Source organism: Adiantum capillus-veneris, chromosome 17, assembly GCF_014529385.1.
Source record: "Adiantum capillus-veneris isolate H3 chromosome 17, ASM1452938v2, whole genome shotgun sequence".
In the NCBI taxonomy this organism is placed as follows: Eukaryota; Viridiplantae; Streptophyta; class Polypodiopsida; order Polypodiales; family Pteridaceae; genus Adiantum; species Adiantum capillus-veneris.
This window is the reverse complement of record NC_140947.1, coordinates 5,199,262-5,271,350: the sequence shown is the minus strand read 5'-3', so window position 1 is coordinate 5,271,350 and position 72,089 is coordinate 5,199,262. Positions and strand designations below refer to the sequence as shown.

Below are 72,089 nucleotides of genomic sequence, written 5' to 3'. Positions count from 1 at the left end.
ATTAGCTGCATCATTGTATTTCAAGTACAGAGCAAGGTAAAATATGGGAAGCTCGTCATCTTTCATTGGTAGAGCGTACATGAGTACCAGGGAATCAGGTACCAATTCAATGAAATTTACCACTATATGGTTCTCTTGCATCATCATTTTGTGTAAAATCCACACCAAATGAAAAAACTCTTTAAGGCCATTTCTTGTTCCTAAAGGCTCATTCTGGTCTTGGGGCCTTTGCTATTAGACTCATTAATTTCTAGCAACATTCTTCAGTTTTTGGTTCAATATTCTCTGATCAATTTGCATCTTTGTTATCAATGCCTTCATTTTTAATCTAATGTCTTTCATACACTTATATGAAGGGAGGTTTCTAAGCAACATTTTCAACTACAATCCCAAACTTTGAAAAATCATTGTAGTTAATTGTTGAGCGTGAGGATTTACTAGCACATCATCTGTAGCGAGCACATATTCTAGCACTTTCTCCCATCAATTGAATGGTATTAGGGTGTGGAGGTAGCATGCATGTTGCCTGTTCACGATAGCTTATTATCTTCCACTTGTCACTCATTTGTTTGGCCACTACATACAAAATTTGGAACCTCTCAAGATCCAAATACGCGTCCTCACCTTGTAAAATTTTTTGGATTTGGAGGGCCTTCTCCCCTCATAGCTTCTTGTTCAATCTAAGACACTACATAGAGTAATCTTGGTGTGTTTTTGAATCCAAATCGATCAGCCGAGATTTGCCTTTATCTACTCTGGTGAAAGCCCTAGTATGTTGTTGACTCGTTGTTGTTAATTGAACCGGTGTCTTCACAGTCTGGCCACCTTGGTTTGATCGCCCTACTTCTATCCTTGATTACAAGACTAGTCACTAGGAACCTTTGCTTCTCCTTGTGTAGCACCCGTATGGTTGCCATCAATTTCCTTGTCTTGTTCCTATTCATCACCTTCATCCTTGTCCTCCTCATCCACATCATGGAGAAGATACTCTACTGAAGCCTGATTAGCCAGTGTGGTTGTGAAAAGTTTAGTTTTCCCATATAGATATGTCTTCATGCAATTAACCATAATCTAAATATTTTCATAGTTCAAAGCAAGGTTTCCATGTTGGTTAGAGTTATCTACCAAGGACTAATAGATGTATTTATCCAATATGGCCTGATTTAAAACCGTGTGGGGTTTTTTGAGAATATTCAATGCCATCGTCGTCTACTCCAAGCACACCTTCTGGGCATTACTATCTTAGGTTAGCTTCCACTTGTCTGCACTAAGGGTTGAGTTTAGGGTTTTAAGTATCTTTACTTGTTGTAGCAGTGCTTTGATAGTCTTTTTATCTTCTTCCTGTCTACATTCTAGACCAAGCACAATGTATTTGATGTGAAGATTCTCCTTCCTTTGTTGTAGCAGTGCTTCGATAGTATTTTTATCTTCTTCCTGTCTACATTCTAGACCAAGCACAATGTCTTTGATGTGAAGATTATCCTTCCTTTGCTCCTCAGATCTTATAATTTCTCTTTCATGCTTCACCTCTAGACAAGTAAGGCCAGGTTGTTAGATAGGACTATGTGCTTCCATCATCTAACCTATGTCATTTACAATGGTGTTCCACCCCATCTAGATTGTGGCGATACATCCATCAGTTACTACTTTCATGTATGAATCAATCTGATGGGTGAGTACAGGTAGTTTGTATGCAACAAGTAACCTCCCACGTGTCTACAACCAAGCTACCCACCATAGGGTTTATTTGGAAATCCTATAACCTATCTATACTGATGTTTCCACTATAAAAGAAGTTACCACAACCGTTTTTTTAGAGGTAGTGGCCTGATCGGAGCTCCTTGGAACTTCAATTGTGGTCTCTTGTGGGGTGATGTGTAGCACGATGGCTTCGTTGTGCTGAAGGCCGCTAAACCTTACCAACAATTTTTGTTGTGTGTGCTTGAATATTGTTGTTGGAATGGATTTACTCCAAGCTTTGAGATGGTCCCAAAATTCCTTTGTCAAATTTTTCTTCTTTGATGTTCGCTTGGATGTTGTAGCTTCCGTCTTTTCAAGATCCCTCTTCGTTCCTACATTACTAGAGTAGTCCGTTGTTCTTGGGATTCCAGATCCGTAGTTTGATCATTGGGTGTTGTTCCTCCATTAATGTTTTCCAAAGCATTCTCGACATTCACATGCCCTGGTATATTACTTGCCCAATAGAAGAGTTTCCAAACATACCATGCTTTGAGAAAATGTTGGGTCTGCACTTTGGTTGCTTAGGTCATTTCATGTAAAATTGAGCTCAAATTGATTACTACCTTTGTATTCATAGTTCTGGCTAGTAACATGCTGAAGAGCTTCTTAGAGACATAGGTAGGATTATTCTTCAATTTGATGGCTCTAGTAGAAAACTTGTATACTACTTTGTGCTCCAATGGTGATACTCGAATGCCCAGACACCCATCCTTTTTCTTCTTTCTAGATTAATGGGTTCCCTTTAGAAAACTAGTAATGACATCAGGTGAGTAGGGTTGGGGTTTTGAGTCAATGGAAAACTAAAAACGTGGGATAGTGTTGTAGCAATGATCTAAATGGTCCTTCCATTAATACTTATTGTCTTTGCATCTAAATCAAATGCGTTTGTAACTTGTGAAGGAGTACGAGCGGAAGTGTGACGCGAGAGAGAGTGCGAGAAGAAGAGCACGACGATATGGTGAACTCACTCTACTATAATGTGTAGAGCATAGTGAGTTCTTATTAGGTTTTTACAAAAGAATATGTGTACATACCTGGCGGCCCGCCCACTTACCTGGGCGACCACATTGGGCTTTATACCCCAACAACCTCCCACTTAAAGTCCAATGTGGTACTTTAAGTGTGAGAGAAGCTACTATACAAGCTAATATACAAGAGATGTAGAGAAGTGATGTACTACCCTACACCTAACTGCTTGCGAAAATGCGCAAAGCTCTTTGAGGGAAGTCCTTTTGTAAGTAGATCAGCAGGATTTTCTATGGTGTGAACTTTGACAAGCTGAAGTTGCTTATCCTCGAGCATTTCCCTGATGAAATGATACTTCACATCCACATGCTTTGTCTTTGAGTGATAAACTGGATTGCGAGCCAATTCTATAGCACTTTGACTATCACAATATAACACAGGCATCTCTTCTTTGATTCCCAAATCTGTTACTAGTCGATTAAGCCAAATTGATTCTTTGCATGCCTCTGATGCTGCAACATATTCAGCCTCTGTAGTAGACTGAGTAACACAATCTTGTAATCTAGAACGCCATGATACTGCTCCACCAGCCAATGTAAAGACATACCCTGACGTAGACCTTCGGTTGTCTAAGTCACCTACATAATCTGAGTCTATAAAACCCTTTACACTTAGCTCCTGACTCCCATAGCATATACGCATACTCTTTGTAGCTTTCAGGTATCTCAATATTCCTTTCACTGCCTCCCAATGTTTCTTGCCTGGGTTTGACATGTATCGACTTACTACTCCCACTGCAAATGCAATGTCTGGGCGAGTAGCAATCATTGCATACATCAAACTACCCACTGCAGACGCATATGGAATCTTATCCATTTCATCTTGTTCTTCCTCAGACACAGGACAATCTTGTTTGCTAAGTTTCACATATGGTGGCAATGGAACACTCAGTGCCTTTCCCTTCTCCATATTGAAACGTTGCAAAACCTTGTCAATATACTCTGTTTGAGATAACCAAATCAACTTCTTTGATCTGTCTCTCTCAATGCGCATACCAAGTATATGACTTGCCTCACCCATGTCTTTCATGTCAAACGATTTTGCCATCTTTGACTTCAAAACTGAAATTTCTTCCAAGTGCTTGCCAGCAATCAACATGTCATCCACATACAAAATAAGGATCAGCCAACTGCCATCCTTAGCCTTCTTAGTATATAGAAAATGATTGAACTCACTACGTTTGTAGCCTTGAGAAAGCATAAACTTGTGGAATTTATGGTACCATGCCCTCGGTGATTGTTTTAAGCCATAAAGACTCTTTAACAACTGGCATACCCAATCTTCCTTGCCTTTCTCAACAAACCCTTCTGGCTGCTGCATGTAAATTTCCACATCTAAATCACCATGCAAGAACGCTGTCTTGACATCCATTTGGTGCAACACCAAATCTAATATGGCAACCAATGCAAGAAAGCATCTCAATGTAGTCATCTTGACCACCGGAGAGAAGAATTCATCAAAGTCAATGACTTGTTCTTGCTTAAAGCCCTTGGCAACAAGCCTTGCTTTGTACTTTGGCTGACTATCATGAGCGGTGATCTTATACCTGTAAACCCATTTACAGGGTAGAGCCTTTTTGCCCCGTGGTAATTTAACGAGCTTCCATGTCTGGTTTTTATGGAGAGCTGTCATCTCTGACTGCATGGCCAATTGCCAATTCTCGGAGTCCTTCATTTGCACTGCTTCCTTGTAACATGAAGGCTCATTGCAATCAGTCAACATGACATAGCTCATAGATGGAACAAACCTATCAGGAGGACGCGTGACACGTCCAGATCTACGCACAATAGGTGGCTCAGGCTCAGCCACAACCTGTGGTTCCAATCTATCCTGTCCTTGCTCCTGTTGAGCCCTGACATTTTGTCTTGCACGTGCAGGTCCATCTTCTTGGAAGACAACTCTTCTAATCTCCTCAACCCTCTCTGGTTTATAATGACATTTGGATTCATTAAAGTGAACATCATTGCTGCGGACAACCTTTTTGGATTCGGGATCCCAAAGTCTGTACCCCATCTCACCAGAATTACCATAGCCTAGAAAGATGCACTTTCTACTCTTTGGCTCAAGTTTGTCCCTAAATTCTTTTGGAACGTGAGTATATGCCTCACAGCCAAAGACTCTGAGATGCTTGTATGAGGGCATTTTGCCTGACCATACCATCTCTGGCACTGAATCCTTCTGCAAACCTTGCTAGGAGATCTATTTACAAGATGAACAGCTGTTGATACATCTTCAGCCCAAAACCCATTTGGCAGTTGTGCATTAGACAACATACTTCTGACCTTCTCTTGTATGGTCCTATTCATCCTCTCAGCAACACCATTTTGAGGAGGATTGTAAGGAGCAGTAAGTTCACGTTTTATACCTTTTGACTCACAAAAGTCCTGAAAGGCCTTTGAAACATACTCTCCACCATTGTCAGTGCGTAAGCATTTAAGCTTCTTGCCACTCTGATTCTCCACAAGTGTCACAAACGTTTTGAAAACACTAAACGCTTCATCCTTGTGCTTGAGAAAGTAAACCCATACTTTCCTCGAGTAATCATCTATAAATTTCATAAAGTAAGAAGCTCCCCCTAGAGATAGGTTAGGCATAGGTCCACACAAATCACTATGAACAAGTGCCAATTGTGTATCTCTTCTACTACTTCTATGCTTATGTGGCTGCTGTGTTTGCTTACCATACAGACAATGTTCACAGAATTCAAAATCATTAAATGAAAAGCCAAGCAAATAACCAGAACGAGACAAGATTTCCATTCCCTTCTTGGACATATGTCCTAACCGGCTATGCCACAAAGAAACGTTCGGCTGCTCGGTTACATTGATTACATTTTTAGAGACATTTGATACATAAATCATGTAAAGTCCTCCAGACTTTACTCCATGTGCTACTGTCATAGAACCCTTGGATATCTTCCACATGTTCTGTCCAAAAATGGTGACGTAGCCAGCATCATCAAGTAAACCTGTGTTGATCAAGCTCTTTGTAATTGCGGGAACATGTCTCACATTCTTCAGCATGAAAGAAGAGCCATTCTGAACTTCAATTGAACATCTCCAACACCTAAGATCTCACATGTCTGCCCATTGCCTAGCCGAACATGATCTTTAGTGGTCACATAAGGGGTAAACCACTCCTTGTTTGGAGACACATGAAGTGATGCCCCTGAGTCTATAATCCAGTCACTCAGTGCATTTCCATCAGATGCTGTAAGAAGAGCTGAGTCCATTGTATTCTTCAAGAAGTAGATGTCTCCTGACACTAGACTGTCATCCTCTGCAACAATGTTTGTCACATTTATTTCTTGAATCTTCACTGAGGACTTGTTCTTCTCACCATGGTCTTCAGCTTTCTCTTTGCCTTTTTCTGCTTTCCATTCTCTGCAGTCTCTTTTCATGTGACCCTTCTTGCCACAATGGTAGCATTCTATGTCACTCTTGCCTTTAGCACTGCGGGACTTGCTACGAGACTAATTCCTCTTTCCACCTTTGTACTTTTCTTTGGTCCTTCCCCTGACAACTAAGGCTGTTCCTTTGCCTTTGTCCATTGTCTTTCTATTGGTTTCTTCAGTAAGCAGACTTCCTTCTACACCTGCTATGTTCAAACCATCTGGAGGTGCAGAATTACTCAAAGCTGTGCGAAAAGTGTCCCAACTTTCTGGCAATGTGATCAACAGGAACATAGCTCTAACAGGTTCATCAAACTTGACACCTTGAGCTGACAACTGACTATAGATTGTGTTGAATTCATTCAGATGATTGGACATAGGTGTCCCTTCTTTCATCTTCAAGTCAACAAGCTTCTTAAGCCAGTATACCTGTGAAACTGCACTCTGCTTCTCATAAAGATTACTCAGCTTTAACCATGCTTGATAAGCCGACATCTCGTCTGCTACATTGAATTAAACGCTTTCTGCCAAAGTCAGCATAATGGTAGAAAGTGCCAATTCATCCATTTCGCTCCATTCATCTTCGTCCATATCTTCTGGTTTTATCCCCTTGAGCTTTATAGGTTTTATCTGCTTCTTTTGTACCAACACGTGCCAAATCTGCTTCTTCCACAATGAGAAATTGGTTCCATCTAGCTTCTTGATATTGTAAAGAGCAGTGTCCTGTGATCCAGCCATAGCTACGCTTCACAGTGGTTTACTTTCCTGGGAAAAATTCGGCAGAGTTTCCCCTGTAAACTGACCTCTGAACCAATATCAACCTGCCAAATGAACCAAGAAAGCTTCAGATTCTGCATAAATTTCGGCAGAGTCTCCTTTGTAAAATGGCTCTGGTGTACTCAAAAAACAGACCAAAAAACAGCTCAAAAAACACTGTCTCTCTGACACTGTAAGCTGCGGGTAAACCTGTCCTGCACCTGTCCTGTCTCTCACTGTCCTGTAAGCATAGACTGTGACAATGCCTCAACGGCAATAAAGCAAAGATGCAATCCCAACTGTCTAACTCACAGTCAATACATCCTAGTTGCCTATCTAAGGGTGCTCGAGGGATCGCTCCAAGACCTGTATCACCGAAAGGATCTCAACATTCGAGAATCCCCCAGCTCAATAAAACCTCACTCGACCCTCAACAAAGGCTGCAGTAAATCTGACAGTACATAAACTTCCCACAAAGTCATACATCCACAAATATCCCACTATATGCTGTAACCGCTACGGTGGTTGTTTGCTGCGTGACTCACAGCCAGCAAACCCTCAACAAACATACATCATCTCTGACAATACATCCCATGTGGAAGTACCTGCAATATCAGGATGAAATCTGGAATATCAAGTAGCAAACACAAGCTACCTGATGAACTAGTGGATGTCGCCTACAGTCTGTGTGTAGATGCGCCCGTGTCGTATGTGACACGCCTCCAAGAACTACGAGCCGTCCTTTGATGTGTAGACAGCCACAAATCAACACTCTGGGAGTGTCGATATCCTCAGCACCTGCAGCCGTAGGCCGAAAACCCCAAATTTACAGAGTCGGATCTGCACCCGCCGAGACCACGTAGTCGAAAATGGCCTGCGCAGACCTTTGTCGAAGCCGAACGGTGGCCGAGATGACCTCAGAATGAAATTATGAGAACACCAAGCCCTTCGGGCTTGCCCACGAGATTTGGGGCCGTGTCTTCGCCTGTCGAATTTCACTCCAATCTGAGTTGGTGACTCTAGCCTCCTGCAGTGCTGCCCCGAGCCTCGATCTGAGCTCTGATACCAGTTGAAGGAGTACGAGCGGAAGTGCGACGCGAGAGAAAGTGCGAGAAGAAGAGCACGACGATATGGTGAACTCACTCTACTATAATGTGTAGAGCATAGTGAGTTCTTATTAGGTTTTTACAAAAGAATATGTGTACATACCTGGCGGCCCGCCCACTTACCTGGGCAACCACATTGGGCTTTATACCCCAACAACTTGTTGAATCACAGTGGCATCAAATGGAATTTTGGTGGCCTCCACAACCACCTCCATGCCCCATATCTTCGATAAATATCTATAATTTTACCGAAACACATATTTATTGAAGTTCTGATGAGGATCTGGTCATGAGGGCTTTAAAGCTAGAGCAACAGGCCAAGATAGAGAAAGGCGACAAGGGACAACGGGTCTGGAGTGATAGTGAATCATCAATGGAGGCGTCAAAGTCCATCTCCAGTTCAAGTGCACTCAAGAGTGAATCAGATAATCCGACAAAGAACAAAAATAAATGGTCACAGATAAGGAAAATCAAAGCAATGTCTACACAAATCGTTGAATGTCAAAAATTGTACTCGCAGAAGGGAAGGTAGAGACCCGATGCACCAAATGCAAGTTGACGGAACACAAATTCAACACGTAATACAAGTGCATGTACTGTCAAGCATTCGATCATTTATGAAACAATTCCAAAATCTAGATACATCATTTTAAGGAACATAAGGATGTCTCAATGATAGCACTGACGAGCCCAAAAGTACCAAATCAGGATGGAATGTCAGGTGCTTGAGACAATGAGGCCAGTACCATCATTGGGACCGAGAGAGGTATTGGCCACTGCTGGTAGGGGGCAAGGTAGGGCTGATTTTGGAAGAAGAAATTTCAGCTGCTACACTTGCAAAAAATATGGACTCTTTGCAGCCAATGTCTTAAGAGTGTGAAGATTAAGATGTCTGAAGTGAAAGTGGTTGGGCCAATTTTGGTACATGCAATCACCATGGAGTGTTGGGGTAGTTATAGAAAACTTACCAGATGAGCCACTTAAGAAGACAAAACAAACGGAACAGACTCAAAGATGAGACAAGTAGAGAGCCATCTAGAAGGCCAAGGAAAATGCTAAGGAAATCAATGAATGATAGGAGTAGAGGGTTCTGATAGTCAAGATCATGCAGGATCTAGCCAAGAAGATGCTCGGACGCCATAACCATCTAAAGGCCATTTCCATAGTTTTTAAAGGCTTAGGAGAGGAAACTTCTAGAGAGAAATTCTGGTAAGGATGAAGCTGAAAAGCAGGATGAAGAACTAGTGAAGGCCTCAAAAAGGTGCCTAGAGAGGGTTCAACAAGTCAAAACACACTCCAATGATGTTGAAAAAATGGATTTTAGGACGAAAAATGTTCAGCTGCGGAACAATCCGATTCCTCATGAAAGGATCGATAAGCCCCAGGAGACGAAATATGCCAATAGAGGCATGACACTACGAACACAATCATTTGGAGGGAAGGTCATCTAGCTCAAAAAGCAGCTCTAGCAACAAACATAAAATCTATGTTAAGGTCTGCAAAAGGATTTAGAAGCTAACTATAGAGTTAGATAATGTCACAAGAACCTTACTAGAGGTTGCCAAATTTATTTATTTTTCTTATAAAAAAAGCATTAGAAGCCATGGTGGTGGATCTGTTTGAGATAAAGGATGATGAAGTGCCTATTATCTTGATCGACTATAAGTTAAGGAAACGATGGGAACCATTCTCTGGGGAGGTAATGGATGGCGGGCTAGGTGTAAACATTTTGGGAGAACATGTCAGATGGGGATTGAAGATATGAAACCAACTCCATTCAAGATAAGCATAGTTGATCAGAGATTGGTCCAGGCCAATGGCTTAGTGGAAATGTACAGATCAAAGGGGAAAAAGAGAAGTTTAAGACAAGCTTTCTAGTACTCGATGTTCAAGGCATGTATAACATCTTATTGGGTTGGCCTTGGCTTAGGAGTGCCGACGAGGGCATCCATGATTATGCATGCCAGACATTAACAATTCACCCAGTAGGTGTATTCAAGAAAGACAAAAAATACAAAATCTGGAAGAAAGCAATGCAGCCAAAAGAACTTTGTAGAAAATACGATATAAAAAGGGTCGAGCAGATGCTTGCATTGATGAATATATTTTCTATTGTAGAGATAGATCTAAATGTAGTGTTGTTGTAGAGAGAGAGAGAGAGAGAGAGAGAGAGAGAGAGAGAGAGAGAGAGAGAGAGAGAGCAAAAAAATAGAGGAAATAATATCCAAAAAGTAGGAGAAAGACCGGTGACTTTGGACGGCAAGACTCTAGAAGAATCAAAATGAACAGTTGAAGATTTTAGATCAAATAAGGGTTGCAACAGGAAGACCAATGCAAATAGTCCTGATTGAACTAGAGAATAGATGGATAGGGAGGCAGGTCTGAGTGACCTAGGAAATCCCTTCAACTAATATGTAGAGATAAGGATAAATAAGGAAGTAGAATCACCGACAAAAAGAAAAGATGGTGGACCAAAGTGGTTATTGCCAGATGATCAAAAATTGAAGAATGGAATCTTGTTTTAGAGGAAAATTTAAAATTGGTCAAGCACCTGTTTTAGAAGTATAAGGATGTTTCTACTTGGGAACGGACATGCCTGAAAGGGGTAGATCCAAAGGTGTGTCAACACAATATACCACTCAAACTAGACGCACGACTAGTGAGGCTCCAGAGGGACAGGATGAATGAAAATTATGCAAAAAAGGTGAAAGAGGAGATAAAAAACTTGTAAAAGCAGGAGTCATCATTGAAGTGGCGAGCAATGACTGGTTATTTCCAATAGTGGTAAGAATAGGAAGCTAAGGGTCTATGTGGATTATCGAAATTTGAATGCTTAGAATATCAAGGATCCATTTATTCTTCCATTCATCGATACTGGACAAGATTTCTAGACACGAGATGTACAATTTCATGGATGGTACAATAGCTACAATCAATTAAGGATAACACTAGAGGATAGAGCCAAAACGACATTCATCACTAAATGGGGATCATTCATGTACTTAGTAATGCCTTTTGGATTATGTAATGCTTGAGCGACCTTTACGAGATGTATGATGGAAAGATTCAAGGAGTTTCTCCATAAATTCCTGGCTATATTTTTGGATGATTTTATGGAGAACATGCATCTCTTGTTTTTTAGAATGGCATTCAAAAGATGCAAAGAAAAGCGGATTTGTATGAACCCTTTTAACTTGGTCTTTATGGCTTGGAAGGGTAGCTTCTAGGGTATTTTGTATCCAAAAATGGCATTGAGATGGCTGAAGACAAATTTTGATGTGTTCAGTAAGTCAGAGCACCAACGAATGTGTCTAAATAAAGCCATTCCTGGGGTACATCAACTTTTATAGAAGATTCCTTCATATACTTGCAACCAAGGCTCTTCCACTGTATGAATTGTCCTAGAAGGGAGTGAACTTCATATGAACCCAGGATTGTGAGGTTAGTTTCTAATGCTTAAAAGAAGCAATTAGCGGTAGAAAGCCAATTGATCACTAACTAGACTCAAAAAAAGCAATTAGAAAGAAGCAAATTCTTCATCAACCAGCTTGGGAATTAATATTCCATGTGCATGTGGATGCATCTGGTATGGAAATGGAAGCAATATTAGCCTAGCCCCGTGGAAACACAGACTAAGTTGCATTGTACATTATACGAGGTACATCAAATACGTTGTTAATCGGATGTATAATACAACAACCCAAATTAAATGGACATATTATACGTTGTCACATCAAAAAAAGGACATATTATATGTTGGGCATATTAAATGGACCTATTATATGTTGTCACATGAACAAAAGAACCGTTTTGTATAATTTCCTAGCAATTCAATCAAAATAAATAGTTCGATCGCACTATTTATTTTGATCAAAATATAGTTTAGCCATTGAGCGTTTAATTAGAAATTAAGTTTATTATAGTAAAAAATGAAAAGTTTAAAATTCAATTCAAAGTGTGATATCTGAAAATAGTGTAGAAAATAGAAAGTTTGGCTAATATATCTTGTGTAGAGTTTTACTCACACTTGGAAGTAAGTTATTTAAAGTAATTTTAGTGATTGCTTACCATGTGTAGGAAAAAGTCACTTGGATTAGTAATTACTTCTTTGTGTAGAGACATGCTCACACTTAAAAGTAACTTAGATAGATCTAGTTTGTGGTTGCTTTCCAAGCGTAGAGCAATGCTTACATAGAGGTGATTTAGGTAGGTAGAATAGTAATTTCTTGCCTTGTGTAGAGTTTGACTCGCATTTTGATTTAGGTAGGGTAAGTAGAGATTCCTTGTCACGTGTAGAGTTTGACTCACACCTAAAGGTCATTTAAGTAGGTTTAGGAGATTTATTGCCATGTGTAGAGTTCACACATGCTTGAAGGCTATATAGATATAAATTATGTGATTCCTAATCATGTGTAGACTAAAAGCTCACACTGAAGATGAATTTTTAAGATTGGAATATCAATATATTAAGAAATGAAACTCAACAATGAAGATATAAAATTTAGAAAAGGATAGAATTGTTAATGGCTATGTTTGTGGATATTGTAAATGGTTGTTGACTTTTAAATAAGATAAAAATGGGAATGGTTTGATTTTTAAATTGAATAGAAATGATTTTTATAGATTGAAACTAATTTGAGCTATAATGTTGATAGATAATTTTGTTGATGTTCACGGATCCCTTGACAAATATGGTGAAAGGATATGAGTGGAACTATATAGATGAATTGACAGTGTGATAGACCTCATTGAGGTTGAGGTGCAAATTTTGTGGCTATAAATTTAGTGGGGATGCACACAAGATAAAAGAACATGTATTCATTTTTTTTGAAAATATGCTAGCTTGCAAAAAACCCTTCCAAAGGTATTCAAGAAACATTTCTTGAATGGGCTTAAGGCAAAGAGAATACTTGTGCAGAAGGAAAAAGAAAGGTCGATCTCAAATTGAAAATTCATTGGCTGAGAGGAATGTGGAGATGACTTTTAAAGATGAAGTAACCCGTGAGTGTACAAGGGGGTGAACAATTCTCCCCAACTACTACTGCATGCAATCCAAACTCCGCACCTTTCACTTCTCATTTAAAAGGATGTGGTGTAGCATCGGTTAGTGGTCAACAAGCGTATAGTGGTTTTTCTTTGCATCAATCATTTGACAAGCATGGTTGCTTGAGCTAATCTCAAGTCGACCCAAGATTTTGTCGCATGTAGAATCCCCTTTAATGTAATGTGTAATCCTATCTTCAAGGATTCTGTAGTGAGTACAATGAAGAAATGATATGTGGAATTTGATTACAACAAGATTCGTACAAAATATCTAGATAAAGTGAAAGCTTCATTATAGAGTATTTTTAAGCTCATAGTTCTTGAGTGCTTGCCACATATGGATGTACAATTGCATTCGATGGACGGATTTTTTCAAAAAAAAACTTGATAGATTTGATGTTGATTTGTCCGAGGTGATCTATTTTCATTGAAGCAATTGATACATCCTTGAAAGAAAAAACAAGAAATTTTCTAGCAAGCATATATGAGTGTGTAATTCAAAAAGTTGGTGGGCCCAAAAATGTTACCACCTTTGTCATAGACAATGCATCTAACTAACAAAGGTACAGGGCGTGCAATTGAAAACAAGCATCCCAAGCTTACCCAAGATACATGTGCTACCCACACTTTGAATTTTCTTCTCAAAGACTTTGAAAAAGTGTCATCATGAGGCAGACTTTAATAGACACTAATCATGTCGTCAAGTTTATTAGAGAGCATGCTTTTACTTTAGAACTAAATCGCCCTACAAGAATCTGTAGATCTTTTGTGAGCTGCGGTTTGTGACTGCGTACTACGTTCTTGAAATGTTAAGACGACCCTTTGAGAAACAATCCTAACAAAAGACAGGCTATTTGGATTGACAAGTATACCTTCTATGAGCTCACGATAATCAAGTGCAAGTTTCAGCTTGTGAACTCTTCAATGTCCTGGAGAAATGTGAAAAAAAATTGTCACTGTAATAGAGCCTTGTGTGCATCCAGTGTGCTTGGTTGATTAAGATGCATTCAAATTTGGGCGGGTCTATCGGTACATACACGAGGTTGCTTCAAGCTGAATGAGAGTATGTCCTTTATAGAACAAGAGAAAAACATGAATGTGTCCTTTGCTGAGAATGTTAGGAACAATTACACACCCCTTTACATGGGGTAGGCTTTGTGTTTAATCCAAATTTTCAAATGCACAATCAATCTGCTAAATATGAGGTCATCAATAATTTTAAGAAAGTGTGTGCACAGTTATTAGGTGATGTCGATGGTAGGGTAGCTTACACATAGAAGACAGCCTGCACCAACATATAAGGAATGTTTGGGGATCCATGGCATATAGATGTGATTAAGACATAGAGTCCACCTGTTTGATGGAAGGAATATGGAGGGGAGAAAGTGGAGCTACAACACATGGCTTTCATGGTCTTGCTAGTGGCCACCTCTAGTGAAAGCTGCGAGCAAAATTGGTCGTCTTTTGCTTTTTTGCACACTAAGAAAATAAATCGATTTATTTATAAACGAGATTGCAAATTTAGCGTACTTCTTCACAATATGTGACTAAATCACAATCTCGCAAGGGCAGCTACACGATCTACATAGCAAAGCTTCAGATGTTTTCAGACCCATGAAGCAATTGCACATGAAGCCCACTTTGATGATGAAATTGAGCGGGATTTGAAAGATGTGGATCCGATCTGTTCAAATGTCGAGAAAGTGGATGATATGGTGCTTGTGATTGACGCTTCAGATAATGTATAAGCACTCCATTTTTTGCAATGACTAACACTTTTGTATGGCTCAAAGTCCATGGACATTTTTGTATTGATTGTAGAGCTATTTGTGGGTGAGAAATACAACATACCTTTAATCAAGTAAAGCCCTTGTCAAATCTCTCTCTCTCTCTCTCTCTCTCTCTCTCTCTCTCTCTCTCTCTCTCTCTCTTCTCTGAGACATCAAATAATATCATTAATTTGGTTATTACAAAGAGCAAGCTTTTACCAAAAGAGAGCTTACAAAAAGAGGCCTTTGCATCAAAAAGATCTAGCTTATATCTTAGGTGTAATCTCCCATTATCTCTCATAAGCTAAACTCATATCTTCCCATGGAACTGCTTGTCTCTGCTTCCATATATCCTCTTCTAATAAACCAAACTTTGCCTTGTATCTTGCTAGTTTTTGCTTCCATCCAACATTCTTAGCTTCTAGTGCCTTATAAACAAGCACTCAATGTAATCTCATTTTGCTTGGCTAGTTCTGTCTTGAGTATCCGCTTGCTCAAGGATTATTATCTCTTTGGGGAGATAAGTGAATCCCTTCTTGCCTTGAGGCTCTCCTTCATTTGCCTCTTGAGCATGAAATCGTTTTGATGGGCACCCCTTGCCAACCCCTCCGATGCTAGGTCAATCATTCCAATCTACTTTGTGCCCCAAAACATAATAACAATAGCATTGTTGCACAAAGTAAATGGCTGTTTGGTTGTTGTTTGGGCTTGCCTATACACTTATATCTAGCATGCATATGCTGCACCAATATCGTGTGTTGTAGGATATATATCTTTAAAGGAGGGAATCCTGTTGCATTGCTAGTGGCTTTGAAAAGTGTGTGCGGTGTAAAATGGTTTGGATACAATTTCTTGCATTCCTTATAGCTCAATGGCTCTCCATCATAGTATGGCTCGTCCTATTGTGGATCACCTTTAGCCACACAAATATCATCTTCTTTGTAGATTTGTTGCACTAGTTCATGGTTGAGATATGGATCCTCATTTTCATTTTTATTGTGCTAAGTTGATATGCCATCATGCTCAAGTGGCATGTCATCATGCTGAGGTGTATATCACTAAGGTATGTTTTTCATTTGTACCTAGCAAGATGCACATGTTAGCAACATAAAATGCACATGTCCTTTAAAACTTTGAATTTTTCAAAAACTACAGCTTCAAAAATGTTGTTAAAACTAAACTTGAAATAATTAAAGTTGTGCTTGAAATTTAAAGACCCACCTTGAACAAGCATTACACAATTGAAACGAGTGATTCATTGATCATCCGATCATTAATTGGTCACATGTTAGAGTAAGTTACAATATTGTAGTCCAAACATTGTGGACTCCATTCATACAAAGCAATAAATCCCATGCCTTAGGCCTATTTAAGGGATTCCTCTTTTTTTGTTGGGAGATATGCTACAACATATTGCGCAAGAAAGCTAATTTCTCACATACAGAAGTTTGTGGAATATAAGTGTCTAAGAATCCAACACATGCTATATACATTAGATGCTTTAGTGAAAAGAGGGGGGTGTGTGCTAATGTTTTCAAGAGCTATCCATGGATAATCTCCCTCTTGTTGTGCTCTTGCTTCTAGGGATAGCTGTATCAAGTGAGAAAATATCTCCTTGGTGTTTGCAACAGTGCTTGATTTCCAATCACTGATGCTGACAAAACTTTCAAAAAAGATGTCCACAATGATGAAATGCTCATAAATGCCTCTAATATAGAAGTATTTCCTTTGATCAAACTACATTTTGATCGAACTATATTTTGATCCGATTGCTAAGAAATTATATGAAACAATGCTTTTGCTTATGTGGCACTATATAATATGTTCATTTAATTTGGGTTGTTAATACGATTGATTAAAGTGTATTATATATACCTCGTAGAGCATACAATGCAACTTAGCTTGAGGGTTATCGCTCACCAAACCCAGATTAGAGAGACTTTGAAGGGATCTGAACCCTATAATGATCATTGGTGGTGCATTAAAGAACAAATCTTCTTGAGTATCCCACCAATTCATCATTAGAAGGGCTGCCAATGTATGGAAGGCACATCAAGAACTGTGGGCCTAACTTCGAGATGTGGGGAGTGGAGCATTTATGACTAGAATTACTATGAGGAGAATGACTAGAATTTATAACTAAAATTACTAGCATTCGAGATGTGTGGGAGTGGTGCATTCATGACTAGCACTAGAATTACTATGAGGAGAGTGCACGACCCTACGTTCGTTTATTCACCTCCTATGTGCATAGAGCTTTCACCTGCAGAACCTTCCCCTATATCACCTTCACCTTCTCCAACTAGTGCTATATCATCTTCACATGTCCTAGCTACTGCTGAGCATCTTGACATGCCTACCTACTCATGGTTTGCATCGCCAATCTTCATAAAGCAGTTTCTTGTTTTTGATGCAAAGCTTGTCACAAAGCTCTACCATAGGCAAGAGAGGACAATCATTGTCTCAAGCGATGAAGGCCTACATCAATGAGAAAGCAACCAAAATTGAAGAATTACTACAAGCAAGTTGAATTTCTTTGTTCATGCTTTGTTCATGATGGTACCTCTTGTCCCCTGAAACCAAGCCTGCATGCACCTTTTTGAGGGTGATTCATTCAACTGTGTGGTAAGCTCTTTAATATCCTTGACATAACATATGACTGAGAGCCTACCATGTTTGATATTATCGCGTTCACATAATATGTCTTTGTCTCTTCTGTTATTAGTGTACAAACGGAATGCCTTTATCAATTTCTAAGAGCAATCAACTGCTTAAAAACTTTGGCAAAAGCAGTCTTATCAAACTCAAGCAGGAGTAATTCTACTAATCAACACCAGGATCAGCTAGGAGATAGTTCTTAGAGACCAAGACAACATGGACTCAAGTTGAGTCGAGAGTTCAAATGCACCCAAAGCTAACCAGTAGCAGTAGCAATACATGCACAACTGCAACATAACAAATTTTACAGCTATATGGCTACATTGGAGATAAAGTTTTATATACAGATTCGGAACGCCATAGGTATCTTATGAGTGGCAAAAGCAGCACAGGAGCCACGATCCTATTGATTAGAGTAAAGCTAAATTTAGAGAACTCCCAAGTGTTCACAGACTTCAGTGGAGCTAGGTATTACAAGCTCAAAGACGAGGTGCAGATAGAAGTGCAAAAGATGGATCCAAGTGGTTATCCAGAAACCTGCACAAGCCAGCAAAGCATCCATTTAGTGAATATGCAATCAGGATCGTTCTACATGGATTACATTGGTCAAATCTACAGTCGAGAGCCAATATTGAAAGATACAACAGATCAGCCAATTGAAGCCAATCTAATTGGAGAACCGAGTCAAAGACAGGATAAAGGTCAAGACGCAGCAATCTATAGCCGGGTGCTCAGTGTTCTAAAAAAAGTAGTTGATAAATTGGCATGCCTTGCAATTTTGCATATTGCTCAAACGCCTATTCTCTTCTCGCTTATGCTATTTGCACTTTTCTTATAATTTTGATTAGAGAAAAGAAGAAAGAGATCTCAATGTGTGCTTTTCTATGATGATGTTTGTGTGTATGCTTGCAAGAGCTCAGGTTGTTTCCATTCTCTATCTCTTTGCATCCATGGGGTTTTCATTTCAAGAGGGCATATAAGATGTTTGTATAGGTGGAGAGTGGCTTGGTGGCTATAAGTGTTGAAGATAGAAATCCAACGCTAGTGAGTGGTTATTACAAGGAATCTCTCTTGCTACAAACAATATGCCCCCTTTCATTGTTTGGGAGTCGTTTTCTTATGTTCATGCTACAATCTGTGCATTATGCCTTGATTTTCAATTAATTTACTTAAAGAGTTGATGCTCATAACATGGAATCCATCTTTTGGTATATTGACACCAAAAATTGGTAAGTTGGTAGAGAGAGAGAGAGAGAGAGAGAGAGAGAGAGAGAGAGATATTTTATTATTGTCCTCAAGAGGTAAAATATGACCTATGAGACCAAAGATACATGTGATGATGTAGTGTGTGGGGGGTTGGCAAGTGACTCGATGTTCAAGGATCATGGTTATGAGAGTAGCAATGGAGAGCCCACAATGTGGGTGGGAAAGTTTGTACTGTACAATGTGATGTACTGTGTGTGGGGTTGACAAGTGACTTGATGCTCAACGATCATGGTGATGAGAGTAGCAATGGAGAGCCAACAATGTGGGTGGGAAAGTTGGTAATGTACTATGTGATGTACTGTGTGGGGGGTTGACAAGTGACTCAATGCTCAAGGATCATAAGAGTAGCAATGGAGAGCCCTCAATGCAGGTGGAAAAGTTTCTAGGTCTAGGTCATGAGAGAGAGAGAGAGAGAGAGAGAGAGAGAGAGAGAGAGAGAGATTGAGATTTTAAATGTCTTCTAAAGGCCTACCTCAGGCTATAAGACAAATCAATGTACAACTATGACAGAGTTCTATGCACAATGAAAAAAATATATATCATTTATGTACATAAGGGAACTAAACAATATTAGAGGTCTTCTGCACATTTTTTAGGTGATTCAAGCCACGAGGAGATTTGAACTTGGTATGACACACATCCTAATTGAGATGGTTCTGTCATTTTTGGTATTACCATAACTACTCCCTTTGTTAGGACGGGAAGCTAAACTTGTGCCTACATGGTAAGTGCTGAGTATGCGGACTCGGTTTTTTGTAACTGTCAAGACAAACCATCACTCACCATTTCTCACCATGCCGTAAGTACTCTTGAAAGCATACACATGAGCATATTGCAGGTATGTGAGAAAGGGAAAATAATACTTTTTTGAGCTGAGAAAATGGCCTCCTCACAGCGACTCGTTGCCCGACCTCTTTTCCTGCAATGGACATTCACCGTAATAGTATTTCAAATTCTTGCAAATTTAGCCTTCCATCTTTGTCCATGTCAGCTTCATCTATAAGAGACACAAAGGAGCTGTTGGTGCTCGAAAACTGCCAAAGGAAAGCCATCATTTGTCATAAATTCTCAATCACTGAAGGCATAACTTCTATGCCCAGATTCATAGATGGTTAATGATGATGATGATGATGATTAATGGTACTTAACATCATGGACTCTGCATGATTGTTTAGCTTACCAGCCTCAACTCATCAGGAGTGATAAACCCATCCTTATCCACATCCAACTTGTCAAATGCAGCTGCACATTGCTTGTGCCATCTTCTAAAGTCATAGCCCTCCATTTGTCGAACATGCAGTGCAGCAGCCGCAAACTCCTCGAAATTGATGCGCCCATCTTTGTTAGCATCCATCTGTAACTCAAACGAGAATCAGTGAACCACCAGCCCTGTAAATCGTTCTTGCTTGAAAGGGGCGAATGTACAGTAGACCTACAGCTCTCAAAACCTCCATCACTTTGATTTCTTGCAGATGCCAAGTCTTATCTTTTGCAAGGGCCTTCACACATAAAGCAAACAACTAATGATCAGGCTGAGTTCAAATTGTGGCATGCACACAGTCACTTTCTTTGTTCTTCTGCATAACCTTATTCACATGGCAACGATGTCACAATGCCTTATTGTATGCAAGGTTGCAACTACGAACCCACGAAAGCTCTTAAATGAAAACATGACCAAGTGCAAAGAGTGGTCCATAAAGAGATAATGCAGTTGCACCTAGAGCTGTGGTGTCCCTCAAATTAGTTAATCTGAGCTTGAGCACATTTCGCTCCCTCTAGTATTTTCCTAATTGTAATATAGGTTGGATGGCCTGTCTAACAAGAGCAAGCATCTTCTAACATTTGGGCATCATGAAATGCATAAATAGCATTCAGGCAAGAGAGAGAGACCAGTCCACTCCATGCATTTGTGTTCATAACATAGCTTCCCTGTATCTTTTTCTTCATAAGGGATTTCGATCATGCCATGCTTTTATTATTTATGAGCTATCCCTCCCTAGAAAATAATAAAATAATGTGCAATCTTTGATGATTCTGTGACCTGTCAGTCATGATTCATTTCCTCTTCAGACCAGTACATAGGAGCTCGAAATGGATGCAGACGAACTTGCATTGATCTTCTAGCGTAGCACATTCATAAATACTACGATAATGCAGCGCAATAACCTCTCAATGCTTACTACTTTTCTAAATCGAGCAAGCAAGACTCAAGCATGGGAAAGGTGCAAAAACTTCTTGTTGTATGTTTTTGTGCTTCTTGCACCTCATAAATTTCTGCTTGGGATAATGCCCCATCTTTATCTGTATCCATCGCTTTGAATTGATCTTCCAAATTCGCAATCTCTGTCGAACTCAGAATGCTTGTCACTGCCTGCAAGTTAAATCACAAGAAAGAAAAATTATCCAAAAATGACTGCTGCTTTGTGAAAGGAAGTTAGTATATAGCAGAAACCCAAGCTATACTTCTTTGCAAAACTGATGAAAATGACAGTTACCCTCAAGGCAATTTTCCTCAGATGACTGCTCCTCACGAATTCACGAATATTTGATAAGATAGCAACATCTAAAGGAATATCACGAGCTTCTTCTTCTCTAACCCAAGGATGAGCTGCATAACAAACAAAATTCAGAACATCAAGGGCCTTTACCGCCTACAATTACTCTGTTTCTAATACTCAGCATCTCCAATGATTTCATCTTGAAAAAGAAATGTGTTACACACTTACAGAGGGCTTGTGACGCTGTTAGTCTTGCGCGTGGGTTCTTTACTAAGAGTTTCCTTACAAAGTCCTTGGCACTTGAACTTACAGTGGGCCAAGGCCTTTCATTGAAATCGGGCTCCTCCTCCAGTATCTACAGCGTCAAAGTTAACCAATAGATAACATCCTCCACAAAACTCATTGTATAATCAGAGTACAATACACTCAGACAACCAAACAATAAAACCTTCTTGAAAACATGACTCTCTGTCCTCTCCCAAAATGGCCTTCTGCCACATAGCAGTAAATAGGCGATAACACCAATACTCCAGACATCAGATTCAGCTCCTGATCTTCTCTTCAGTACTTCAGGAGCTAGATAGCATGCGCTTCCAACAACATCCTTGAAAGCTCTACCTAGTTCAGTTTGTAATATAAGTTCCCAAAATACTGAACACATGAAATAAACTACATCTAGCATTAATCCCTTCTAGAGCACCTGGCCTTATGAAGTTGGACAAGCCAAAGTCAATTGCTTTAAGCTCTGAAGAATCATCCTCAGATTTGAACAAGAAGTTCTACAAATAAATTAGTAGTGTCAGTATCATCCCCAGAAAAATGCTATACTAGCAACAAATAAGCCACATTGCTGACCTCAGGCTTCAAGTCTCGGTGTACAATCCCACAAAGATGGCATCTTGCAACAATTGTCAGCATCTGTCTTACGATTCTTGCTGCATCTCTCTCGGTGTATTGAGAGCCTTTCCTGGCATTGATGTCAGTATGTTAATCAGTGGGTACGAACAGGTAAAAATGCTATATTGCATGTGTCCTACACTATGGCTGTCACTCAGCTAAAATTGCAAAGACCTACTTCGAGGCAATCCGGCTGAATAGCTCTCCCCCTCTGCATAATCTGCGGACAAAGTTGCAGAAATAAGACAAAACCAAGTAATGAGCACATAATCGAAAACTAACCCTAGCAAACACAATCACACCACTAGCAAGCCTGAGCATGAAACAAAGGAAGTCCATTCAACATCCCAAAGAAATCCTGAAACAACTCGATTCTACAGGCTAGCGGTAATTGTGATCCCAAAGAACTGTTTAAATCAATTACTACAACATAAAACAAATGGCGAAAGGCCATCATCAACTAGCAGAAACATATTGAAGGTTTATCGATTAGAGTTGACTTACTCCATAACAATATAAACAAAGTCCTTGTCTTCAAATGCATCATAAAACTCCACCACATTTTCGTGCCCTGACAAGGCCTGCATTATCTTCACCTCACGCTTCACATCTGCCATTGAGAGTGAAACTAATATCTGCAGATCCAAACAAAATAAAATGCATGAGATCAAACTATGAATACAGACCCATTCAGACATATCTGCAATATTCAATTGAACACTACAGGTGATAAAGAGAAATAGACCCCCCTCTTGCATGCATAAGTTGAAAGAAACCCACTGACTCATAGAAATTTATGAGTGTGATGTCACGTGCGCATTGTACTTGAGCCACGTGGACAAGCTACTACTAAAGTTTACCGTCAATCTTCATTAGTATAGCTTAGGATCTAGCATGGCACTTTGTGAACCTCTCGAAGGACATGCATGATCAGAGAGGTCAGTTGCATACCCTCACTTGTACAATGCATTCATACAGTCACTTAGTCAAGTAGGCATGTGAACAGTCTGTAAAGCCATTAGTCATTTTATTAATAACTGAACCTTTCATAAGTAGATTCGTGGAGCAAATTCTACTGCTCGACCTCTCTTCACATTCCTACAGATGTGAGCCAGGGGCTCAACCTTTGGGCATCAGAGGATCAGAAGCAATACAAAGTACCCACTATCTGGCATTTTTACCCTTTGTCATCATCCTCAGCCATCAGCGTTTTCATTCCCAGATCCAGCACCAGCACTTTCAGATCAGCCTCCCACACTTAGCATTTCAGCATTAAACATCAGCACCCTCAGATCAATACCCACAGTACCAGCATTCAGCCCTTGCAGATTAGTACCCGCAGCATCAGCATTCAGCCTAGTGTTTTTAATCAGCATCAGCCTAGTGTTTTTGCATCAGTACTAGATCCCATCAGCATCAGGCTCAGCGTTATCCAGCATTTCAGCATTAACCATCAGCACCCTCAGATCAATACCCACAGTACCAGCCTTCAGCCCTTGCAGATTAGTACCCGCAGCATCAGCATTCAGCCTAGTGTTTTTAATCAGCATCAGCCTAGTGTTTTTGCATCAGGACTAGATCCCATCAGCATCAGCGTTATCCAGCATTGTAGCATTTGTGAAAGTAAACTTACGCAAGACGGTGCTCTAGCAATAGAGCAAGGGGGCCCTTGAGGGTGGTTGGGACCCGACATGCCGTGTTGTCTCTTTTCTCTCTCTCGGCCACTCTCTCTCATTGTGTTCAATCTCCCAATTGAAGCAAAGTAACCTTGTGTTTGTGCAAAGTAAATCTCTCTCTCTCTCTCTCTCTCTCTCTCACATTTGGGCACTAGGTCCTTAAAACGAGTTATGAATTTGTAGAAGTAAAAACCCATATGCATGAGCTTGCAAACACATACATACTCACGAGCAAGTACCATAGGATTTTAATGTTCTATAAAGGTGCGACAATGAGTGATGCACGTCCACTCTGCAAATGGGAAAACACATGCACACAATTTTTTTCATCGTTGTAGGTGCCATATGTTTTTGCATTAAATACATTTCCACTAGTCCTGTAGAAAAATAGAGAAAGATGAAACACATAAATGCATGCGTAACTTTCAATCAAGGGCCCTTAAACAGATTAAGCAAGCAAGTACCATTCACCAAAAGATAAAAGCCAGACTACTTAAAAGCTAATTCCCGAACATGCCTGTCTAGAGTTCCTCACGGACAATCCTGACTATGGACAGAAACTTGAAAGTAATATGTGCACACTTGAACTTTTACAACTCCACTATTTCTACATTGGTTTTCCCAAAGTTGTGATAGAAAAGAGTATTTGTCCGGACCCCCATCTGGGCCTACTTTCTGTAGGTGCCCTCCCACAAATTTATTATGGGATTGTGGGTTTTTGGTGAACATTACCAAACCGAGCTCTCCCCAACCCTCTTTGGATTCTACATCGACAAGATCTCCGACTACATCTTACGAGTAGGAGGGACAGGAGCTGACCTAGCAGGTACTCCAGTCAACATTATGCTATATATTGATGACATTGTTTTGATTTCAGAGTCACCAGAGGATCTACACAGCCATTTGGGCATCGTGGATGAGTTTTGTACACACACAGGACTGATAGTGAACCTTGGGAAGACCGATGTCATGATCTTCCACACCTCCAGGTCAGTTCAGCGAGCAGCCACATTTACAGCAGCAAGAGGTACAGTCAAGGTGGTCACCTCCTATGTCTATTTGGGAGTCACCTTCGCTAGCAGACAGGGCCCCTTCTCCATGACTCAGGCCGCCACTAACAGACTCGCCCGTGGATTCAATGCCACTTGCGTTTTCATCGGCGCTGCCCTTCTCGCAAGTTGCCTTGGAAAATTGATTACGTGGGTGGGCTTTTGTGGCAGATTTGACACATTTTGTTGCCCATGCCCGTGGCTGAATGAAACGCTAGTTGACAAGGCCAATTGGACGTGTTTCTTCCAGCTCAATATGAGCGATTACCTACTCAATGGGATCGCTTGCTTTTATCCCCTTTGTGACCTCTACATCGTTTGGACCTGTTTTCATTGTTCAGCCTTCCAGTAGCTGCCTATCATAGGAACACCATCACATCCCATTCTGTAACTCTTACCCCGAGTCTGGGAAAGTTTTACCATTAATTTTTACGTAAGATCAGCCTTTGTACAAGGTCTTTTGGTGGACAGCAAGTACTTTCGTTGTGGTTTTCTTGTCTAGAGGCCCATTTGGTGATGTGCCTTGCGGCTATTGTGGACTGCAACAACATCTTGTGGCTTTATTGTCATTGTCACATGCTTATTGCACTTGAGCCATGTGGACAAGCTATTGCTATAGGTCAGCATCAGTCTTAGTTAGGATTAGGGCAATTGGCGCAAAAACCTATAAAAGAGTCACATGGCCTTCGTCTTAAGCATCTAAGAACCCACTACCGGCAAGGGCATCCAATGCCCTCAGCACCTCAGCTCCTAGCATTCCCATCGCCAACACCCGAGCATCATCAGTGTTTTTGCATCAATTCAGCCCAGCATTCTTGCATCAGTTCAGTGAAGCATTTTTGCATCAAATCAACATCAACATAAGGAATTCAGCATTCAGCATTTAACCATAGTATCAACATTTTTGCAAATAATCTAAAGCAAGTACTTTCTTTGATACCAGAGCAAAGGGGCCTTTGAGGGTGGTTGGGACCCGACATGCGTTGTCGTCTCTCTTTTCTCTCTCTGCCTCTCTCTTTCATAGTGGTCAATTCAGTTTCTTTCAAATGAAGTAAAGTAACTCTGTGTTTGTGCGGAGTACTAGATCCAAGTTAAAAATCCTTAAACCCTTCTGTTGCACCTGACAATCATTGACTTGTTGATTCCAACATACGGTTCATGGATTCAAACCACATCTAGTCCATTTTTTGGTGGTTCTTGCTCATCCAATGAGCATTGACTTGTGATATCCTAGATTCGATTCTACAACAAATTTCTATCTTGGATAATTTTGTACTCCAACGTGGGCCTTGACGTGTAGATTACACCAGATTGTACACCAGAGGGGGCGTACTACTTGTGGTTTGATTGGTACCAGCTTAATTGCAAAATGTTTCAAACCACCGAAATGTTTCACCCTTAGCTAGCAGCATATGGGACGATCACCTCCTCACAGCCTCGTTTTCTTGGCCTATCCAGCCCTAACAATCACTTTGAGCTCCAAGGGGAAGATGTTCACCCCTGGGACACCGATGACTCGCCCACACAGGAATTTCCTTACTGTGGCAGCCGCGCCGCCGAAGGACCCCTCCGCACGACAAGAAGCGAGATTCGCAGGCCTCGAAGCCCAGATCCACGAACTCGTAGAGGAAAATGCGGCACTCAAGTTGCACATACACAAGCTCAAGAATGCGAAGGGAACAAAGACCCTGCTTGCCAAAGCACAGGAGGTTGAAGCCTCCCTCAGCAAGTCTGTCGCGGTGATTCCAAAGAAGATCCACGAAGTTGCACACGGCATCACAAAGAAGATCGACACAAGAACACGGGTGGCCCTTTAGGAACGCCAATTACAAGAGTCCCTCGGCCTCAAAGTCAAGGTCAGGAGGCTTCCATCGCCTTGGTGCACCGAAGAAGACACCCTCGAAGACGCGATTGCCAAGCTCAATGCTTGGCTCAATGACATCCTCCAACCAATTTCCATCAAGTCAAGCACAGTCTCTTGGATCAACGACACGAGAAAACGAGTGCCACCCGAGCACTGCATCATCACCTTCAAGGACAAGGAGGAACGGCTGAAGCTATTATGCCAATTCCGCCTCCTCAAGGGAACCACGCTTTGGATTCCCAAGGAATTAACCACCGACCAACCGAAACGCAAAGCAATTGAGCTCAAAAAGATGCATGAAGCCCACAAACAAGGAAAATGGGCAGTTTACCGAGGGGACAAAGCTATCATTCAAGAGTTCCGAACACTGATATGTATCCGATGCCTTCAGCAGGAAGAAACCATTGTACTATCATGTTTTATTTCGGTCCCATGGGTCATATTTGACCTCCATGGACGATAATACAATCTCTCTCTCTCTCTCTCTCTCTCTCTCTCTCTCTCTCTCTCTCCAACAAGATCGTGAGATCACATTCTACTAGCATGCTCAGCTTTTGACCACATTAGAGCCTGCGTTCCCCACATTTTCAACCATGAGCTCTCTCTACACACATTCGTCTCCCAACCATGACGTGGACCCTCAATTGCGAAGCTCATTTCCAAGTCACTTATTAACTGCAGACACCCTACATGATATGTTGTGTTGCATGAAACGTTTCCAAATTTAAAACGTCGACTTGCATATCAGAACATCAAACGGCAACCTACAGACTAAGAAATGCTCAAGGTACACCCAATTGAGAATAGCCAACCATTCAAAAATCCAAAGAAGATATATCAACAACTTCGACAACTACATTGCAAGAAAACATTTTAACAAGATTTGCATAAACACATGAGTTTGGTGGTTTTGTGTGTGGGAAAGCTGAAAGAAAGTTTTCTGCTCTCTGTAAACATTTTTCCTAGCGTTCAAAATTTGACCTTCCTTTTAATCGAGGGGTGCATGGTTCTAAATCACTAAAACAAACCTAAGTTAGGCCACGTTACTTTATATTAATAGATGACTTAATTAAAAATCCAGCAGGGATTTGCTTAGAAGCCGGCGGATGTTTTCAAAAATTTAGCATGGATTTCTTTAGAAGCCAGCGGCATGATTTCAGGGCCACTTCAAGAGCGCTGAAAAATGTGGAAACACGTTTCCAACTACTTGGGCTGCGTTTCTTGCAACACATATGATATGTTTCTTTGGGTCCCATAGGTCATATTTGATCTTCCATGACGATAACTAGAGTGCTTCGTTAGTTGCGTTCGTATCGAATTAAGATTGAGTAAAATATTAGAAACTATATATGCCATTTCAACACTTCTCAAGCGAAAAATAGCCGATAGCTGATAGCCGTTTTCCTCTTAAAAAGTGTCGCCGCGTGGATGAACCTCCAGCCAGCATTGCGATTTCGGCTTCTACGCTAACGAAGCAATGAGATCTCTCTTTCTCTCTCTCTCTCTCTCTCTCTCTCTCTCTCTCTCTCTCACACACACACACACACACACACACAACTCGGAGGCAAGAAAGAAAGTGAGGACCTTGCTCTTCTGGATGGCTTTCACGGCAGCTTGGGCACCGGACTGAAGGTGTGTTGCAATGAAAGTGCGACCAAAGCTACCTTGACCCAACTGCCGCTCCAGCTTGTAGGTGCTCTTGAAGCCTTCACGATATCCAAAACAGATGGTCGGATGCTCTCCAAGTATAGTGGGTGGGCGCATAAAAGGAAAAGAGCCAACGTCGCCTTCCAGCTCTTCTGTCAAATGAGCTCTGCTGGAGCCCCAGCAGGCGCTAGGATTGACTTTGAAGTGGGCGGAGAGGCAGGACCCCATCTCTGCTTCCACATTAACGCTTGAAGATGATGAATGTTGAGCATTTGGTGGAGAGGGCACAGAAAAGCAATGAAGGAGGGTCTCTTGCTTCTGCGTCTTGCCCAAGTTGACGCGTCCATGCTTTGAGAGGGCAATTTCTTTGATTGTTGCGTATACCCAATTGGATAATTGGATCGAAAGTCTCACACTCCAATACACTATTGCATGGGCTCCACACAGACACACTCACTCACTCTTTCTTTATTTTTCTCCTCTCTCTCTCTCTCACACACACACACACACAAACACAAACACGCAACACTAGTTTTTGCACGTGTGTGCACCCATTTACGCATGCATGTCTTGTTTGACCCCTTTTTTTGCATGCATTTACTCATGCATCTCTAGTTTGACCCCTTTTTTTGGCTACCATTGGGGAGCATGCAACTTGTTGACAAGGAAGACACAGCAACAAAAACAATCTTCGACACCACCTCGAGCATGCGTGAGAGAGAGTTGATTTAGGCTATGCATGGAATCGTGGGGGGGAGGAGAGAGAGAGAGAGAGAGAGAGAGAGAGACTTCTGCAATGGCTTGGAGAGATCTTCCCTCGTAGGATTCTTATTCTTGCTTGTGAGAGTTCAAAAACAACTAGCGGTGCAAATAGCTTAAAAAAGCCTTGAGACCTAGAATAGATTTAAAAAGCCTTGAAAATGTTTACAACATTGGACACGCTTCACACCTATACCACTACCTTCAAGCAGGCAATGCCAACAAGTTGAAAGTCACAAAAACACTAAAATGAATAAGAAGTCATCAGGCTCATAAATGAGAAGATTCATTTATAATTAAAAGGTCAATGCTTTACATATTCATATGCAAATGCGGTTTAAAAAGTAACAAAAATTAATAATACGAATGAGACCCTCTCCGCCTTCGGTGAAAGAAAAACAAAAGTTATTGAGAAGAAAGTACAATCAATATCAATATTGGAATAGCTTTAATGAAATTTTATATGTGTTGTTGCAAGTCTTTCTTCACCACATCTCCCTTTGTATACACACACGAAGCTCAGATGAGGATGAGAGAGAGAGAGAGAGAGAGAGAGAGAGAGAGAGAGAGAGAAATGCTTATCTTCAAAACAATGGGAGTACTCTAAAGACAACCTTGTGATAGTTGAACCAAAAAAAAAAGATTATCATTTAATAAAATACTCATGGCTCCCTACAAACTATATGTATTCTAATTTTATTTACAACTTAGTCTATCCTATATTTCCTTTATCTGAATCTAAATATCTATTATCTACTTCTATGTAGTTATTTCTTCACATTATTTTACTTCTATTGCTATTTTGTATTCTGAATTATATCAATTATTAGCACCCAACTTTTGGGAATCGTTACCTTGTTGCATGCTATATCTTGGCTTCATCTCGACACCTTGAGAATACCCTCTTCGCTGCATTAATATTTGGATCCTACAATCCTCAACTTGCCTCAATATTTTTCACCTTCTACACGATAAGTAGAAGTAGAGAAGGTTTATATGCTTCTAATTCCAAAAAGTAGAGGAGGTTATTGTTATGTTTTTACTAACTTCAAAACTTCAAAAGAGAAAGAAGGTGACCAAATGTTTATAACTTTGAGGCTACATGCTATCAACACTTGTGCCTCCACTTGTCCAAGGTCGGTTCGGTAGCGGATGGCAACACTACAATGTTGTGATGCCTCGGCTCCTAAATTAAGAAAGGATGTTTTGAGTCTCTTGAAATTGGTCCCGACTATCAATTACAGTTAGAATGACAACAGAAGAAAATGGTAATGATGCTAGAGGAATATTGGGAGATGCTTTTGGGCAATGAGCTATTGCAAGAATAAGCCTGAAGCTTGCTCTTGCCCACTATATATACTGCATAGCTTTGGGAGATACAAAGGACCGACACAAGCCCCTACATCCAACCTGCTAACTTTTGTGCCAGGCACCTAAGGTACCCTACCTCCTACCATAGCTTTGGTGTGCATGGATCCAAGGGTTTTTTTGACATCGCCATTGGTAAGAAACCTGGAGGAACGCATCTTAATGGATCTTTATGCTAGCAATACTACCTCCAAAACAGCCATAAATTGAGTGCAAGCCTAGCAACCCTATGAGCTTCAAGGACTCTACATTTCACAATAGTGTGCTTCCACACTTCATGTGACGAGTTATAGGAGACTTCACCCATGTAGTTGGCATTGAAGTTTCTATCTATCATCTCATGAGTAATGGTGACTTTGGACTACTAAGAGCAAAGCACAACTTGTACCTATACTCTCCCTTGTCTCTCGCGGCATGATACCTGCACTCTCTCTCTCTCTCTCTCTCTCTCTCTCTCTCTCTCTCTCTCCCCCCCCCCCCCCCCCCCCCTACAAGATTACTTGCAAGAGAATCACGAAGGATTTTTCAAAACGCACACCTACAGTATTGGCTCAACTACATGCATTATGGGTTTGAGATAGAATTGCAAAGGCTTGTTCTCAAAACGCTTGCAGTATATTGGGTTTGGCTACCTATAGTATGGAATTGGGGGAGAATAGTAGGGGCTTGAAGGAGAGAAGGAAGGCCATTGGAAATTTTTGGTTGGAAGGCAAAGAGGCAGAGAAGAGAAAGCTGAGGGATGTACGTAGCCACCAATGGCTAACGTTCCGAGTGCTCCTTCTATTGAGTTGCGGTTAGGCACAACCCACTTCTTCTGTTTTACTGCAGACAAACACCAAGGCAATGCTCTTGAGATGCAGGAAGAAGATCTTGCACCAATGTGCTTTGTCACTATGGCTCTCGAGGGCCTATGTGGTTTATTGACATGGCTTGAACACTAGAATCTAGGGGTTGGTTGGCGAGGACTTCTCCCTGATGCATCCAAAAGAATCCATGTGGAGAGGAGTCCTTAATTTTTAATATATTAAGTATAAATATCTCAAAATATTCTAGGTTGTTATCATAAGAGTGTATAAATTTACACTTAACCTATAATTTTTTTCGAGCACTTGAGATTGAGAGTTCAAAACTTGGGCTTTATAAATAGAGGGAGAGCTGTCGGACAACAATTGCAGAGCTCGAGATGGTGGAGTGGGCGCCCGCAACTAGAAGTGAGAGTACACCCCCATTGTCTTCTGCTCTCGCTACTTAAGGCCGTGCAGCCCTCCGTTCAAGGATGTGCACCCCTAATTCAAGGGAGGACAAGTTGGCACCCACATCCACAGTGCATCTGTTGGGATTAAAGCCCAAGTGGCCTCTTATTCGGATATGGCCGGCCGCCAGCCTAACTCACTTATTACTAACTCTTTGTATATACTCACTTATACTTTTGTGGATAATAAGGTTTTTGGGAGATAACCCTTCAAACGAATTCTCTGCGTACTGTGTAATCTCTCTGTGTATTTGTGTGTGTGTGTGTGTGTGTGTGTGTGTGTGTGTGTGTGTGTGTGTGTGTGTGTGTGTGTGAGTCGATCTACGCTCCACTCCGCGACTTCAATTGGTATCAGAGCTTGGTTCAGTGCGGTTTTGCGTAATCGCGCGCGCGCACTTTTCAGGCAGATTCTAGATCCGGAGCTTGGAAATTCACACTCGGCGCTCTGGGAGTATTTCAAGTAGATGACCTAGGGTTTTACCCCCCTTTCGAAGCTGTTTATGCCCTCAAAATTTCGTTCTGAGCACTACATCAGAAGATAGGTTTCACCCGCAAAAAAACCCGTCTTGTGTAGATTGGCAAGCAGGAGGTGGTCGGCATCAATATTGGCATCGACATACATCACTCATTAGTCTTCAAAGAATCATCTATAGACCAGGTACACATATATATCATCAGATATATAAATTGCAGTCTGCATTGCTACTTCTTGTGCTTGCCAGGTTCCAGGGGAGGTGTGGCCATACGACGGCTTTACACCACTAGCATGTATTGCAGATTGATGTACTGTGATTGTGGGTCTGCTAGTTGTGAGTCACGCTAGCAGACAGACCGTCGCAGCGGTCATAGGACAGTGATTGGTCTATTGTAGGATGTATGCTAGTTCTGGGCAGTTTGCTGAGCCATCTGTGAGGGTCGTGTGTGAGGTTTTTTGAAGCCAAGCACTGGGGGCTGGGTTACCCAGTGTGAGGTGGATTAGGTTGCTAGAGTTCCCCTCTACACGCATCCTCTTCGGCAACTTTTATCCCATAGGATGTATGACTTTGTGTAGACACTGAATTGCATCTTATGCGTCAGGCTGTTGAGGCATTGTTCAGGGTTCAGTCTTGAGACAGATACAGGTTCTGTGATCGCCCAGACAGGATAGCATATTACAGAGATTTCTAGATTTGTCACTGGTCAGCTATTTATGGTTGTTTTTTGAGCTATCTTTTGGTTTCCAGAGCTCAGTTTATAGGGGAGACTCTGTCAAAATTTTTCAAAATACTGACAGTTCTTGAGGAGAGGTGTTCAGCTTATTGTTTATAGCTTGTTTATTGTGTACAGAGGCTAGTTTACAAGGGAAACTCTGCCGGATTTTTCCCAGAAGTAAACAGTTTGGCAGATATGGCATCTTCTCAAAGTGGGACTCTTTACAATATAAAGAAGCTGGATGGCACAAACTTTCCATTCTCGAAGAAGCAGATTTGGCAGGTTTTAGTGCATAAAAAACAAGTGAAGCCACAGAAGCTCAAAGGATGGTTCTCCGCAATCTATGAGCATGACATAATTTAGAGATGGCACATAACGATCAAGTGTTTGGAAACACGCTCAGAACGTCTCACCACAACTGATTTTGCCCCTCTAGCCACTATAGGCTGTTCCTGAGCCTGACTATGCTGTCTTGATGTGCTAACACTAGGTCCATCTTCCCTGAAGACAACTCTTCAGCATCTACCCCCCCCTTGGAGAATCGTTTTCGTCCTAAAAAACGAACGTAGGAAAACGTTTCTTAAGTGCGGAGACATTCTCCCATGTCGAACCTTCTTTAGGTCTATCTAGCCATTTTACCAAAACCTGCCGTCTGACATGATGTCTGGTGCAAAGCTCATGAGAATCCAAAATCTTTTCGGGCTCATGAGGGATGCTAGGCGGTTCGATAAGGTCAACTAACACACCTATATCAATAACATTATCATTATGTCCTAGCTGTTTTCGTAAACAACAGCTAACATGAAAAACAGGATGAACTCATGAGTGCTCTGGAAGAGCTAACTTATAGGCCACTTGACCTACACATTTGAGAATGGTAAATGGTCCACAATAGCATGGTGAAAGTTTAACAACTTTTCCCGTCTTCAGACTTTCTGAATGCTCTGGAACCTTGAAGAAAACCTTGTCTCCTTCTTTGAAAGTAGCAAGACAACGGTGCTCATCTGCGTACTTCTTATATCGATCTTGAGCTTGCTTAACATTCTGTTGAGCAACTCGAAGCATGTCAAAATGGTCTTGGAGAAAATCCTTCGCTTGTTGTATCTTCTCCTTAGCCAACCCCACCGTAACAAGTGATCTAAGTTGAAATCCATATAAAAGCATAAATGGACTAAACCTCGTAGTCACATGCTTTGAACTATTATAAGCAAATTCCAATATAGGTAAGTAGTCTTCCCAATTGGTTTGCTTCTTGCTAACGTACGCTCGTAGCATATCCTCTAGCACTTGATTAAATCTTTCAGTTCGACCATCTGTTTCTAGATGATCAACCGTACTTAAATTAAGTTTAGTTTCCAAATTTTGAAACACAGCTCTCCAGAAGTGATTATCGAACTTTCGATCTCTATCAGTAATGATACTAGCTGGAAGACAGTAGAGTTTATATATATGCTCTACAAATAGCTGTGCTAATTTTGGTGTCTTAATCGTAGTCTTAGTGGGAATGAATTGACCCATCTTTGTGAGACGGTCTACAATTACCCATATGGCATCATGACCATAATTTGTAGTAGGTAGTCCTACTATAAAATCCATAGAGATACTCTCCCACTTACCTTGTGGAATCTCTAAAGGATGTAAAAGGCCACCTACCTCGAGGCGCTCTACCTTATTTACTTGGAACTATTAGCAGTTTAGTACGTACGCTTGAACATCATGATGTAAGCCTGGCCAATAAAATTGTCGTCGAACTAAGGCATATGTCTTACGAATACCTGGATGACCAGCACTTGGACTATCATGACACTCAAATACTCTACCCTTGTGGCACACATACTCTACCCTTGTGGAGTAAGTATCCATCATCAATGGAAAAATTCTTCCATCGCTTAAGCTCTTCCTGAGTAGGGGTGGAGCTCTGTGTGTTGGAGTTTTTATCTGTGCGTGCAGAGACATGTTCATCTGGCTGTATAGAGACATGTGAGTGTGAGGGATCCCTTTTTAAAACTATACTCCACACTTTGCATATGATTGATTTTGTGCACACTTGCCACGTAATGACTCCAAAAATCCACTCTTTATTTCCGTGAAATCAAGTGAATTAATATGAGGCATCCGACCTAGTGCATCTGCTACTACATTTTATTGCCCCTTGCAAAATCATAGCTTACAATTATAATCTTGAAGGATTTCTGCCCATTTTGCTTTACGGCCCTTCAAGTCCGTTTGAGCAGTAAACCATTTTATACTCTCATGGTCAAAAACTACTTCAAACTCAGCACCATATAAATAGTGTCACCACTTTCGTAAAGGGTAAATTATGGCATAGAGCTCTCTCTCATAGACAAAATAATTTTGTTGAGCTCTATCCAACTTTTTATTTTTGAAGGCTATAGGTATTCCCTCCTGGAGAAGTACCGCACCAATTGCTTTATTACTAGCATCAGTCTCTACCACAAACTGCTAAGTGGGTCAACGATTGCTAGGATGGGAGCAGTGGCTACAACTACCTTGAGCTGTTCAAAACTGCGTTTTTGGGCTTCCTCCCAACAAAAGGCCTTACCTTTTACTTTAAGTTGATCCGTCATAGGAACGACGATTTTGGCATAATCACGGATATACTATTGATAAAATCTAGCCATGCCTAAAAATATTTGAAGCTCCTCAACTGTGTTGGGATGTGGCCATCGAAGAATGGCAGTGACCTTGTCACTGTCCATTTTGATGCCAGAATAAGAGATCACATGATAGAGGTAATGTATCTCTGTATTAAAGAAATCGCACTTGCTTTGCTTAGCATACAGAGCGTGAGCTCGTAGCTGTTCAAACTCTAATCCTAAGTGTTCTATGTATTCATCTTCAGTCTTACTGTAAACGAGAATGTCATCAAGGAAAACCATGAGAAAAATTCCAAGATAGGGACGTAAGACACTATCCATGAGTGTCATATATGTAGCTGGAGCATTGGTTAAACCAAAAGGCATAATCAAAAATTCAAAATGCCCGAACCGTGTTGTAAAGGCATTTTCAGAGATATCTTGCAAAAGGATACGCACCTGGTGGTATCCTGAACGAAGATCTATCTTTGTATAGTATCTTGCCCCATGTAGTTGATCAAACAACTCATCCACTCGAGGCAGATGATACTTGTTCTTGATGGTTATGGCGTTTAATCAGTGATAATCTACGCACATGTGCATAATACCATCTTTCTTTTTTACCAATAGAATTGGTGATGCCCAAGGCGAAGTGCTAGGTCTAATGAAACCATGGACGAGGTAGTCAGCCAACTAACTATCAACCTCCTTGGCTTCTTTAGCACTCATACAATAAAGCGGTTTACTCACTGGTTTAGTGTCTGGCATGACATCTATGCCATGTTGCACATCACGTGTAGGGGGTAAACCCGGCGGTAAATCACGTGAGAATACATCACTATACTCCATGAGTAAGTGAGTCAGCTTTTGCCATGCAAAAGAAGAAAGTAAACTAGAGTTATGCTGGGATGGAGAATCTTGTAATTCCTGTAATGTTTGTTTTACAATAGCTGCACGTTGCTCAATAAAATTAAAATTGAGAGCACTTTGCTCTTTAGAATTGTTAACACTTTGCTTATCATTAGAATTCATTGCACTTTGCATACCATTACTAGAATTCTCAACACTTTTCTCTTGAGAATTCACAAGACTTGGAGATAAGCAATAACACCAAAAAACTTCATCTATTAAATCTGCTTCCTCTAAAATAGAAAGCTCGTTTGTACATATAAGAGGTGCAGATGGTATATTTTTCTCTCCAAGCAAAAAGCACATGTTTACCATTGGCCATAAAGGATAGGAAGTTGTGCTCATAACTAATGTGCAATGTGTTTCCTAAACCATGCAGCCACTCCCTTCCTAAAACTACATCATCACGGTCCATGTTCATAACTTGAAAGTCAAGGGTCATCGTATGATCTTGAACAATAAGCTCAACCCCTTGAACTACCGTGTCCCATACTTCTTTATCATTCCCAGACATCTGCTCTACCATATACTTGTGGGAGTAGGGAGTTTGTGTAAGCTTCAATTTCTTGACTAGCTTGTAGTTCAAGAAGTTATGAGTTGCATCGTCATCCACTAAAATATGAGTTGCACCATCATCCACTAAAATACGAACACGTTGTCCGTTAATAGTGCCATGCATGCAAATCAAATCATGGGGGCCAAACGTGGGCTGCCACATTGAAGCAGGCACACAATACTTGTGCTTTTCTTCCATGTAAAGAACCTATACAGCACAATATTTAGGAGATGAATCTAATGTGAGGTGTTGCACCAAGTGCATGGCCTTTTCTTTGCCTTGCAAAAGAGGACAATCCTTCTTGTTATGTTGGTCCCAAATACATCTGAAACACAAATTGTGTTTCTTTGTTTCTTTGCACGCTCAAAATCAGCAGTGATGAGAGACCCACGTAGAGTATCTTGTGATTGCTTATGCTTCTTAGCCTCTTGTGGGCGTAGAGAAGTAGATTGTCTCTTATTCCTCTTGGAACATGTGGGAGATCTACCTCGCCATTGGATCTTAGCCACATTGCTCTTAGCAAAATTATTCTTAGAGTAGGGAACATTTCCCTTCCTCTCTTGGTCATCATCATATCGTTGGGCATGACCGATGGCTTCTTCCAAAGTCTTTGGATGTTGGGTCTTGACATGAAGACGATAGTCTTTGTCAAGACCCCTATTAAAACCCCGTATCTTTTGGAATTCATCTAAACCTTCTAGTTTTAATATGATTTTCTGATACTTTGAAAGGTACTGTGTGAGAGAGAGGCCAGACATGTAGCATGCATCCCATGCTAACCAATTCCTTATCTTCTTCAACAAGGTCCAAAAACTCTTTGGAGAAAGAAGCTTGAAACGCAGCCCAAGACGGAGGATGAGCATCTATTGGAAATGTCATCCACCACTTATAGGCCTTGCCTTTAAGAGATAGACTTGTTTCCACAGCCGTCTTTATATCCGGGGTGTGTCTCAAACTATGAATATCACTCCATTTGTGTAAGAATGTATTGATCGCATCCTTGTTACGATCACGCTCTTCCCCGTAAAACTCAGGAATGGTGATATTCTGAAGCAATGCATTGCTACCTTTTTCATCTTCCGAAGCACTTGTCTCTTGGACTCCTTGAGTCGTGGGAGCTTGGTCTCCTTGAATCGTGCCACTTGTGGCTCCTTGACCCGTCTGTGAATTCATAAATTTCACACAAGTAGCTCAATAAGATTTATAACATTTGCATTGAGTGCGGAGAGGTTGCATTCAAGTATGCTTTGACAATTTTCCAAAGTCTTGAAAGCAACCATATCTACAAGGACATAATCTCCTACATCATTATCGTCATGCATATTAGTGTCGGCAGCACTCGTGGTGCCCTGATTTTGATCTACGTGCTCAAGGTGGGATATCCTCATTGGCCATGGTAAACACACACTAATGTAAAGAGAGAAAAACAAAACGTCAACTTGTACCTTGTAAAGCTTGAAGTCTTTGTTTTTTTTATGCTCGGCGATTTGCGTTGCATGCGAACCTCGCCTTGCAAAAATTGTAGTGCTTCACGTGGCGTTCGTCGTAAGAGCACCTTCGTTGATTCTTCACAAAAACTCGTCATTTTTGTGAAGTCTTTTCTTCACGTGTGAAGCTTCTTCCTTGAAGAAAAATGAATTTTGGAGTAAAACTTGACTTCCTCCTAGAAGTGAGAAGGAAGGGTGAAACTACTTCCTTGAAGTTTGAAGCTTTCCTTTTCTTTCTAGCTTTCTTGCCAATACAAGTATATTATCTTTCCTTGATATAAACAACATGAGCAATAGCTTGGATGATAGAGTGTTGGACTCTTACCCTCATGGGGTGGGTTCAACCCTCCTTCATGCAAGGGTTTGGAGGGCCTTCTTGCACGCACAACCAACGGCTCCATCGGAGCCTCGATGCCATAGAGTTACCGATCGAGTTTGCCTTGGTTGCCCCGCAAAGGGAGAGGGTGAGACTGAAGAAAACAAAGAGGATATCCAGATCTCTCTCTACGTAATGTGAAGGATCCGAACCTCACCTGTGACTCACAAGTCACACAACTAATTTTTTGAATCTCCTTCCTAGGAGGACGCCATACCTTACTTATAGCATGCCCATTTGTCCTTTTTCATTGGGTAGTGCCATATTGCTCGTAGGCTATATGAGGGAGGGCTACCGTTTGGACTCCTCGTAACTCAATGCAATGGTCATTGATGGATATTCACTGATCAAGGCAAGAGGGTGTTGACTCCCGTGATCTGTGCTCTGCAACCGGCTCCACTGCGCCGTTCAAGGAGTGTATCCCCAATTCTAGGTAGCAATGCTGAGGTGGAGGCCTTGAGGATGAGAGGATGAGACCCTGATGATGAGAGGATGGCTGCATGCAATTGCGAACACGTGGAGTCCACCCTTGTCTTTATAATGTAATATATAGATATAGATATTCAAATGTACGCCTAGTTCTCTTCTTCAGTGGCAAACTTGGTGGCAACATGTATTAAAAAGCCAAAAAAAAATCCTTTTGAACAAGGTGAGGATTCACCCGGCCCAAGGCCTGCTCAAATAAACAAAAGTATTTGTGAAAAGAGAAGACTTTTGTGAATGTAATTTATAGCGAGCGAGAGAGAGAGAGAGAGAGAGAGAGAGAGAGAGAGAGAGAGAGAGAGAGAGAGAGAGAGAGAGAGAGAGAGAGAGAGAGAGAGAGAGTCGTAGCTTATGAGTTGAATTTTTTTCTTTTATTTTGTTTTTTTGGGAGCTATGGTTGAGGAGATAACCTCAAAATGGTGGAGCGAATTTTTGTTTTTCAAAGCTCTTAACAGCAATCGAAGAGGAGCATAACGACAATCGACTCAGAGTTTTGAGAGCTCTTGACCACAATAGAGGAGAGAGTTTTCTTGAGGGAAATTGATGCAGGAAAAGCGACATGGAGGGAAATTATCACCGTCATTATCTAGAGATTGATTAATCATCTTATTAAGCCTCGGTGTCGTTAACGGCCCGATTAATCTTGTAAAACGGGAGCATAAACTCCTAGTTAGCAGATGATCCAAGTGATGGTGCTCTTAACAACCCACCTTAGCTAAGGATTAAGTTGTACTCATAGCATTATTCAATTAACTGATGATCACAATGATTACCAGACCTTTCAGTGAACCCGACGTGAAACGAGTCGAAGTGGGATGTGAGGCAAGCGGGTAGACAGACATGCGAATAACCTCCCAACCATCCTATATATAGGCCCCTGGCCCTCTTCCATATATAGACCCCTTTACTGCATGTGTGTCCGGCACATTGCCCGGGCCGTGCCCGTCTAGTCCTACCCTTGGCATGACATTACTCCCCCCTTGGAGAAGCGTTTTCGTCCTCGAAAACACAAGTGGTGGTATCTTCACAAGAACACTAATGTTTTCCACCGTGGCATCCCTCATGGATCCAACGGTTCGTTGAATCGAAACCCGAATCGAAACCCGGTTCATTGGGAGGTTTAATGAAATCAAGAGTAACATCTTGATTTTCTACATTGTTGTCCCTGTGCAACCGTCTTGGTTAACCGACTCATAATCAAAAGAGCGTGAAGGCTCCATTTAGAACTCACTTGAGAATGCTAAACGAGTTATCACAACTAAGAGGTGTTTAAATGCATACCCAGGTTTCAGACTTTCTGAAGGTACTGGAATGTGCAATATAACCTCGGCTCATCTTTCCATGAAAGTACTATGCTGACATACTCATCAGCAGCAACCAAGTCCTTGACTTGCTGTGGTTTCTTGCCAATAGTCAACCCCATCCAAACTGATGATTAAGGTTGATAACTTGAGAATAATAGGCAGAGACTAAAACTGCCTTTCATCATATGAAGTAAACTCCAAACCAGAAAGGTAACCGATCCAGTTGTTTCACTTCTTGCTAACGTATGCACTTAGCATATCCTTTAGCATGGTATACTAACGTATGCACTTTGCATATCCTTTAGTACTAAATAGAATGCTTGTAAGTTGCCCATCCTATGCAGGATGAATCGCAGCAATAAGAGTGAGGTGCTTTCCTCAACCACTTACAGAGAGTCGCCCACGACTGACGAAAAACTATGACTCAATCATTGAGTATCCAGCCATATACTCGATATGGAATGGAGACAACCAACTAGGTTGAAAACAGATTGGAGTTTCAAGCAGCCAATCACGAACACCCATAATCAGCCATCACCTTGTATGGCAGGGTGTAAACTCATACTAAAATTGCAAGAGAGATTGCACTGGCAGTGAAAAAAATTGCAGAAACAATAATTTCCATGAATTTGCATGCCGCTCCGAATAGATTTGTGTTAAACAGTAGGGCCCATAACACCTAGTGTTCATGCATTTAACACAAACATATCCGAACCGCAATTCTATGACGAAACTTTGGACCATAATAGAATGTGACAACCCGGTCACACCTAGGTACCAACCATGAGACATTCTCATGAACATAGCATACTTTGCTATATGTAGAAACAACCCTCCGTTAAGGTGGTTTCACAACACTTGTAATCGTAACAAGTTTGTGCTTAGTACCCAAAAATTTCTGGCCACTGAAATTGCTCCTGATACTGTGTGCTCAAAATGGTCGAATCCAAGGATGCGACCAGCACCTAGGGACTTCGTCGCGACACGTTGTTAGATAGTTGGCGCCAGTGTCAGTCCCAGAGACTCATATTCTCCACATGTGGAATATGTCTCAAACAAGGATATCTAGAAAAGAGACATCCATCAAGTACGAGCTGGTACTTGTGTGTGGACGTAACTACAAACACTCTGCGACAAGAGTGAGAGGGACCCTCATTATCTTGCTCCACACTGGCTAAACTGAACTCCTTGAGTTCCTAGACCATGTTGTATCCCATGTGACAACATGTGCCAAATCGAACCCTACACTAGGTTCGTAACAACGTAATGTATAGTGGACACTACGGTCCAAAATACTCTGTTCCAACATGCCCTTGGCATGGCTTTGAAACATTCAAGCGTATTTATACGACTTGCACTGGAAATCGTGAGTGTTGCCTACAATCCAACCCCTTTGGTTAAAAGCTACGTAGTCAAACCCCTTGGCAAGACCCTTTGTAGAAACTACTCAACTAGCAGGTAACGGTAACCAACATAGTTAACCGTGTACATAATGATTGAAATCAACTTGAAAAGTTGAGTTTGTCCGCTACCACGTGGTAGATTGCGGAATTATTTCCTTGAAAGTCTAATTGGAAGAGGTCAAACTGTGATCCTGAAGCAGATCAACTATGATCCTCAATGCCTATGGAGTGATGTAGCATTCACCCGTCGGGTCGTACCCCCAAATCTGTGCTTCCATAGACACTCGTAGTGCTATAGAGAGAGCAGAGCATCCACACAAGTGAACCGCCTAGCTCTTATGGACAGCCATGCTGTCGGAACTGATTGCTGCATCTATACTTCCTTGTAGAGATTAGCTGCTGTGAGTTGAAGATTTATCAAAAACTCAACTTGAGTGTCGCACTGAAAACATGTAGTGCAAACATGACACTGTAAACATCCTGAATGACAAGACCCTTGCTTGTCCATTAACATCGATGTATACTTCCCTGGGTAGATCTATTCACTCTTGAAAACAATCACCCAAAGAATGCCAATAGTTGGGTCTTACCCTTGGCCTGACAATAGCTCTTAGCCTGTGTGGCTCATAGCCCTTGTGCAAATCAGTGTTCAATGGACTAACCGATGAAGACTAATTTGAGTAGCATCTTAGCCACGTGCTAGCTGAGAGTTAGAGCACCTTGGCTCAGGCTGACTCACGAGCAAAACACGTATCAAAAGCTTCTTAGAAGATTTCCATAATTCCCTTAAAGAGAGAGAACGAGAGAGAAGAAGAGCATGCTGGGCTGCGGAACTTTCATTGAACGACTATGACGTGTATAGTTGATTGCCATGCTCGTGTGCATCTTATGCCTAACATGCAGCGTATCCTATAAGCATGCAACAAGTTTTTGCTATGACTCTCTCATTGAGAGAGGTAACAGAAAAACACAACCACATCTTGATCTACTTGCCTTGCAGGGTCGTGAGTGTATGAAAATGACTTAGCATTGGCACATTGCCCGTGAAAGAAGTCCTAGATTTAGGTTCCTTTTAGTGATTTTGGGTGTTGATAGCAACCAACTAGCAGGTTCAACAATCCATCACTTAGTCTGTCCTTGACAGAGTTGCGAGTGTGATAGCGGAAGCATAATACATAAAGTGGTGGAATTCATGCCACCTGCTTAGCATGACTTGCATGCAAAAACGTAAGCCCTTGGCTACTATGATGGTCTCAAGCGTGCAAACCAAAACCATAAGTGCCTTGCACATAATAAACTGGTACGGATTTTGTGAGCTGGCATTCCCTATTGTGCTAGTTTCCCAAACTTGTGTGCCAATGCCCTTGACTCCAAGTCATTGGGCAGTACCTTGGCACAAGTGAGAAGCCTTGCTTCCTATAAAATTGCCAAAGCACTTTGCTTTGCACAATGACAGTAATTGCCAAGTAAAGTGTAAACATAGAAAAAACAAGAAAAACTTAAACTTGGCTAACCTGGTAGTTGTTGCTCGCATAAAGGTGGCTCATAGCCAAATCTGCCGTGTGAGAGAGAGTTGTCGCATATGTATATTCGCCCTCTTGTATCATATGCATCCGTCGTATACGGAATGAAAGAATCTGCAAACATTTTTCTTGCTCATAGCATATGCCAAACCTGGGGAGTCTCAATGCAAGATGCAAAATTGAAGCCTTGCTTCATATAACTACATCTGGCCTCATTGCCTACAAATGCGATGGACGGCAGATGCCATAGCAAAGAGAATCAACCTTGTCGATCATGTACAAAAAATTAACCTTGTCAAAATTTCATAGGGAAACGGCCTTGCCAAGTTTTGCTACTGATTGAGAATCATAACATTTCCCGATAGTGATAAAGATAGCATCTACAACTGAGCTATCACATATTAGTGATTGTCCAATACTGCTTGTTCAAAGCAACCTTTGCTTGTTGAAATTGCATATGGTGGTCAACATTGCATTCAGCTCCTAGCTGTGGATGTCAATGTTTCTTTATTGTCTGCTTCTTAGCAAGCTACAATGGCTTGGAAATGAGTATGCATCCAATTCATGGAGCCGTGCTCCCAGAAAGCTTGCTTTCCTCCGCCTCGAGAGTGCCCAACGAGGAGAGATAAAAAATTAACAGCCGATGTAAGATAGAAGTCGGTTTATTGGAATGTCGCTATAGGGAGCCTCGCTCCTGGAATGTAGCTGATGGTAAACAATTACTTGAAACGATAATTACCGGTCGGCCTTGCCGAATACCGTAATCGGATAGGTCACAGGCCCTGCCTGAGTTGCCTTGGTATCAACAATCAACCTCCGATGAACGTGTGTTGTCGAATTATTGTGTACTCAAGCCGTGCTTGATGTTGATCCCTCAACCAAACAGTGGTTCGTGGGAAAAAAAATAGTCAACAAAAGTTGAATGCGTACGGAACTGTCACAAGCCGTGCACATAGCATGTTTGAAAACATGATCAAACCAAATCAAAAGCTACTGCATACCTGGTTGATCATGCGATGCGACACGCCAGTCAATGTGTCCATGATCCGCAAATCACGAGGAACATTATGTGTGCTATGATCTCGTCATCGAGGTTGTGATTGTGTAGTGTTGTAAAGTGTGCATGCTAGCTTGCATGCCTGTTATCAAGCCGCAAAATTCTTAATGGCTCAACGAGTCGGTTGTCATAGGCGTTGCTAGCGGACCGCCTTCTCCCGACCTGAAAACGGGTGTGGTTGCTGCTGTACAGAGGTGGAGGGTCGTGCCCTCCATGCACACAAGCCAGAGCCTTGCTCTTTATGAGATGTCGACATGCATGTTGCATTGATCCTGCCATGGGAAATCGACGATTTACTTGAAAACAAGAGAGCGGTGCTCCTCGCAAACGCTTTCATTTGGCCAGTTCAGCTGCAAATCAAAAATTTTATGTCGATCGCCGTGGCTTCGACTGCTGCAAGTCTGGAGTTCCATGCCATAGAAATCCACGGTTGCTACGGTCGTAGCCCGTAAGTAGTCTCGTGGGGGGAAGGGCCACTAGGGTGGCCCCTAGGGCGCCCAAGATTATTCTCAATCTGAAAACGCTTCTAAAAAGCTTTTGATAATGAAGCCATGGCGGATCTGCTGCAGTCGGCTGCGCGCAAGCTCCAAAGCGATGATCTTTTGCACCAAGCCGTTACGGCCCTGAGTGTAATGACATAAATTGGTCCTGAGCCCGGCATGAACACAGCATGATACACAAATCCCGAATCCAGCAAGGTTGTCTGACGCTCTCCCTTGCATATAAGGGATGGATCCCGCTGCTCGCATATTCTCGGCCTCAAGCAGTCCGCCATGAGAGAAACATGCAGCCATCATGCATAGCATGCAAAACAACATAACTCGCCTTCCTTCCCTGATCCGACTTGGCTTCGTGAGCTCGCCATAAAAACTTCGACGAGAGAGAAAAAGAATCCATGCCTCGCGAGAGAGAGTGATCGCCCATGGAGAGAGGCTCGAGAAAGAGAGAGAACACCATGCCTTCTTCTTTATGCTCCTTGCTCCATCTTCCTGGAGCTCTTATACCAGTGTGAGGCAAGCGGGTAGACAGACATGCGAATAACCTCCCAACCATCCTATATATAGGCCCCTGGCCCTCTTCCATATATAGACCCCTTTACTGCATGTGTGTCCGGCACATTGCCCGGGCCGTGCCCGTCTAGTCCTACCCTTGGCATGACATGGGAGGTGCAGATGGAGAATTTGGAGCAGATGATGAAATTGATTGAAGAATTAAGTGCAAATGGTTTTGATGATAAGTCAATAGTTCCAAATTTTTTGAAGATGCTTCAATTGGTTCAAGGATCTCTGCTTGAAATGAAGATCATAAGGAAGAAAAATCAAATGGATGAAGCTTTAGATACAGTATACGATAGGAGACGAGTCTTCGATGGATATGATCCAGAAGGTTACCTAGAGTGTTATGAGTCAGAAACCAAGTTAAGAGACATATCAGAAGATTCAATGACCATAACTTTTGAATAGTTAGTGAGTTCAGATTTGAAGGAGCAGATTCAAGAGGTTATCAAAGCCTACAACGACGAGTGGGAAGACTTCAAAGAAGCTATTGTAAAAGTAAGTTTTGAGCATTATGCAAGCTATCAAGAACAGAGTCCAAGTCTACCAAACTATGCAGATATTCAAGGAAAAGTATGATCAAAATTAGAAGCTGTGATTGACGAGTGTATTGTACAAGATGCTACCTTCTTACAGGCTAATGATGAAGACATAATTAAAGCTGTGTATGAAAAGTTCAGATTTGAAGGAGCAGATTCAAGAGGTTACCGAAGCCTGCAAATGACGACTGGGAATACTTCAAAGAAGCTATTGTACAAGTAAGTTATGAGCATTATGCAAGCTATCAAGAACAGAGTCCAAGTATACCAAACTATGCAGATATTCAAGGACAATTATGATCAAAATTAGAAGCTATGATTGATGAGTGTATTGTACAAGATGCTACCTTCTTACAGCCTAATGATGAAGACATAGTTAAAGTTGTGTATGAAAAGTTGGGGTTTGCAAATGTTGTGCATGAAGTAGAAGTCTTTGAGGGTGAGGCTTTACAGCTTCAGGATACACAGGGTGAATTTTGCAAAGAATCTACACATGCAGTTCAGGATACACATGGTGAATTTTGTAGAGAACCTATACATGCAGTACAAGAGGAAAAGAAATCAGGGAATCAAAACAAAAAATTGGCTAAATCTCAAGAAGAAATTGTGCAAATGAATGAGTACAACCATATTCAAGTAGACATGCATGAAGATTCGGTTTCAACTGATACTTTTGCTATTGACTCAAAATTAGAGCAATTTGTTTTTAGTACAGATTCTACCATAGGTTTGATTGATAATACATATGTTATAAGTCAAAGCAAGGCTGCAGTTGAGAGCAACAGGACCATGGATTTGGGTATACCAGATTCATTGACAAGTTGTTGTGACACCAAGCTACCAAAGTGGAAAACTGATCTTGAATGTGATGATGATGATTCAAAGGGGGTGCAGACTCCTTTTTTGACAAGTTTCTATGACCCAGAGCTACTGATGTGGCAAACTGATCTTGAATTTTGTGATGATTTAGAGGGGGTGCAAACTTCTTCTTTATCAAGATTTTGTGACACAGGACTCACACTATGGCAGAATGATCATGCACTTGATGATGTTGATTCAGAGGGAGAGTATAGTGAAGTGCCATCATTTGGTGTTGAATATGATTGGTTTCATTGTGCCAATGATATAGACAGGTCAATAGATGAAATGTTTAATGTGCATGATGAAATTTGTGCTATAGAAGTGCAAAGATATATGGATGAGGGTGAAAGACTTGAAGAGCAGTTTACAACAGATGTATTTAGTATGCATGTCATAAGTGGAAATCTTAGTTTACAGTAGCCTGAGATGTGCAGGATTGAGGAATCTTATGAAGAGGTGGACCTAGATCTTATGTGCTTATTAAACGAAGCTTTGGAAGGGTTCTCAAATACAAAAGCTAAGGATACCAATCAATATAGATTCATGCATGAGAAACTTTGTCCAAATGCAGCTGATGATGACCTTATGTAGTTGTTGGATGATGCTCTACTTGATTTTGAGCCTCTACAAGATAGAGAATTATTTTTTGATGCATCTTGTGAGCCTAATGAAGAGAGTTTTTCCAGAGACTTGATGTATTCAGATATGCATGATTTGGATTCCAATACTAGTGAGAGTGAAGGTGCACTACTAGTGCTTTTACATGTGATTGATGATCGACAACTGGATGAGCTAGTTGCACAGGGGATATGGCAGCATCTAATGATACCTGATGCTATATGGGATTTGATGTTACCCTATGATGTAGAGGATTTTGAGCTAGCTTTTGACCCAAGAGGTGACACATATATGCATGGTCTAGGATATTGACTAATATGCCATATGATCCAAGCGGTTTTGATGAATATTTGTGGGCTAATTTATGTTTATCCTCTACCGATTGGAAATTGTTGTATTTTCCCTATGATCCTGGAGGATGGTGCCAATTTGTTTTTAAAGGGAATGATCACAGTGGGAAAAATGATTGGTTTCCCGTTTGATCCGGGGGGCTACTAAAGTGCAAGTTGCAGATTCAAAGAGTACCAATTATCTATTGTAGCAGGCTGCATGGTACAAGGTTTTGTTTCTAGATTATGCTTAGTTAGAAGAGTTTTTTCTATGCATTCAATAAGATTACATGGCTGGCTTCCAGTTGACTTCTTTGGGGATAATTGATGAAGTATCTACACATCTTTTGAGCTTGTTGTGCTACTAGAACTTGAAGTATAGTACTTGACGGCCATTTCGTGTGCAGACAGAGTAAGGCATACTTGAGCTTGACAGGGTTCCCTAAAGCGAGCATGATGGTCAAACCGTGTGCATCATTAACTTGAGAACTTGAGTCTGGCGGGGTTCACTAAACAGGTTATCCATAATTGAATGCTTTGAAGATACGACACATATGGTTCAAATCTTTTTGATGGGCAGCTACCTAATGATTAAGCTAGAACATTGATGATAGGGTATAAGACTTATATTATTTTTCATATGTTTACCAGTTACGTGAGTCTGATGATGGCAAATAGATTAAGGTATCTACAGAAGATGCAGATTGATGTGAAGTTGCCGCAGACCGGAGGCTATGCAGGTTCAGAGGGGGTGGATGTCGTGAGCTCTACTCCCATGCTAAGAAAGATACACAAAAAATGCATATCGAGCTTAATTGAAGCTTGACTGATTTATTGTTAGTGTTCAGGGCTTGCTAACAAGCTAGTTTTATGGTTAATGTATACTAGATGCAGCTTTTAAGGGCCAACATATGCCTGGATGATGCTAAACACGAGTATGCTTAAAGTGATCACAAAGGGGAGTTTATGATCTAGAATTGTAGATCTTGAAGTACTCTACTGGCATGTCTTTATGGCTCGTCAATTGGAGCTACAGTGAGGAAGTTATGGCTGGTTGAAGTTTGAGTCAATTGCAAATCCGTACCGGGCTGGGAAAGTGCAATTGAGGGGTAAAAAATGAAGTGAATGCATGGGCCTGAAGTGCTCACTTTGTTGAGTGCGTCGGTCTTTTTATATCACTGATTGGAGTTACGGTTACCAAGATATTGGCCGATAAAGATCACCGGGGGACCGATTCCGTATGAGGCTCCTTCGCTCGGTCAGTGTGCCGTCTAGGAATTTTTGAGCTTCAACCAGGGAATGCTGAAAACCGATGCTGTGCTTGGTAGTGCTTTAGTTGAGTTGTATGCCCGATGGCTAATGGAGACACACATGCTTTGGAAGTTAGATATGCTAAATGTGGTGCCCGTACGGAAGCACATAAGGTATTTGAAGAACTTTGTGTCTGAAATGTCGTCTCTTGGAATGCAATGATTGTGGGGAATTCCCAACACGTCTGTGGTAAAAGCTCTGGGATATTTTCATCGAGTGTGAAGGGAATGCTTTTCGGCGAATGCAATCACCTATGCTTGCAAGTTGAAGGCGTATGGCACTAAGAAGCTGATATGAGCAATAAAATTCATGATAATATTGCCATTAAAAAAAAAAAACCGAATGTTGTGTTTGGCAATGCTTTGCCCGAGATGTATACTAAATGTGGTGCCCAATTGAAGTTAAAGTGGCCGCCCACATTGAGTCAAGAGTGGCCGCTCGCCAATTAGAAGGCCATCCAATGGGGTATGGCCACCCTAAAGTGTAAAAGGGTGTGAACCAAAAAAACAAAAGGAGGGAGCCATGGCGTTCAGTAGCGAGGGGGGCAGGAGAAAGAGAGAGAGATAATCGCGTTGGCAACGGGGACGATCGGATGAGCTCGCAGCAGAAACGAGAAATGCTCAGCTCGGCAGGGCGACCATATTTGGGGCCGGTTTTTCCACAATCGGTGCAGTTGAGAAATCCGCTGCCACGTCATCAAGGGGCATTTCTCACGCATCCTAGCAACGATGGCGCCATCGTTGCTAAGGGAGGGGGAGTTACTAATAAAGGTCTTTTAGGGAATTGCAAAGGAGGAGGAAGATATCAATGTGTTACGGGAAGGAGACGAGAACAAGGTTATGAGGCATTGAGGAAGTGAAGCAAGTGAACGGCTCTCTTTCTCTCTCATGCTTGAGAAGCAAAGCAATAGAACGGCTCTCTCTCTCTCTCTCTCTCTCTCTCTCTCTCTCTCTCTCTCTCTCTCTCTCTCTCTCTCTCTCTCTCTCTCGTGTTGGAGAAGCAAGGCAAGGAAGGCTTAGGAGAAAAGGGAGAACGGCTCTCTCTTGTCCTCGGCCAAGCAGAAGGGCAACGCTTTCTCTATCTTGTCTTCGGATCTAAGCAATGAAGAAAGGGAACTTTCCCTCTCAACCTCGGGGAGGAATTTCTCCACTATGATTTCTCTCTCTCTCTCTCTCTCTTCATCTTGATTAAGGAAGCGGGAGGGTGAGGCCCGAGGCTTGCAAGGTACAAGGAAAGAAGAAGATTGAAGCACATAAAGGCTTGATAAGCAAGTTTAAGGGGAGGAGAGAACTAGAAGATCTCTATCTCTCGATCTCTTGACTAATCAATACAAGGAAGCATCAAAGACAATCAGAGCAAGACAATCAGAGGAGAAGAGTATAACGACAATTGACTGAGATTTTTGAGAGCTCTTGACCACAACAGAGGAGAGAGTTTTCTTGAGGGCAATTGATGCAGGAAAAGAGACAAGGAGAGAAATTATCACCGTCATTAGCTAGAGATTGATTAATCATCTTTTCAAGCCCCGATGTCATCAATGGCTTGGTTAATCTTGTAAAACAGGAGCTTAAACTCCTAGTTAGCAGATGATCCTAGTGACGGTGCTATTAATAGCCCGCCTTGGCTAAGGATTAAGTTGTACTTAGGATTATTCAATTAATTGATGATCACGGTGATTTCCAGATCTTTTAGTGTCTGCTATTCTCTCTCTTTCACACCTCTCACAACCACAGGCTTGACGCCTACCCGGCTCACATTTTGAACCCATATCCCTCGACAACGTCATAGTCTAGTCACGGTTTCATTCGTTGAAAGAATACTAGTTAGTTAGTCAATTTTTACTGTAAAAATTGAATGGTAAGTGTGAGAGTTGACTGCTAAAAGCTATGCCATGTTTTTAGAAAAGACTGGAGTCTTTCGCTTAGAAGTTTTCAACTAATCTTGGCTAAGAGGGGGCGCTAGTAGCTGGCTTGAGCATCACTCTGGCTTGATGTAGTCCCTATAAATTGGCAGTTAGTGCTCAGTTTTTAGTGTTGTTAGTTGCGTCTACTACCGCAAGGTAATACGTACCTATTATATGGAGTGGTGCAAGCTCTTCATCACCATATCCATAAGCTCTTCTCTCTTGTTCACGGGAAGAAGAAGAAGAAGAATACTCTCTCTCTACTTGCTTACTATCTCCTCTTTTGTTTCACGATGTACGCACTCTCCCAAGGCTCTCTTGGTGAAAACCTCTGTGTAGCTCTAATCACCGCTCTCTTGCGGAAAAGCAAGAAGTGTTTTGATAGTCCCTAATCAATTCTAAAGAATGATGAGAAGCTCTAAGCTCCATACCCATCATCTCTCTCTCTCTCTCTCTCTCTCTCTCTCTCTCTCACTCACTCACACACACACACACACACACACACACACACACACACACACACACACACACACCCTAGTCTATGCTAGTCTCTGTAACCCTAGTTTGGGCTCGTCTTTGCAAACCTAGCCTACGAGTCTCCCCCGAGTGAAGGGAAGCTCCGTGGGGGGACGTTAAACAACATGCTCGCCCTCCTTAACCTAGCACAACCCCCTAACACCACGTTTCATCCTTTGCTTGTCGCATCCCTGCTACTCCCCCCAATAGTTCATCCACGTTTCATCCTCTGCTCGTCCCATCCCTGCTACTCTCGACAGTTCATGCGCCCTTCAAAGTACCCCTATTTTACTTTAAAGTAACTTTACCTAGAGCTTCGTCACACCACAGTTTGATTTCTCCGAGGATGAATACCCCAAGGCTCACCGCAAAGGACCGACCAAGCTTTGCAACAGTTGTAGTAGCTCCGAGCAAGCTCACCCAATTTGGGAAGCTTCAAGCAGCCCTTGACTGGGTGATGGAGGAGAATTGTGACCTCAAAGCTCGCCTTAGCAAGCTTGAGGCACGTTTTGATGCCACGGCCCTTCTCGCTGTTGCTGACAAAGTAAAAGAAGTCAAAGCAAAGGTCACCCAAGCACAATCGGCCACCTTTGCCAAAGTGCAGACTTGCGTGACAATAGAGTTCCACGAACAAAGACTCTGGGAAGAAAACGCCCTCAAGGTTTTCATTGGTGGGATTCCCTTGCCATGGAGCACCACCGAGGACACTCTCGATGAAGCAATCACCAAGCTCAATGAAATCCTCCAACCAATTAACATCAAACCTAAAACAATTTCTTGGATCAACGACACACATAGGCAAATGCCACCCGAGGATTGTCTTCTCACTTTTAAGGACAAAGAGGATAAAACACAATTGTTATGGCAATCTCGAATCCTCAAAGGGACAAAGATTTGGATTAGCGAGGAGCTGACGACAAATCAATTGAAGCTAAAAAAGAATGAGCTCAAGAAGATGCAGAAAGCCCGTAAGGAAGGTAAATGGGCAGTATATCGGGGAGGTAAAGCCATCATCCAAGAGTTCCAAGCCCCTAAAAAGGCTCTACCTAACCCTCCTTAGATCTCGTTTGATTTTTCTCTTCCTCTTTCTACCCTATCGATTGGACCCTCAGTCCTTAACTGATATGTATCTGATGGCTTCATCTAGAAGCAACGAACCACTGTAATGTTTTTGTGATGGTCCCATGGGTCATATCTGACCTACGTGGATGATAAATCAATCAATCAATCTATCTATCTCTCTTGTTGTCGTTTTTTTGAGTGGATACCCTCTCAACGGTTGCTTTTTTGTATATGAGTGCATGTATGGACTTGCCGAGTGTGTATGAAGTTGCCTCATGCTTATTTCATTATGTTTAACAAACTGATTTATGCACACAATGTGTTTATGGTCACGTGTGTACATAAAAAGCGCATTTTGTTTCACGTCACATAAGCGGAACACTATTTTGGTCATATAACCTTCAAATCGTTTATGAATCAGCCCGAGCCCTTTAAACCAGAGATAAAACACAATATTTAGAACTTTTTCTCTCTTGGGTGTCTGTTGGGGGTTATAGGCCAGTGGCCCATGGTCGGAAGTGACGGGGTGCCCGCCCACTTTACTTTAAATTCTTTGTTATAATGAGAATAAGAGGAAGAGACTATATGCTCTCTAGAGCTCCACCAAATACTGTCTGTGCCCATCCCTCTCTTGCACTCCATAGCCAGCCTCCACATCTACCCGCAATAGAGACTCGGGCTGTGAGCAAAGGCGAGCAGAGTAGCGAGGGCTCAAGAAATTGGGTGGAGCCGAGCAAGGGCTTGCAAATAGGCAGCACCACACAAAGGAGTTGAGGTAGCAGGTCGTCATTGAGTAGAGCTCTCACACACACAGAGTGTCAGAAGGTTTCTGCAAGTTTTGACAGGGAGTCAAAATTTGATTTTTTTATTTATTTGAAGATTGACTCACACACAGTTTGTGTGCAAGGGGCTGATCGAGGGCTGATCCCACCACTAGCCCTCGCAACACCCCAAGCCCTTGACCATCCGGCCCCGACTCTCCGTCTAAAGCTTAAGAGAGAGAGAGAGAGAGAGAGAGAGAGAGAGAGAGAGAGAGAGAGAGAGAGAGAGAGAGAGAGAGAGAGAGAGAGAGAGAGAGGTTGCGTGCATGGGCCTCTCCGGTTTCGACACCGACACCACATCTAAGACATCGGCCTTGTCTCTCCAACTCTGGATATACGACATTTGTTCTTCGACACAGACACAGTGTGTGTGCACACTCGGCATCGTCCTAGACATCGTCAATTCTCCATTGACATTGGCGAGAGCGGATCGGCTCTCGGTTGTGGTCCTTTTACATCAACTCAGTTTTTGACATCCTTTTGACGGCACAACACATTGCTTTTGACAACGATTTTGGTGACAACGACACTGTTCTTGTGCATTACATGGCGGATTTTTGCATCCGACCTCGACACTAGCATCCCCACGGACGACCATCTTTCCGTGGACAGCTGTGCTTGCGACATGCACAAGTGAGGTACCTCTACTGTAGAGGAAGTGGCACCCGGCATCGGCACGGAGCACACCGATTTCACTTTATGGCATGGTTTTTGGCTATGACTCTACTATTTGACTAGTGTATTTCCGTCCAGGCGGTGGAAATTGGCACATATCTACACCGAACCGCAGGTACACGGGGGGTTTTTTGAGCCCACCTACATCAGTTTCTCCAGGTTTCGAGACGCTTATAGGCACAACGCTTTCACATGTGATTTTGGGAGACAGTCATTTTGATAGTAGTTTATCTGCGGATAGATGAGTTGACATATGCATGCTTGTTTTAGCACACCATACTGCTATTGAGCTCTTTTGAGAGCAGATATCCCCATAGGGATCACTTTTACTACATGCAACAATTCTTGGCACGTGTTTGAGCGCAATCACTCATGTATGTTGAGTTGCGAACACTACCTATTGTACTTTGTGTGGAGCCATTATTTGGCTATTTTGGCAGTTTTCTCGGTCGTTTATGAGTATTGAGCCAGCAGAGGATCACACCCACATTTTTGCTCACACTCATCATTTTGTAACCATTGATTGTAATAAATGTCTTTCCGACATTAATTTTGATTTGAGCCATTCATTAAGTAACGAGACTCAATTGAGTTTCCAGCTTGTAATCCTGAAGTAATTTCACTTGCTGATGTAATTAGTTAGAGATGTTCTCACCTCCAAGGCTGAGGTATATAAGCCAAAGTTTTTGTAACCTAAGGGCAGATTATTAATCAAAGTGAGTTTTTGAGCGCCGTGACTGTGTCTGAGAGAGAGAGAGAGAGAGAGAGAGAGAGAGAGAGAGAGAGAGAGAGAGAGAGAGAGAGAGAGAGAGAGAGTCTTATCTACTTGCTACGCGAGCTACGGAGCCGCCATTGGAGAAGCGACACCGCCATTGTGTTAGCAACGGCGAGAGCTACGCACAGATACCAAGAGTGCGCGCTATCGGCTTCTATGTGTGGTAAGTTCCTACGAGCTTCGGTGTGAGTTTTCTTCCAACTCGTGTGTCGGAATGGAGCGTGCAGCATATCTATAGAACCACAACGAGTAGAGCTACACATTAGTACCATCGGGGTCAAGTTTCGATCACCTGTATTTTTCGGCCAGTCTTCATACGCGTTTACCGCACGGAGTGGTTATAGGTTGATTTTGCAGTTCAAGTCTTTAGGGTGTTGTTCTTACCTAGTGTATAGACTTCCCCTTGAGTTTGAGATCGATTCAATGATTCTAGATCCTGTTTCGTATAGCATTCGTTCATAGTACGGATTTCAGTCACTTGAGTATTTTAGAACTTAGATTTGATTTCCTTAGTAGTGATTGTCATTAGAAGGTCGAGTAGGTGATTTGACACCCACCTAGTTGTTTCCATGCGCCTGCGGGTCAAGCTCCGTCCTCGTCTGACAAATTCTGTTGTTGGTTGAGTTCTCGCTATTTAGCTTCCGCTAGCAGCGTAACCGCCTTAACATTTGGCGCCGTTGCCGGGGACGAGAGCCCTAAGTAGGTGACCTTAGACTAATCCTACGAGGTGAGTCATATAAACTACTTTGTATACTTTAGTTAGAAAAGATCTAGGAGTGGTGGACGCCGAAGATCTCGAGAGATACTAGGAAGTGGGGTATTCCTGGGTCTTTCGTGTTGACAGTATTTTTAGTTTAGCTTAGATTTGTTTGTTGTTTTGTTGGTGTTGAGTAGTTGTTGATAGAAGAAGAATTTGCTAGTCCGTGAGTGGCAGTGGATCTCTTTAAAATCACAATTACCAAACCCATTTTATGATTAGGAATAGCTTAGGTAGGACTTCTTTTGATCCTGATCTAGAGCTAGTAATCATTGGAGTATTTGCTTGATATGGTTGATTGCATGTGAGATCACTAAACCGTCGAGTTAGTAGTGAAACTTGCAATAAACAAAAGTCAGAGAAATTTTCTGTGTATCTGGGAGTTGCTGAGCACTTGAGAAAGCTTTAGGAAGGATTCTGTGCCAAAAAACTGAAAATCTGCAACTTTAGACATCATACGCGTATGATGTCTAAATGACCAAACAGAGACCAAAACAGAAATTTTGACTTTACCAGAGTGTTCAAAAGGGGGGTTATACCCTAATTTCAACTTAAAACAAGAGCATTAACACTCAAAGAAACCCAAAAAGACAAGTCAGAGTCCAAGAAACGCAAAGAATAGGAAATTTTGGATTCAGATCTTGTTTTTACATTCAAACCTGACAAAAACACTTGAAACTCAATTATAAACATTGGAGAAGGCTTAAAACCAAGAATAGTCAAAATCTGGGACAAAAGACATCATACGCGTATAATGTCTTTTAGCACATCCACTGCTTATTTTTGATATCTGACCTGACAAGATTGTTACAAACACTATAGAAAGCATAAATATCAAGTCTTGACCCAAATTGATGAAAAGACATCATACGCGTATGATGTCTTTTACCTAATTTTGGACATATTTTGATACTTTGCCAACACAGATCCATTGTAATAGTTGTCTAGAGGTTATATTTCAAGTTTCATCCCATTTGGATCACAATTGACCCAAAACAAGTCAAAAGCGGAAAATTGCCAAGAAAAGCCTAAATTAGCCATAACTTGCTCAAACAGAGTTCAAACTGAATTTTGTGAGTGGACAGAGCATAAGGGGGCCACTGAGAGTGAGCATAACCAAAATAGTCCAAATCTGTGAAAAAAGACATCATACGCGTATAATGTCTTTTTCAGCATAACTGCAACAAAATTCTCACTTGATGAAACATAAGTTGTCCAACTGACAAGATTAAACAATTGACCAAGTATCAATCAGTTTGGATCAATTCTGACCACAAAAACTTGGGAAAACAAATTGCCGAGACGAAAAAGTTAAAGTCCTTTAGGGGAATTGATGAATTTGAGATCGGGCAGGAATCTCCAGAATAACCAACCAAAACAAGGGGAACAAGCAAGTGTCATATCAACCGAGGGAAGTGTAAACCAAAGTTGGGTGCAACCATTAGAGCCGATCTTTGAAGGAAGTGTTTCTGATACTTCTTCGGAGAGATCTTACGAGATTTTCACCGAACACTTGGAACACGTGAACCTGAACAAGAGAGAAAATATGGCAGCAGGATCATCAAACCCTTCCGCCACAATGAAGCTATTGTTCATAAAATACCAGTACGACAATGAGCAAGGTGCCAAGATCTACAAAGATGGAATGGACCGCTATTGTGTAAAGATAGAAGATAGACCTAGTGAGTTCAAGGACTTAGTGCCTGTGAGCTATAGCGGAGATAGATATCTAGATGACGAGGGTACCATGTACTTGGTAGTCCTAAACCCTAACATTGTGGACAAGTGGGGATTGATGGGCACCAAAGCCAAAGTAGATGAAGAACTTGAGGAGAAAGCACCAATAATGAACTTCCCTGATGCGAGGTTAAGAAGAGAGAATGAAACTACAAGGATCAACACTGATAACATCTATGTGGGGCTATACAAATATAATAATGGGGAGCAAGATCTCTATTATAGATGTGAAGAACCCTACACCGGAGAGTTGACAGACCAAAAAAGACTTTATGTCTTTACCTACACAGAGGGATCGGAAGTGAAAATTGCCGCTTACGACAAGTATGGGAGGCAATACTCAACAATGGGCAAGAAAGAATTAGAAGGATATACATACTTTGGGGGACCACTACATCAGTATTATGTTACTTCTAGCTCACAAAGACCAGCACCAACAAATGGAGTGCAAAACCCAATGACAACAGGAGGACAAAGAACTCAGGCTGCTGACTCTTTCAGTCAACCTCAGTACTCGAAGCCCGGGCCAATGGGATCATTACATTCCAGAGAGTCAATGGATACGAATCGAGGTAGTGCAGTTCCAATTCCCACGTATACCACTCCAGGTCCAAGGTTCGAAGTGGAACCATCACATTTACCTCCTAGTAGTAGACTCAGGGCAGGGGAACCGACAAGGGTAACCCATGAAGTCCATGATGCTAGAGAAAGCTTTAGCCGGGACACAGGAGCAATGAGATTGGTAGCAGACCATAGACGCATGAGACCATCTCAAGTAGCCAAGTGTATGCCAAAGAAGTATGGTGGTTCAGGAGATCCGTATGCACATGTGTCACTCTTTAAGCAAGTCTTAAGAGCTGAGCAGATAACAGATTTCCATACACAATACGAGGGATTTGGTCTTACTCTAGAAGGTACGGCATTGACATGGTTTCAACCACTGAACAGAGAGGGATTCCATGACAGTGACCATTTGCTAAGAGAGTTTGCTGAGGAATTCTCAAAACGAGGGATTAAGCACAATACGGTCTCACAAATATATGCTTTTAAACAGAGAGAACACGAAAAAGTGAAGGAAGCTTCACTTCACTTCAAACAATACATTGAGAGATGTCCAGTACGTGAACGACCACAAGATGACAGACTATCTGTTCTCTTTATTGAAGGATTGAGAAATGACACTCTCAAGAAGGACTTGCACTTGAAAGCTTGTACAAGTTTCGAGCAAGTAACGAGAGAAGCATTGTACTTAGTGGATAACTCTACGGTTTATGGAGAGGTGTCAGTGGATACAGATTTTGCATCCAGTAGCTCTTCCTCCATAGCTAGCGAGACTACCACTAAAAAGAATGTTCAAACAACAACCATGCCAAATGTAGAGCAAATGATAGAAGATGCTCTAAAAAGGATGGCACCATACCAAAAACCATTGCCAAAACCACTGAAATGGTGTGCTATTGAACAAAAATGGACAAACCATCCAACAGAGGAGTGCTATTACAACAAAGGGTATGTAAGGGAGCGTCAGTATGCACCTCCTACTCAATTAGCACCACCTCGGGTACATCCAGTACCTCGATACCCAACGGGAAATGTACCAGGACCTATGGGGATAGAAAGACCGCAACCGGTATTGGGACAACAACCACCTTTACCAGGAGCAAGACCAGTGGGCATTAGATATGCACCAACCTTAGAGAATCAGGAAGAACAAGCCTTAGTGCTTGTTCAAGCCTATTATGAAGAATCTGGTGCACACATGTCTCCAACTGTGTATTACCCACCAAAAAAACCCAAACAACCAGAACCATGGGGCATGATTGGGAATGTTGGAGCACCAACAGTTACAAGTGCTTCTGATGAAGAGAGATACAATTTGGACGCAAGAACATTGATGTTCATAGCTCATGGAGGGTTAACAGGACAAAGACCATCCTATCCACAAAGGACGAATCAAGTGGGACCAAGACCAGCACTAGGACCCTGTTATAAGTGTGGAGGTGACCATCTTATGAATGTTTGTCCACATACGGAAATCATTAGAATTAACGCTTATTGCAATGAGTGTGGGGTTCCTCACTTCATTGAGGATTGTTCAAAGAATCCAAACAAAGTGCAAAAGACGACATTGAATATGCTAGAAACTATTCCTACCAGCAGTGGGTCTGAGAATGAAACTCTGATACCAACGCAAGTTGTTTCTAGAGCTCAAGCTAAGAAAACCACTAGAGAACCTGAGAATGGAAAGTTAGTGACTGAAGTGGTTAGTCAAGGACCGCGGAGTCAGAGAAACACATGGAAAGCTAGAAAAGCACGCATGAAGTTGAGAAAAGAACGTGAAGACGCTATTCTAGATGAGGAACTAAAGCAAACTAAAGATAGATTAGAAAAACTTGAGAGTCAAAACGGGAAATGAGAGATGAGCCCGGAAAGAACGAAACAAAAGAGTATCAAAGAGACAACGAGCTTAAGCTCAGGGGGATCAGTGCTAGTCGACAAAGAACACGAACCATTGGACGCACTGATGAGAGCTTACGAAGCTAGGTTAAAGAACAACCAAACACAAGAACAGAGGTGGATGACATACCCAAACGCGGAATTGGAAAAGCAGAGACTTGAAATGTGCCAGAGAATGATCGAAACTGCACAAGCCTTATTAGAACCACCAAGAGAAACAATGAATTGTGGAACGGAAAACCCAATTCAGCAAGAGACTATCATTTCACGGGTAGCTGAAAAGACTCCCAGTGCACAAAAGCCTGAAAATACACACAAGGATGACCGCATAGTATTGAACACAACCGATCAGGAGATAGAGAGTTTTCATCCAATCATACAGAGGTCTTACGGAAGAGATGAGGATTACAATGAATTTTGGAAACAAGTGAGAGAGGCAAACTTTGCAAACGAGCTAAGTTGCCAAGCTAATCAGACAAATTGGGAAAAGGACATCAGGAATCCTCCCATAGTGGAATTTGAGGTAGGATCTCAAGTGGACTTGGATCTGCAATCTTACTGGGGAGATGGGGGCTCTGTTAGAACAATGGAGAGCAAACCTCATTCACTGAATACCTTACCTTCATACTTAGGAGAGTATGAAGCAAAATCCGAGATTAGAGCACTTCCCTCACGAAGAATTTCATCAGAAAAAGTCATGGACTCGCAAGGATTGATAGAGATCTTGTCAACACCAGTGACATGCACTATCACTCTAGTTGAGCTTTTGAGGCTAAGACCACATATGTGGACCACTGTAGGAAAATGCTTGGAGAAATTTGGGATAAAAGACCCAACATCGAGACTGCAAGAGGGTATACAAGAGCTGAGCAAACCACAAAAGAACGCTAAGCCTGTACCCTTAAACAAGGTCGGAGAGTACTGCGAAGGTGAAGAGGGGAATACAATCTTACCAGTTGAATTCCAAGGCGTGAACACGATGGCAATACTAGACAGCGGAGCTGGGGTAGCCATTGCTACAAAAGAAATCTGGAAAAAATGGGGGAAACCAGCAATAAGGAAGACTAGGTTGAAACTCCAATTAGCAGATGGACACATGGAGAAACCTATGGGGTTATTAGAGAAAGTCGTAGTGACTTCTTGCGGCATTGAATACGAACATACTTTTGCTATTGTCAATTTTGGCAAGGAGAATAACTATGATATCATACTGGGAAGACCATTCATGAGACAGTTGAAAATGGTCCAGGATTGGGGCTACGATCACATATACCTGAGAAATATGGAAACCACTACACGTGTGAACCTGAAAGACCATAGCTACAAAGATGTGAATCGAACACCGGTAGAGGAGTTTGATTCAGCTACTTTGGCGAGATCTGAATTTCCAGCTTGGTTAGGTAAGCCCAAGGAGTTATGGATGTGTGGAGCCTCGAAATGTGGAAGTCTGAGGCGAGAAGAATATGTTTTAGAAAGGGCTATCGAAGACGAAACTTATATAGGAGAACCCTTTCCAGAGGACACGCTTGAACCATTAGAATGGACACACATTCTAGCAACCCTAGATGTTTGTGCAATTCCGGATGGTCCCACAACAAAATTTTGCGACAAGGACGGGTACGACGTGGTTCCGTACTTCATGTTGAGAACTGTACTCGAAAAAGAAACTGAAAAGAATGATACACTGGAAAAGGAAGATGAAGAAGAGGTGTTTCACGACATTCCCGATCATCCAGAGTGGGGAAATGAAGCAGACAACGAGTCAATGGACAATTCAAGCGGAAACGAAGAAACTATAACGGATGTCAGATTTTATGATTTTCCGAACCAAACTAAACAACGCCAGAAACGCTATAGAGCAAAGAGAAAAACAAAGGGGGATAGAACCAATCCGATGCCTAGAATAAGAGGAAAAAATCAATTCCTAATGCTAGTAAAGGCGGAAGATTGTGTTAAGGACAAGATTTCTGGAAGAATGAGAGGCAATGATCAAAAGAGCTTACGAAAAGACAAAAGAAGCTCAAAAAATCAAGTTCAAAGGAATGAAACGAAAACTGAAACAGAAAAATCAGAAAAGAACAAGCGCAACAGAGAACACACGGAGTCCAAGTTAGAACGTAGAAACAAGTACAGAGAGCTCAAGAAAACTCTGAAAGAAGTTTGGACGACAGAAATTGAGAGTGGAGAGGAAGAAAACGCCAAAATCAAGGAAAACATGGATGTTCCCTCTCACTACAGGAAATTCACAATAGAGGATAGGAAGGTAGTATTAACCCAACCTATTCGAGAGAGAAGGGAGAACGAATCTTATGACGGACCGGAAGATGCAAAAAAAGTTGATTTAGCAGCTCCACGTGAGACACCTAGACCGGTGTACATAGCCACAGATTTGTCTCCAGGGGAGGAAGAGAGACTTTTGAGTCTTCTCAGAGAGTACAGGGATGTGTTTGCATGGTCTTATAAGGACTTAAAGGGAGTTGACCCATCGATATGCCAACACACAATCCCACTAAAACAAGATGCAAAGCCTAGCAGACAGAGACCATACACATATAATGATACGTTTGCTAAGCGAATCAAAGAAGAGATAGATAAGCTAATGGAAGCTGAATTCATATACGAGATTGAACACACCGATTGGGTATCTCCAATTGTGGTGGTACCCAAGAAGAACGGGAAACTCCGAGTGTGTGTCAACTTAAAGAAAGTGAATGCTGCAACAATTAGGGACAATTATCCCCTGTCGATAACTGATCATGTTCTAGAGCGTGTATCAGGGAAAACAGCATACTCCTTTCTTGATGGTTTTTCAGGATATAACCAGCTAGCCATAGCACCGACAGATCAACATAAAACAGCTTTTGCAACGGAGTGGGGAATTTATGCTTATCGGGTTATGCCTTTTGGTCTAACCAATGCTCCCGCAACCTTCCAGAGGCTGATGACGCATGCTTTCAAAGAATACTTAAGGTTGTTTCTAGAAATATACATGGATGACTTATGTGTACATTCTCTTCTGAGAGATGAGCATCTAGAACACCTAAGAAAAGTATTTGAGAAATGTAGGACATATCGCATTTGTCTCAATCCTGAGAAATGTGTGTTTATGGTCTGACAGGGCAGAATTCTGGGACATATTGTCTCACAAAACGGAATATCCACAGATTTAGAGAAGATAAAAGTTATAGTGGATATGCCTAGACCAACCAATGCGAAACAAGTACAGAGCTTTATGGGACATTGCGGATATTATTCATTTACATGTACGCTATAATAGGCCAACCACTTTACAGGCTAATAGTGAACTTTGAATGGATAGAGGAGTGTGAGGAATCATTCAAGAAATTGAAAGAGGCACTCATTACTGCTCCAGTCTTGAAATCACCAGATTGGGAGAAGATATTCCATGTGCATATAGATGCTTCGGCATATGCAATAGGATGCATTCTGGCTCAGCCAGAAGAAGGAAACATGGATTTTCCTATTTGTTACGCCAGTTGACAGCTCAACAATGCAGAGAAGAATTACACCACAACAGAGCGAGAAGGATTAGGAATGATATATGCTGTGAAGAAATTTCGGCATTATCTTCTAGCCAACAAGTTTGTGTTTTTTACGGATCACCAAGCCTTGCTCTACCTAGTGAATAAACCATGCAATACCGGGAGAATAGTGAGATGGTTCATTATCTTACTGGAATTCGACTTCACGGTAGTAGTAAAGAAAGGAAAAACACATCTTAGAGCTGATCATCTTTCGCGATTGACGAATGGAGAAGACCCTATAGGAGTAGACGACGACATGCCAGACGCGTACTTGTTCAACATAGAAATGATACCGAAGTGGTCTCAAAATGTCATTAGCCTATTAACCTATGGAGGAGAGTTTGATAGAAGAGAATACAACCAAAAACATATTGCTATTCAGCAATCCAAGAATATTCAATTGGTTGCAGGAAGGTTGTATCAATTGGGAAATGATCATGTTTTACGACTATGCATCAATCCTGAGGAATATAATATATATATGCGCGAAGCACATGTTCAGGAATGTGCATTTCATTGTTCAAGAAGGAACACATATAGGAATTTGTTACAATTGGGAGTCTATTGGCCAGGAATGAAAGAAAGCGTACATGAATATGTCACTGTATGTATTGTATGTTCATCAAAACCGCCAGCAGAGTATTTGACATTATATCAGATAATGATCGCTCCGGAATGGAGTCAGTATATTGTTGAATATCTCACAAATAGAACTTTTCCAGAAGGAACATCAAAAGCTCATCAAAAATCTGTAGAGACAGAAGCTAGAGATTACGCTTTAATAGGAGATCAACTCTATGAGAGAGGTAAAGACAACCAGCTTAGGATTTGCGCATCAGAGTCTGAGTATGTGATAGTCCTGGAGCAAGCTCATGGAGGAGTAGGTGGAGGCCATTTCTCAGTTGATAAGACAACAAAACTTGTCTTAGTCGCAGGAATATGGTGGCCAACATTACATATGGACGCTGAGGAATACGTTAAACGGTGTGATGACTGTCAGCGGACCAAAGTACCACTTAAAAGAGATGATATGCCGCTTAGAACAATGATGGGGGCAAGAGCTTTTGCAAAATGGGGGATTGATTATGTCGGACCCATTTCACCTCCTGGATATAAGACTCATGCACAATACATCGTTGTGGCTACAGACTATCTAACAAAGTGGGTCGAAGAAAAGGCAACTCAAAAAGCAGATGCCAGGACCACGGCACAATTTCTATATGAATACGTCTTAGTACGATATGGATTGCCAATAGAAATTGTGAGTGATCGAGGCACACATTTTATAAATGAAGTGATAGAGATCCTTCTAGATGAATTCATGGTAATCCATAGGAAACCAGCCCCGTATCATCCACAAGCAAACGGACAAGCTGAAGCAACAAACAAAACCATATGCACGGTCCTTACGAAGATTGTATCTGAGTCGAGAACTGACTGGGACCAGAAGTTGCATTCAACATTATGGGCATATAGGGTAGCATATAAAACATCAATAGGAACGACCCCATATAACATGGTTTTTGGGCTAAATGCTATCTTACCAATAGAATTCTTGATTTCAACCTTAAGGGTGGCTAAGGATCTAGAGTGGACAGGGCACGAGCTTTTTGATAGAATAGATGACCTGGAAAAGCTAGACGAGCTTCGCCTAAAAGCAGTAGCTTCTATCTACGCTCAAAAAAGGCGACAAAAGGAATTTTTTGATAAGCATGTGCGGACTAAAGAGTTTAAGGTTGGGGACTATGTCCTAGTTTACACTTTGAAACAGCATGCTAAGAAGCTTAAAAAGCGAGGGATGGGACCTCTGGTGATTAAAGATCTATCACCAAGTGGAGCCGTCAAGCTTGCTACATTAGACGGAGAAGAAATGCCCAATTGGATTAGTGGATGCAGAGTGAAAAAGTATCTTTTGCCGCTAACCCAAGACATGCTTCTCAAAATACATCAAGAAAAGCTGCGTGTCCAGAAAAAGAAAAAGATTGTGGAGGAAGCGCAAGCCGAGGCGAAGGAAAGAATGGAGAAAAGAAGACTACTACGTCAGAAACATCGCAATGAAGGAGCAATACGAATAAACGCAGTCAGTATAACAGAAATGGATAATGACAAAGAAGAACCCATCATTGAATGCAAAGTAGGAACCAACCAAATCAAAGCCAGAGCACTATTGGATTCAGGAGCTCAAACTAACCTACTTTCACTCAGTTTGTATAGACAATTGACAAATGACACTAAATTACAAACTGCCAAGCAAGAGTTAAAGAGTTACTCTGAGAATTCAATCAAAACTGTCGGATGCACAGTTTTACATATACAGATTAACCAATATGTGTATCCTCATATGTTTTACGTGGTTGAAGACCAAGCTACACAACATCCATTATTGCTAGGACAACCATGGCAGAAGCAATACAATGCGATGATTGACTGGAGTTCTAAATCAGTGCTTATCAAATACGAAGGTGAAATTCAATCAGTTAAGTTCACCAAAGGAGCAGAGCCAACTCCAAAGGAAGAATCCAAGAACAAAGGTAAACAACAACCAGAGAAAAAGAAGAAGCAATGGCAACCAAAAGTTTCTATACAACTGGATTGCTCTTCGACGAGGAACTCTCAACATTGGATAAGGAAGACAAGCAATAATATAACAGCTCAACCTTGGGAAAAAACGGAGTCAAAGTTGGTATGGAGACCAAAAAAGGTTGTGCCAGAGAACACAAAGGTGGAAAACAGAGTCTTCAATACCAGACAACAGAGTGATTCCAGACAATCAAGGACAGTGAAACAGATCTGGATTCCAAAGAAGTTCATGACGGCACAAAGCTATAGCAAGCAAATTTGGATCCCAAGGATTTGTAAACAGGAACTCCCTTCAGTACAATCCAAGGAAACTCCTAGGTATTTCAAGCCGAGGAAATCAACACAAAGAACAAGGCAGGTTTGGGTCGCAAAGAGTTTGTGGCAAGCACAAGCGAAGCAGAAGCAGATTTGGATTGTGAAAAAGAACAACAAGGTAAAGAAGAATCCATCTACTGATTCTACTACCGAAGTGCCAAAACAAACCCAAAACCCGACCACCAATCCTTCAATCAAACAAAGAGCAGCTTTATTGGAAAGACTGTTGTATCATCGCTCTACAATTGCATTGGGAACTTATGACCAAAACAACTACAATGCTTCGCCCACAGACACTTCATAGTCGTCCGGGAGGACTCAGACTAGGAGGGGGGGAGGTATACAGGTATACAGGAGCTACAAAGCAGCTACAAGCGACAAAAAACAAAGAAAAACAAAAATTATATTACAAGGGCAGTGTCTTACATGATTTTGCAATTTTTATGTTTGATTGCGGATATTGATAATATTTATGCCCTTATATACCTTGTTTTGCAACAAGAAGAGATCAAATGATGAATTTGGGTCTCTAGACGTGTAAATATCACTAAATAAGAGTGTTTTTGGAGCTAAAAAGTGGAAAAAAGTGGTAATCCAAGTCCAGAAATCACAAATAAGTGTATATTCATATACACAGGGTTACCAGCTATTTATTGTGTATGTTTGGAATTTTTTGGCTTCAATTTGCTATTTTCCTTTATTTTTTATGATTTTCTTAATAAAAGTAAAAGAAAAATAAAAAAGCAGGTGAAACGAGATCAGAAAAAAGAAAAGAATAGATGGTGATGATCCTAATGACAAGGGCAACCCATGGTAAAAATTGAGTACAATTCGGAAAAGTTGCGGAAAGCCCGAAATGACAGAATTTTGGCAAAGTGGACAGATTTCTCAGAAACAGGTCAAACGGAGTCCAAATTGAGAAATTTCAAATCCTAAAGTGCATTTCACGACGAGATAGGAGCACATGTCAAATTTGGTAACAAGTGATCCAGGGAAGTCCGAAGTTAAGTATTTTTCACTTCACTTACAAGCTCATTTCCACTATTACCTTCTTGGAGAGAGCAAAGAGCACACAGGAGCATCCAACCTTCTACAGCCTTCTACGACTGCTACGAGAGCTCAGAGGACACCAGACATGAGAGGTAGACTCGTTGCCATAAGCTTTTGATGCTTATCATTAACTTTTGTCGCGAAAACTGACCAAAACCAAGAAACAAGAGCAGACGGGGAATGCGGTAGAATGCTAGGTAGTGGCACAACCGCCTAACCAAACCTTGCAAGAACTTATAGGTGGGTTACCCTAGTATAGAAGATGGGTTTCTAACACTCAAAGCTCGAGAAAGAACGACTGGAAAAACCCTAGGTCAACAGAGCCTGCAAGAGGCAAACAGGAAAAAGTTGTCGAAACGACACAAAACTTCTCAGGAAGCTTAACAACATCGAGGGCAATGCAACCATGGAGTATCTCCAGGTTTGGACCAAAAAGTGGGTCAAAACAACCGATTCGACGCAGAGACACAAAGCGTCATTTTGGCATAACGGCTGAAATTGACGACCGAATGAAATGAAACTTCACAAGCAGCTTCAAGTAACATGGATGACTTATGTTTGCAAGCAAAACCCAAAAGAAAGCTGATTCACTTACCGATGGTGAAAAAGACGCTTTCGGGCAACCAAAGGGAGAAAGATGGAGAACGGGGAGCCAAAGTCAAGTTCAACCAAATAGATGGCTTCACAACATATCCAATGAGCTGGAAATGCAACTCTCGAGAAGAAAAGTTGAAGAAATTTAACTCCAAGGCAAAAAGACGACTTCGGAGACTGAAATGCCTATAAGAGGGCTTTTTAGCTAAACTGATGACTTTTTAAGTTGAAAACTAGTTAGCAGGGCTTAGGGCACTAGCACAAAGCATTCTTTGCACAAAGAACCAACATTTCAAGAAAAGACATCATACGCGTATGATGTCTCACAGCATGAATTTCACATCCATTTCAACATTTGAGTGCATAGCCTCATTCCACATGTTAATCACATCCTATGAACCAAGTATCATGAGAATTGGAGTTAGAAAACCCGAGGAAAACCAAAAAGACGCAAAGTAGGCAATAAAATTGGTTTTTGATCCTAATTTTGTCAAAATAACTCCAAACTCATTGAAACTTTGTAGGATTGTTGTTAAACACATCTACAAGCTATCTGGAACCAAAAAGCACCATTTTGACACAAAAGACATCATACGCGTATGATGTCTATTTGCACTTACAGAGCCAAAACTGCTCATTTGTCATCATACATCCATTATATATATCTAATACATACTACATATGATGTCTATTTGCACTTACAGAGCCAAAACTGCTCATTTGTCATCATACATCCATTATATATATCTAATACATACTACATATGAAATTTGGAACCATTTGGTCAAGAGGATCACCCCATTAGCCCAATTGAGGGAAAATCCTTCACCTAAAGCCTATTTTTGGCCCAAATCCAACATACTCAAGTCCAAACCAAGATTTGAGTAGGAACAATCCTTCACTAGTACATGGGGAGTCCACAGAACCAATCCCATGCAAAATTGATGAAAAAGACATCATACGCGTATGATGTCTCCAGAGCCATTTTTAGCCCAAAATCTATCCAAACTTCATAAATCCACTGAATAAGCCTATCTAAAGCCAAATCCAAGCTTATAGAGAAATTTGGTCCAAAAATACACTAAAAGACATCATACGCGTATAATGTCTCACTATGTGATTTTGGCACCTCAGGGCTTCAACCACCAAACAGAAGTGATCTACATGCCATTTGAAAGTGAACCACCAAGTTTTATCCAATTTGGATCATAAAATCCAATTCCCTTTCAAAATTTTGCCAAGAGCGGAACTGGACTAAACTGGCCAAAACTTGACCAAATGGGATCCAAACTCAAATCCAAGCATATGATAATCATGTATACACTATCAGCTACAAGCACAACCAATATGAAGTCATTTTGACACAAAAGACATCATACGCGTATGATGTCTCCAGCATGATTTTGAGCCCATTTTGCATATTTTTCACCTACCTTGCATCCTTAGGCCCTGAATAGCTCATGTTTCAATTTTCAAGTCATTTGGATAGTTAAAAGCTTCACTTCGGCTTTCAGTACTAAAAAGACGCTAACTTCTGAAATTGGAGTTATAGGATCCATGGATTCCACCAAGTCATCGGCAACGAAGAGAAAAAGACCGACAATCAAAGATGCTATTGCAGAAGCGGAACCCTTTGACATTCCAGCAGAAACCCTCAAGCCAACCAAAACTTGGGTGGAGGAAGCAGTATTGGAGAAAGAGGGAATAAAGATCTACCAGGGGACTTTCAGAGATCCTCAAGGGCAAGCGGTGGATGTACCGATGATCCCACAGGAATTGGTAGATTCTAGCAGGTCAGGAGACATCAACAGGTACCTGGAAAGGGCAGACTTGCATAGTTTCTTCACCTCGAGACCATCAGGTGTGGATACAAGAAGAGTGTACGAGTTGGCAACATCCATTCAGAAGGATGGAAAAGCCACATTGACAGCCATGGATGGAGAGAAAGTAGAAGTACAGATCACTCCACAGCTAATTGCAGACGCATTGAAGCTGCACAACAAAGGGAGCTCGGTCAGGGAAAGAAGAGAGGCCATAGAGGTCTATGGGCCCAAGAAACAAAATGCGACCTATGGAGATATGGCGGACCCAAGAGCGGCAACCCTTTGCCGACTGTACAACCAATTTCTTCATGTTTGCAGTAAAAGACCGCAAAAGTATACGACACCACCCCATGCCATTGCGACCACCATTACATGGGCATTAAAGAGCAATATGCCAAAAGAGGTGAATTACGCTCAACACATCCACGAGCAAGTAATTGCCATGCACAACGAGAAGCCAAAATACATAGGAGGAGCGGAAATTCTGACAAGAATAGCTTATGAAGCTATTGGAGCTAGAGATCAGTGGCCAAAGGCTCCCTCCCAGAATGAGTGGCTTAGAGAAGTCTACGAGGAGGAAGAACAACCCGAAGTACCCAAGAGGGCATCCACAAGAGCACGCCGGAAACTAGAAGTAGTTTCAGAACCTGAAGAGGATGTGGACGAGCCACTTAAGAAGAAATTAAAGAAGAAGGTTGCTCCCAAGCAAACCAAAAGTCAGAAAGCGACAAGAATGGAAAGATTAGTGGAGCAGTTTAGAGCGGAAAGAGCTCTAAAGGGTGACTTGGAAGAAAAGTGGGTGCCAGACCCCACTAAAGTCGGAACTAGCTCGTCCAGGCCACATATTGATCAATACGATCAATATATTAAATCTTATGAGGAGTCAGAGGCTATTTTGGAGCAGCAACCTGTCGAGCCATACACTGAAGAGGAGGTACAACAATTAAAAGCTGAGCTGAAAAAAGACGACAAGGAGAAAAGGAAAGTAGATGAGTCTACTAAGCCTCAAGAGAAAGATGGGCAAGCCGACAAGGGGAAAGCCAAGGAAGCTGAGGACAAACATCCCTCTATGACTGATGTACCAAGCACAAAGAAGACGGGAAAAATTGTGGAAGACACCACAGTAGAGGTGGATACAGATGTTTTGGAAAAGCCAGAAGCCGAGACCAAAGAAAAGAAGATAGATCCAGTTCAGCAAAAGAGAAATGATTATGAGGATCTGGTAGAGATAGGATACACCGAAGAAGAGGCCCTTGAGGCAGTTTATGGGATCACCCTACAAAAACAAGATGAACGGAGAGGGACGGAGAAAAAGACAAAGAGTAAAAAAGAAAGTGAAGAGAAACTGGACGAACCGAAAATACTAGAAGAGCCAAAGCCAGTGGAGATGGTGGCGGAAAGAGCTTTAGAGTTGACAGATGATGATGAAAAAGACATGCACATGGTGCATGAACTCCTCAGCAAGATAAAAGAAAGGTCCAAGGCAAAGGAAGTAGAGATTGAGACAGCCAAACAAAGGGAAGCGGAGTTGCAGAGAAATTTAGAGAATGCTATGACTGAATCTGAAAGTCATAAAGCATCACTCTATGACGTGGAAAATGAGAGAGACGGCTTGATACTCCAACTAGCCGAGGCTTCAAGAGAAGTAGCAAGTGCACACGAAGCAAGGGAGCGGATGGAGGATGAGTTGGAGGCGGCTAAGGATGAGCTCATTGAGCTAAGGGAAAGAGTCGAGCTCCAAGAAAGAACAATCACTAGACTCAGGTCTACCCCTAGAGCTAGCAGAGCAGGAACCGAACAAGAGGGAGCTATCGTACCAGTTTTGGAAGACCAGGTCCAAAGCTTACAAAGAGAGCTAAGATTAGAGCAAGTGCAAAGGTTGCACATTGCGGAGGGAACATTGGCCGCAGAGGAGAGGCTCACATTAGAAAATCAAACACTACGGACAAAGAATGAGGCCCTCCGCAAACATCTCCAAGATCTACAAGAGCAACAAAGAAGAGAGACAGAGACACCACAAGAAGAATCAGGTGGAGCAGCCATAGAGCTACCAGAAACTGGAGAGGCAACCACAATTGAAGATCCAGCCCCAGCTCAAGAGGTGGCCTCGACTTC

The 72,089-nt window shown here is 41.7% G+C and overlaps 1 protein-coding gene across 2 annotated transcripts; it reads right to left on the bottom strand.

Moving 5' to 3' along the window:
* Window positions 1-17,749: 17,749 nt before the first annotated feature.
* Window positions 17,750-28,700, bottom strand: LOC147436745 (calcium-dependent protein kinase 16-like). Of its 2 annotated transcripts, XR_015184755.1 has the most exons (13): window positions 28,324-28,700; window positions 22,655-22,785; window positions 22,329-22,370; window positions 22,109-22,220; window positions 21,954-22,032; window positions 21,702-21,871; window positions 21,482-21,608; window positions 21,251-21,363; window positions 21,019-21,126; window positions 20,192-20,254; window positions 19,936-20,109; window positions 19,619-19,789; window positions 17,750-18,026 (listed from the first exon to the last, which is right to left on the bottom strand). XR_015184755.1 is itself a non-coding variant. In XM_086486174.1 (12 exons), the coding sequence occupies exons 1-12, from the start codon at window positions 28,612-28,614 to the stop codon at window positions 19,688-19,690; spliced, it is 1,512 nt and encodes a 503-aa protein (XP_086342300.1). In that variant the 5' UTR covers window positions 28,615-28,700; the 3' UTR covers window positions 18,033-19,687. The 2 variants fall into 2 exon arrangements, 1 of the variants encoding a protein (XP_086342300.1); XM_086486174.1 differs by lacking the exon at window positions 17,750-18,026 and having other exon boundaries at window positions 18,033-19,789.
* Between the last annotated feature and the right edge of the window lie 43,389 nt (window positions 28,701-72,089).

What these genes read in the sequence shown, in the direction of transcription:
- LOC147436745 (XM_086486174.1), bottom strand. Translation starts at nt 28,614, where the DNA reads ATGGGGTCCTGCCTCTCCGCCCACTTCAAAGTCAATCCTAGCGCCTGC. An exon ending in TTCAGCCGGATTGCCTCGAA is followed by an intron (nt 22,221 to 22,328) that starts GTAGGTCTTTGC and finishes CATCAATGCCAG; the next exon opens with GAAAGGCTCTCAATACACCG. An exon ending in TGAGGAAAATTGCCTTGAGG is followed by an intron (nt 21,127 to 21,250) that starts GTAACTGTCATT and finishes TTTAACTTGCAG; the next exon opens with GCAGTGACAAGCATTCTGAG.